Consider the following 72089-nt stretch of genomic DNA (forward strand, 5'->3'; position numbering starts at 1 on the left):
TCGGTGAACTTGAAATTATGAAAAGACCGAGCTTGATAGCTGCAGTCGCTTAAGTCCGGCCAGTATCCAGTATTCGGGAGATAGTAGGTTCGAACCCCACTATCGACAGCCCTGAAGATGGTTTTCCGTGGTTTCCCATTTTCACACCAGGCGAATGCTGGGGCTGTACCTTAGTTAAGACCACGGCCGCTTCCTTCCCACTCCTAGCCCTTTCCTGTCCCATCGTCGCCATAAGACCTATCTGTGTCGGTGCGACGTAAAGCAACAAGCAAAAAAAAATTATGAAAAGCTAAGCTAAGCTTCTTGTTTTACGTGATTGTAGTTATCGTGATCATAGCCAGGAGACCTCCAGTCTTACGTGGAGTCCGAGCCACAGGAACGTGACATTTTCATTTCGAAAATCCTCCCACATGAATTGGCCAGGATTCCAACCGCGACCACCTCGGAGAGAAACCACAACTACGCCTCACGGCAATAACCCTTTTGTAATTATGAGCCTCTGCTACTATCACTTAACGTACACACAATACTACTACTAACAAAACGTAAACAAATAAATAAAAAATCTGTGTAAACAGTATCTATTCCTTTCAAATGACGTATCATACGTGAATTTAGCATACACAACAGGTTTGGATCCCTCTTTCAATGTCTTTGTATGTGTGACGCTCGTGCCATATAGATTTTATTTCTCTTCGAGAAGAGAACATATTATCATTTGTTATTGAAATATTATAGAACGGAGTCACGGTAATGTTAAGGTTCAAATTTGTTTTAGTATGTTCAGGTATGTAGGCATTTTTTAATTTGAGTTGTATAGTTCCAAAAGGGGCCTTCTTCAAAATTTATCATTTCTGAGTTATTGATACTAGCGCCACCCTCCTGGAAGCTGGCATGAAAATCAGCATGAACTATGTTGTGAAATACGCCCATTTGAACGTAACTGCATATTAAAAATCAGAATTTGTTCCAAAAAGTCCTTTATCCGACATCCCGTTTGTTCCAAAAGGTTCCTTATCAAGTTTCTTCCCAAATTGTCCTTTTCCCTGGTTAATGCGGTGCCTGTTATTGAAGTATGTTCCATAACAAATTTTAGGTGATTCACCCTGTATAAATCAATAAGACAAAGAATTTGATCTACAGGAGCTGTTTTTTTTAACTTTGGTCGCAGCACCACTCAGAATACGGCACGGCTGGCGCTATGTTACTCGGTCGCTAGCCGATCTAAAGCGCGCCTTTCTCCCCATTACGTCGCGGCAATTCTCATTTATAGAAGGATATTTATAGTGAAACTAGTATTATAAAACCTACCTGGTATTACATTTAATGTTTAAAATGTTGTCCCTATGCTGTCAAGTACGTCTGACACCTCGTAAAAAGGTTTGCAGGCACTCGGCGAATCTCATCCCGTGTGATGTTCGAAATAACTTGTCCAATGTACACTTCCATGAGAGTTGTTCATATATACGTTTCCCTTCAGCATTACCCACGGGTCATAATCACAGGGATTTAAATCGGGAGATCTAGCGGGATAATTAATCACACGATCTTCGAAAACTTCACGTATTATCTCCATAGCCCGATCAGCAGCGTGTGCCGTGCCATTATCTTATATGAAGTAACCATTACTCCTTTCTTCTTCTCTTGAAAGGTTGGCCTGAGAATGAGGTATATATATCGGTTAATATTTATTGTTTCATGGAAATATATAGGCCCGATAATTATGCGAGCACTTATTGCTCACCAAACTCCGATCTTTACATCGCGAAGTGGACTGACATGCAGTTGGTGGAGATTTTCTGCTCATCCCTAGCAACTGTTTTGACTATTTATGTATCCACTTAAGTGCAACCATGCCTCACCACTAAAAAGTAAATGTTCTGGGTCAACATACCCATCGTGAATGGCCTTATCGCTTAATCGGTACAGCATTAGATCACATCAGCCGGACATGAAGCAGTGTATCTCTCGGCAAATGAGTCACTCGGCCTTGCTATCGCCTTTCCGCGTGGCTCTCCGGGACACTCCCACAGAGCTAAAAAAGGAGACAAAGAAATTGAACAACTTAATCAACATGCATACGTACTTGGTTGCTTTGAACTGTCAGAACTGACAGAATCACTGAATTCAAAAGAAGAACTTGAACTGCTAGATGTTCCCCCCACATTGATGATTATCGGCTACATTACATCGTATCTTACCAGTTCTTTACGAAAATCGTCCTCTTGCAGTTTGTCCGTGTGACGTACTCAGGCTTCCTAGTGTGCTACTGAGACTCGATCTATCGCTTCGTCAGTTAACGTTTCAGTATCGGCACGTACCGCTTCACTTGTGCCCGTAGCAACTCAATGGGGTTATACTGATGGTGGTAATCGTACCACCCTGCGACATTCTTGCTGAGGTACGGTGTCAAGTTCATACGTTTCCCCATTGCCCTTTGCCTTCTTCACGAGCCGTAATTATTCGGCCCTGGTTTGTGTTGCATCATGCGGAATATTGTTTCTACTTAGCCATGTAATGATATGATTATTTCGTGTGTTTGTCCATTACGACACATTGGAAGCTCACTTTGTCTATTACAATGAGAGATTCGGGATGCAGATAAGAAAACAGCTGATTCAAAATCATTCTCGGAACCTTTCCCCTTTCATTTCAGTGTGGTAGTCCGAATTTTTAAATTTTGATTTCGTCCTGAGCACTAACTTACTCTCTTAAACAAATCCAGTTGCAGCAAAACCAGCACGGCATGTGAGGCAGCCACCTTTACCTAGAGGAACTTTTAATCCCCTCGTCCCTCCGTCGACAGTCAAATCATCGATCGCTGGTGCTGTACCTTAATTAAGGCCACCACGGTCGCTTCCTTCCAACTCCTAGGCCTTTCCTATCCCCTCGTCGCCATAAGACCTATCTGTGTAGGCGCGACGTAAAGCCTCTAGCAAAAAAAATAATCATCGATCTTGTGTGGTTCTGTTCTATCCAGATCTCATCTAAGTAATACAAGTTGTAAATTCTCTTCCCTCGAATTTCGTGCATTGTTCGTAGAAATGTCATTCGGTCAGCAGCAATATCGCTGCGTTCCATGCAAAATTTCCTCCAATCATAACATTGTATATACCTAAAACCTGCATGTTTTAACATTCTCTGCATAAAACAAGAGCTCCCCTTAAAACCTGTGGCTTCATGCATTACATGGACTAATTTCTTTGTTGAAGGGAACTCACTTCTGCCACAAAATTCTAATATTTTACGGCGTAAAACATTTTGGTCAAAATCGTCAATGTCAATTGCTAGTTTTAGTACTAACAAGCGAACGGATTTCGGTGTAAAATTCTACTCAGTTTGAAATTTAGTGCACAGTATTCCTACAAAGTTGTACAATGCCGTAGAGAAAACCGCACGGGCCACTTTCAATTTTGAACACCAATATTGAACGCCGAAAACCTGCCGGGCGAAGGCATTAGCTCGGAGGTGGGGAGAGGTAAAGCGCGCCTTGATTCCTAGCAGCAGGCGATGGCTCTTGGCGACCAAGCAGCGATCTGACGTGCTGCGTTGCATTCCCCTCCTTAAACTTTCACCTCACTCTTTTACCCTCTCGATTAGAATATAACATGCAACGAAATTTGACGTTTTGCGCTTGGCTTACTGTAAATTAATAAATCGACCTTTCTTTGTTTACCTCTTTTACTCTTTGTAATCCTTGCAGTAGTGGATGTTTACAAAAAAAATGGTCAATGCAAAGAGACTGCTTGCACCACGCGCACCTTGTAACACATTCTTTTTTTTACAAATATCGCAAGTATTTCGGATAGAACCATCCTTGAAACAAAACTGAACGGGGTTCACAAAGCAAGCGGGTAGTGTTTCAATATAACCGCATTTGTACCAACTATAGCTTCTCGCATAAGTATTCGTCCACATACCGTACGTAATGTACGGACAATAACCATTAACCACCAATATCATAAAGAAGTTAATTACAGTATAAACAAATAATATTATGTTTTATTTTCCATCTGAACATCTGATAGCATATTGTATAGCACTCTAAGCACTAGCATTTGGAAAATATAAAAAAAAAACAATCGCACTGCTTGTAGAAAAGTCACGTTGCAAAAGTGTTCGTCCACAATAAGAACTCGAGCAATGTATAGTCATTTCCTAAGTATCAGCAGCGCGTCGAATGGCCTTTGGAAGCAGTCATGGCTTAAAGGCTTTTCAGCATGGATGTCACCAGTTTTTCTGCCACTTCCGGGCCTCTTTTGTGCCATTCGTCCATGAATTATTGTTTTAGAGCTTCCTTAATTGTAATACGCTGCTTGCTCAGTTTACATTTTAATTTCGCTCATAAATGCTCTGTGTGGTTCAAGTCTGAGGACTCCAGTGGTGTTTGCAACACATGAGGTGTATTCTAGAGTAGCCGTTCCCTAACAACACGAGCGGTGTACTTAGTGTCATTATCACCCACTATCAAGACCTAATTTTGCTACGCTTTAAAATATTCAAATATAGCTAGCATCTTAACGATCCGTTCAGGTATTATACGGCGATAACCTACCCCACCTACCAACATACAGCCCCCCATACCATAAGGGAACCTTATCGATATTTTACGGTTGGTTGCAGACTTTGATTTTGAAGATCGCCGTTCTTATTTCTCCATACACGTCGCTTTCCAGAGCAATCATATAAACAGAATTTGCTCTCCTCAGTAAACAACACGCTTTTCCAAAACACCGATGGCTTCCTAACGTACTCTTTGGCGAACGCCAGCCTACTCTTACGGCTCACCTCACTCATATAGAGGCTTCTTCCGTCTTGTACGGTCCTGCGAACCAGCTCTGTGTACGGTGTTTGTGCTGATGTTCTTCCCAGCGTAGATTTATACACTGACTGACAGAGCATATGCAACACCAAGAAGGAGTGGTTCGAAAGGGATGAAAGTTGGGGAAAAAACAGAGACGGCACGGACGAATAATTGATGTTTATTTCAAACCGATATGCAGGTTACACAATGCGCACGGCATCGACTCAGTAGGATGTAGGACCACCGCGAGCGGCGATGCACGCAGAAACACGTCGAGGTACAGAGTCAATAAGAGTGCGGATGGTGTCCTGAGGGATGGTTCTCCATTCTCTGTCAACCATTTGCCACAGCTGGTCGTCCGTACGAGGCTGGGGCAGAGTTTGCAAACGGCGTCCAATGAGATCCCACACGTGTTCGATTGGTGAGAGATCCGGAGAGTACGCTGGCCACGGAAGCATCTGTACACCTCGTAGAGCCTGTTGGGAGATGCGAGCAGTGTGTGGGCGGGCATTATCCTGCTGAAAGAGAGCATTGGGCAGCCCCTGAAGGTACGGGAGTGCCACCGGCCGCAGCACATGCTGCACGTAGCGGTAGGCATTTAACGTGCCTTGAATACGCACTAGAGGTGACGTGGAATCATACGCAATAGCGCCCCAAACCATGATGCCGCGTTGTCTAGCGGTAGGGCGCTCCACAGTTACTGCCGGATTTGACCTTTCTCCACGCCGACGCCACACTCGTCTGCGGCGACTATCACTGACAGAACAGAAGCGTGACTCATCGGAGAACACGACGTTCCGCCATTCCCTCATCCAAGTCGCTCTAGCCCGGCACCATGCCAGGCGTGCACGTCTATGCTGTGGAGTCAATGGTAGTCTTCTGAGCGGACGCCGGGAGTGCAGGCCTCCTTCAACCAATCGACGGGAAATTGTTCTGGTCGATATTGGAACAGCCAGGGTGTCTTGCACATGCTGAAGAATGGCGGTTGACGTGGCGTGCGGGGCTGCCACCGCTTGGCGGCGGATGCGCCGATCCTCGCGTGCTGACGTCACTCGGGCTGCGCCTGGGCCCCTCGCACGTGCCACATGTCCCTGCGCCAACCCTCTTCGCCACAGGCGCTGCACCGTGGACACATCCCTATGGGTATCGGCTGCGATTTGACGAAGCGACCAACCTGCCCTTCTCAGCCCGATCACCATACCCCTCGTAAAGTCGTCTGTCTGCTGGAAATGCCTCCGTTGACGGCGGCCTGGCATTCTTAGCTATACACGTGTCCTGTGGCACACGACAACACGTTCTACAATGACTGTCGGCTGAGAAATCACGGTATGAAGTGGGCCATTCGCCAACGCCGTGTCCCATTTATCGTTCGCTACGTGCGCAGCACAGCGGCGCATTTCACATCATGAGCATACCTCAGTGATGTCAGTCTACCCTGCAATTGACATAAAGTTCTGACCACTCCTTCTTGGTGTTGCATTTGCTCTGTCAGTCAGTGTACATCTGTTCCAAGCAAAGGTCCAGACTCATGGAGATTTTCCTGGACGGTGCGTATAATGCCTCGCTCTTCTCGTGCTGTCAGCTTCCATGTCCGCCCAGTTCTTGTTCTGTTTAATACAGTTGTACTGGTCTTATATAGCAGAATGATACTTGCGACTGTAGTTCCCGGTATTCCTGTTTTCTCAGCAATTATTCTCTAAGAATCACCAATTTGGTGGAGTTGGATAATTCGTTCGTGTTCAACAACAGCTCGTTTCCTTATCTTAACCATTGTACTCGGGACTTGCACTAGATGTTCACTCACTGACACTGTCCGTATCACTGATTGACTAAGCTTGGTGATTTGACAGATTTCCTCAATGCTGTGATCGTTATAAAAGACAGTGCACAAGGCGGACAAATACTTTTGCGTTGCCATTTCCTAGCCCAACCACACTCATTATTCTTTATTAAAGATCACTGACCTGCAAGAGGGTATATTCTGCCGTTATTATTGAAAGTATATATTGCATAACCACTGTGTATTTGTTTCTGAACGTATCTTAAGCTTTGTAATGTATTATTGGTGTCCGACATATGAAAAGGGCAGATGGACGAATACTTGTGCGAGCGGCTATGTACTTCCACATGTTACGAAACCGCAGAGAAGATAGTTGGTTGTGGGTCAATGATTGGGTTTCTAAAATATTGTTGCGTAAATGAATGTTAATATCAAAATTGCATAATATAATCAGGTCATAAAAAACGAACAAATTGTTTCCATATCCAGAAACCAAGCACATCTAACGGCTGAATCATTCCAGTAGTTCCCTGGGGAATAGTTTTGACAATAATAGTTTTGCTGGCGGGATTTGACGCTAATATATTTGCTTCACTTTTGTGCTGTCCACGAATCCAAGAGTAAAACACTGTAGTCTGGTACATTTTAAAAATAAACTTCTTGTAACCACTTTTGAAGTAACTTTTAGTTAACTCCCCAGACTGTGAAAGCAAAACAAACAAATTATCTGCTGTAAACAAACCTTTTTAACAATAGGGTCAAATTCACCGTGATTTTCTTTTAATACAACTAACAGTTTAGGTTACAGTTCTCCATCGGCAGAAATTACAGGCTGAATTGTATACCTGTGTGTTAATGAGTTCAACGATTGAGCTTATGCGAAAATGCTTTTCTCTCCCTTTAAATGTAGCGCATGTCCAGCATGGAACTCTTCGTTAAACCCGCTTTGGTCTGTGTTAAAAACGCACTTTGGAGAGTGAGTGTTTATTAATTCGGACACCTCTCCTACAAAAATTGTTGCGTTCGACGCAAGGTCAAGCTGATCGGCTGTGTAACATTTGGTTACAAATTTTGTACCTTTCCGGGAACCAATATTGAATCTATTTTTAAACTTTTGTACCCAGAAAGTTGAGGCGCAGAAGGTATCGTCATGAACAGGCCGAGCATTCTTCAGGGCCCATTTTCTACTGTGTACGTCATGGACGCTTTTGTTGTTGTTCAGCCTCGCCTTTTTAAATCCTTCCAATGTTTCTTTGGTGATAAATTTCAGCTTTTCTGCCTTTGTGCCGCCAGATTCTACTTGTAGCTTCCATCTAGAAGTGTCCGATTGGTGCCGTAGCTTCTTAAATTGGTTTTGAACGACTTTAAACGACCTTTCTTCCCTCCTTTGATCAGCCAAAAATCAACCGCCTTCTTTTTGTATGTGATACGTATTGCAGCTGTTGTGGTATCATGTTTTTCACTGTCATTGTCGGATATTGCAAATTCATCGTTTTTAGTAACATTGTTATCGTCAGGCAAAACTAACGTCTCCTCATGTTCAATGGCGACCTGCACCTTTTCTGCAATAAGGCCTGTAAACAAGGATCATGATTCATTCTTGGGGTACGTCTATTTTTACCATAAAAATGTAAACAAAGATTTTCTTTTTTGCAGGCTGCTTTACGTCGCAACGACACAGATAGGTCTTATGGCGGCGAGGGGATAGGAAAGGCCTAGGAGTGTTTGAAGGTAGCGTCCGTGGCCTTAATTAAGGTGTGTCTGGTGTGAAAATGGGAAACAATAGTAAACCATCTTCAAGGCTGCCGACAGTGGGGTTCGAACCCACTATCTCCCGAATACTGGATACTGGCCGCACTCAAGAGACTGCAGCTATCGAGCTCGGTACCAGAGTTATTACTTTCGGTACAGTTCAAAACCCAATTCTCCTTCACGAGGTGTTATTTGGTTTTCACAGCGATCGCTTTCAGCAAAGCAGCTTTGTAGACAAATTACCACATTCCAAGGATTAAAATTTGAAGGTGTTCCAATTGAACATCGTTGTCGTCAATTTTTGATATTTGTAAATAATCTGACTGTAAATTAATGTTTTTAAAATTAATTGTTGTCTGTGGCATTAAAATAAAATACAGACAAAATAAAATTGTCACACGTACATGTCTTGATGACGGCACGGTTAGCGAACTGTTCATCGGAAAAGTCACGTTTGTTTTGCAATAGCCCTACCGAACTGATAAGAGAGTGAAGGGTTGAGGGGAAGGTGAAAGGTGGGGAATGCAACGCAACACGGCACGTCGCTGCGTGGTTGCCACGAGCCGCCTGCTGCTAGGATTCAAGGGCAGCTTTTCCTCTCCCCACCTCCTCGCTAATGCCGTAACCCGGCAGGTTTTCGGCGTTCAATAATGGCGTTCAAATTTGAAAGTGGCCCGTGCGGTTGCCACTACGTCATTGTACAATTTTTGTAGGGATATTTTGTACTCGATTTCAATCTAATTAGAATTTTACACCGAAATCCGTTCCCTTGTAAGTAGTTCTTCCCTGGAGATCTGAACTGTACACTAACACTTGTCCGTTCAGATAACTTGGCCTCTCGAACTATTCGTTTCACACTTCGTACTCCTATTTCACCACATGCAAGTGCCATGCGCTCCTGAGCTTTGGCAACGTCGCACAGTGGACCCCCAGCGTCTGCTTCCCGCTTGAAGAACGTCTATACTTTGTAACTTAACCCTCTGGCTTGTTTATGAAATGCTTCCCGCCGTTACACTGGCTCAGCCATTGTAGGAACACACTCGTATTGCACTGAGGTTCTTACAAATACGAACGGCTGAACGGCAAAGCGCCACTGACGCAGATTGGTTTTGACTTGGACAGGCTATTGCGCATTCATGGCCCAGGAGCCATTAACGCTGTGTCCGAGCAAATGTTATTCGTCCCCTCTGGTGGATTGAGTAGCCAGGACACCGACACCTCCCAGTCACTACCATGTCCTCCGACTTCTCAAACCCTAAATCACCCTACCACCAAACCCTGCAAACCCGCACCAACGCACCTCAAACCCGCTATACCCATTTTATCATTCCCTTCGTACAACCTCATGTTGTAGTTGTATGGGCTGACTGCTTCAATATGTACAGTGCATTGCTTGTCAGCGGAGTGCGTTGCATTACGGTCGAGTGGAGATGATCACGTTTGCTGTGGTTTTCTGTTTGCTAGTTGCTTTACATCACACCGGCAGAGATAGTTTTTATGGCGACGATGGGACAGGAAAGGCCTAGGAATGGGAAGCAAGCAGCCGTGGCCTTAATGAAGATACAGACCCAGCATTTGCCTGGTGTGAAAATGGGAAACTACGGAAAACCATCTTCAGGGCTGCCGACAGTGGGGTTCGAACCCACTATCTCCCGGAAGGAAGCTCACAGCTGCGCGCTCCTAACCACACGGCAAACTCGCCCGGTGTTTTCTGTTTGAATTCCTCGTCTATCCTGTTACCGGAAACGAATGTGGACTGTGGTTCCAAAAATAAAAGAACCCGTGGCAAAAGACATGAAATTAAAAGAAAAAGATCTAGAAACCGCATAATACAAGACTTCTGAACCGGTTCCGAAACTTAAAAATGAATATTTGGTCGGTATTCTAACGTGTAGACTCCGTGCGTATAGCAATGTGCTGCTGCGGGTAGAATTTACGAGAACTAAGTACCTGTAGAGGCACCTTCATCAACAGCTGAGCATAAGAACCTGGAATATGTGTGATGTTAACATTCATACATTCAATCATTTTACAGTGACCCTCTATCGCTGAACCCCTTCTGTGTTTTTGTCTGAAGCCATTATTAGAATATAAGACCACATTCCCTATGTGTTGATCCGGTCATGTTTGTGATATAGATAGCCGCCGTGATGGATCACACTGGCGTTAAGAGTAGAACCTTGTGTCCCTGTACATTCACTATCCCTAGGTTCTTTTGACATTGTATATGATACCTACGTACGTTTTTTTTAAATAATGCCTTCTCTTCCTCCCTTTATATATCATCCTTCATAGTTTTGGCTTTACTCGAAAAAATTACTAATGGTTGGGTATAACGCGAAAGCGGAACCCAATAAATAAATTAATAATAATAAGAAGAATCATTTTTCAGTGTTGTCTTCAGATGATTATTTTTTAATGTCATAACGTTCGGGCAGAACTATATGCTTGTTGTTGGCTGCATTAATAGATACTGCGATACAGAGATTTCCTTCACGACCACATTAAATGCATTTGAAAAGACGGTGGATCTTAGCAGTGAAATGAAATGGCGTATGGCTTTTAGTGTCGGGAGTGTCCGAGGACATGTTCGGCTCGCCAGATGTAGTTAATGATGACTAAGACGACACATACACCCAGCCTCCGTGCCAGCGATATTAACCAATGATAGTTAAAATTCCCGACCCTACCCGGAATCGAACCCGGGACCCCTGTGACCAGAAGCTAACACGATAACCATCTTAGCAGTAAATCGCAAGAAGTCATTCGAGATTTATTACACTTTAATTAATAAAAAATAACTCTCCACAAAATGAATTTTAACCATTTTACAAATACAGTAGGTTAACAATTAAAAACAAATGATTTTAGCAATGTTATATTTTGTAATGTAAGCTGCAGTAGGCCATCGTTTCTAAAGCACACACATCATAATAGGTACACATCGTATTCTATTCCCACAGTCTTACTTATACCTAGTATAATAACAACAATAATAATAATAATAGTTACGGAGTTTCCGTGGAACAGAGAGAGGTGAAAGATGGTGCTGGTTGGAATGGGTCTATCTACGATATCAAAGATTAACTTAAAACTATAAAAAACAAAGTTTATATTTCTTTTCAAATCTCAAACTTAACAAACTTTTCACTTAGTGAAATAACAAGGTTACAGGTACAAATAGCAGTTTGATACAAGAAAGAAAACCTAAGGGTTGGAAATTACAAGTGCTGAGCTTCCAGCTCCAATTTTACAAGTTTACAACATCGCAAATGTTGTGTTTAGTTAGACGAGGAGAGAAATCTCCCAATTCAAGAGCACTTTGCTCCAAAGTTTCCAAATACGGCCTTCAAAAGACCCACTCAAAATTACACAAAAACCAGAAAGAGTTTACAAGCTCTTCGAATCCAACAAAGGAGACTGGCTCTAAATTTTTTACAGCCTACTCAAGGCAACATTACACAAAACCTTACAATCTCTAGCCTCTCTAGGCACAAACTACAATTTACAATTTTTGTATACAGGGGTATATATTACCCAAACTACTGGGCCTTCGTGGAAGAAGAGGAGGTTAAATTACTGGCCCAAACACAAAATGGATGGAGGCGTACACTTGCGCTCCTAGAAAACCAAGTATAAAATCCTAATTGGGATCCCGGCCCGATGATACAGAGGCTAATCCCAAGCTACTGAGGTGACTAAAATGAAGGTTAATTTAATGCATTACAGAAAAGAAACTGTTACAAAATCGTAGTCACCTCAAGGATAAATTGAAGGGGAACTCGAGAGGGTAACGCACTCTCTATCCCCGATTTACAGTTTAAGAGTTTACGAAATTTTACATGAAAAGGATGGAGTTTATATTTTAGAGATCAAACGGTTACATAGTTAAAGTTTAGAACCTTCCCCTCAGATAAGTTGGCGGAGATAGCTACAGAGATAGAAAACTGGTGGCCATTACCTGGACTGGTGTACTGCCTGCCGAAGAATGAGGCGCCCCGCCTCCTGTCTTAACACACACACACACTGAGTAATTCGACGATCAGTAAGACAAGGTAGCTTGAAAAGTCGCTGCTTTATATACCCGAGGAGACGGTTCGAGAAGGCTCTGGACTAAATCTGGACACACCCTCTCATTTTTATTGGATAGTTTTAAAAGTTACAACAAGCCTGTGATAGGCTGAAAAATAAATACAAAATTTTCTAATTGGTCAGATTCAAAAGCTGGCGGGATGAGAGGGAAGTGTTGCAAACCTTGAAATAACAAAATAAATAAACATTAATTTAGTTGAGAAAACATAAGAACACAAAACTTCTTTAAATCACTAGTTCTTCCACCGTGCACCAGAGTGCATGACCACAGTTTTTGAAAGGACATCTATGGAGAAAAGTTCGAACTTCTTGCTGTACACCAAAACAAAATAAATAAATCCAGTCAGTTTAGGCAACTTCAAAATAGCACATTACTCTGTTATTTATGAGTGTCATCTTCTAGTCAATGCCCCAACTTCATTCAGTAGCTGTTTCACGTTTTGTTTGATAGATAGAGTTCCTTAAGGCGCTTCTTTCAAATGCGCGGGGTTGAGGTGTACCTCCCGGTACAATAATAATAATAATAATAATAATAATAATAATAATAATAATAATAATAATAATAATAATAATAATAATAATATACCGTACTGAACTACAGATCAGTGTGTGAAATGTTATAGTATTCCGCCACAACCTAATGAAATGGATTTGGAAAGGCAGTAGACAAATATAATTACAGAAATAGGTCTCCATCACGCAATCGGAATCGCTCACAGAAATACCGTATTTTACATCCGTAAATTCATGTCCTCGTTCCGAAGTGGTGCATTTCTTTTCAAGCACACCCCTAATGGAAATGAGCTGTATGCACCGTATTAACCAGATACAAACCCTCATGACAAGCTTAAGTTTCTAGCAGTGTCAGGATTCATGCCTGGGCCCCCGAGGAAGGTAGCTTGTAGCGCCAACCGTTATATTGCAGAGGCGGACTTTATCATAGTATAAATACAGATGCACAATATAAATTGTTGGTTACTTTAAGCGATTCTAAATTTTTCTCTTTTCATGCAGAATTTTTGATAGTGTACATGCGGTTTCAATATCAGGAATTTCAGTAGGTCCAACATCAAGCCTGAGCCTTTTTACCAGAAAAAGTTCCTCTACTTTTTCCCCTGTTGTATTTATCTTTCGCTGCGTCTGAGATGCGAGGTCGAGATCATTCACAGGGTCGATCCGTGCGGTAAGCGAAGTGACATGTTCTGAACAAACTGCATAAACAGGCCTAACAGCTGAAATATGCTTACATTTCATGGAAACAATTATTCGCCTTCATGAAATAATAAGAGTTGTTACCAAGGCCTTCCTTAGAAAACATGGTTATGTTTAAAATTCATTAAAATTTAAAATTAATCGCCTCCCTAGCAACATTAACCTACGCTAACATGATACGTATTAGAAATAGACCAAGGATATTTTTCTGAAGACAGCATTGTTGACTGTGTATATGAATACTAATCTCGTTATCACCACTACTAATACATAAATGTCTACGTTGCGTCTATCGTAAAATGGTAGGATATATATTGAACCAATGTGTCTTATTTATCACACTTGCAGTTATTGCTGTTGCTATTTCCTGCGAACTGCTTTTCATCTAAATTTTTTACATGACCACTTTCTGCAAGTTTGGAATAATTTGGCCAATTGTTGTTGCATAAAACACTCGTAAATCCCACTGTTGTTATTTAGTCGGCCATGGCAGCACGCGATGAGAGTCATCAGACTCTCCCACTATACCTCAAGCTGCCAAAGTAATGAATTTTGCTTCGTGAGCTGACGTTGATGATGGTCCTATTCCAAAAGATGAACTGGAAAAATATTTAGGACAAAACTATCCAAAACTTCACCAGATCGCTAAGAAAGCATTATGTATGCAAGCATCAAGTTCAGCTTCAGAGAGAAATATCAGTTCAGCGGGCTTCATTCTTAACGCACGATGGTCTCTTCTACACCCGGACAATGTTGATGCTCTTCTTTTCATTCACAGTAATTCCATTCCACCACCATTAATCAATGACCAATAAAATACGCACACTAATTAAAGCTATGTTCAGGTTTGTTTTTGTTGTTGGCATATTGCACGTCATTTCAGTTTGTATTTTATTTTGAGGTAAACGCGAATGAAGTCCTATGATTATGCTTCGTGTTATTTAGATTCATTTTCAGTTAACTTGATTTCAATTTCAGATTAATATTAGTTTATCATCATCATCATCATCATCTGTTTACCCTCCAGGACTCAGCGAGGGATCCCACCTCTACCGCCGCAAGGGCAGTGTCCTGGAGCTTCAGACTCTTGGTCGGGGGATACAACTGGGGAGTATGACCAGTACCTCGCCCAGGCGGCTTCACCTGCTATGCTGAACAGGGGCCTTGTGGAGGGATGGGAAGATTGGAAGGGATAGGCAAGGAAGAGGGAAGGAAGCGGCCGTGGCCTTAGGTACCATCCCGGCATTCGCCTGGAGGAGAAGTGGGAAACCACGGAAAACCACTTCCAGGATGGCTGAGGTGGGAATCGAACCCACCTCTACTCAGTTGACCTCCCGAGGCTGAGTGGACCCCGTTCCAGCCCTCGTACCACTTTTCAAATTTCGTGGCAGAGCCGGGAATCGAACCCGGACCTCCGGGGGTGGCAGCTAATCACGCTAACCACTACACCAAAGAGGCGGACATATTAGTTTATAATAAAGTTTATGTTTGTGCTTTTACAGTGCAGGAGAGATCTGTATCGTTTTAGTCAAAGACTTTAACATTACTTATCTAGACTCACAGAGCGCGCTGACGCTATGCGAAATACTGAACACTTTTCCTCATCGCCATGTTGTGGGCGCTTCAGCTTCGAATGCATGGTTAGCACGTGGTAATGTTTACAGCCCCTTGCATGTTTTCGATCTGAATCATGCCTGTTAGTGGATCTGGTTTAGTATTATACGTGACGGAGTGATAATATATTGTAAAATATTTTCAAGGAATGTGGGAGCTGATACATTACGGTAGTTAAATTGATCGGCAATATTAGGCCTGAAAGTTAGGCTTTAAAGTGTGGAATAGAAAGATATTCAGGAGGGTGAATTCGTGTGCAGCCTTCATTTGTACATATTGCTATCGGAAGGAATCTGGTATTTCATTTCACATGTGAGTAGAAATTGAACTGTTACAAAATAACCTCCAATTACCATAAAATAGCATAAAGTTATAAAACAACTTGCAATTACCATAATGGAGAACTGAACACGTTATAGGGTAGTTGATTCAGAGAACACATGGACATTAAATTTAGAATGTTTAGGCTTTTTCTTTTTCTTCTTTTTCTTGTTTGCCTTTTTCCGATTCATCGGGGATAATTGTTTAGAACTAAACAGCTGTTCTGAAAAAGACTACATATTTTTCATACAGATTGTGTACCAGTATTACAAATTTGATAAACCTGGGCCTAAAATCCGTAAGATATGATTGATAAAGCTTGATAAAACCCTTTTAATATTAGGGTAAGGTATTGCTTCAAATTATTATCAATGATCTGAAAGACGATTTATTAGTATCGTATGTCGTAATTTCTCCCTTGTTTCACACTTGCTTTATAATAAAATAAAAAAATTGTTAATACGCTATTTCAGAAAAATCTGACAATATAAAGTCTAAATAAAGCTCATTGCAATCTTGTCAATCCTAGTCTTCATTAGAAAACGTTAATCAAAATAGCTGTTCAACTATCATATTAATTTTTTTCAAGTGCTTTACTTTCAGCTTCGTTTACTGTATTTTCTTCATCATCATCATCATCATCATCATCTGTTTACCCTCCAGGTTCGGTTTTTCCCTCGGACTTAGCGAGGAATCCCACCTCTACCGCCTCAAGGGCAGTGTCCTGGAGCTTCAGACTCTTGGTCGGGGGATACAACTGGGGAGTATGACCAGTACCTCGCCCAGGCGGCCTCACCTGCTATGCAGAACAGGGGCCTTATGGAGGGATGGGAAGATTGGAAGGGATAGGCAAGGACGAGGGAAGGAAGCGGCCGTGGCCTTAAGTTAGGTACCATCCCGGCATTCGCCTGGAGGAGAAGTGGGAAACCACGGAAAACCACTTCCAGGATGGCTGAGGTGGGAATCGAACCCCCCTCTACTCAGTTGACCTCCCGAGGCTGAGTGGACCCCGTTCCAGCCCTCGTACCACTTTTCAAATTTCGTGGCAGAGCCGGGAATCGAACCCGGGCCTCCGGGGGTGGCAGCTAATCACGCTAACCACTACACCACAGAGGCGGACCTGTATTTTCTTTCTGGTGTAAATCATGGTGCTTATATTAGCGAAAAATTAGAACGCATTTTCAATTTTTATTTGTTATCAAATAATGTTTTTTCAGATTGAGTTTGTAAAAGCAGTAATACAGGTATTTAAGAAGATAATATTTTGAGGAGGGTTTACCCTAATCTAATATTTCCTGCATCGCCTGACTTCGTACTACTGCACCCTATTATTTTTGTTTTGGACTTATTTATCAGAGAAAGCTTCATGTCCTCGGGAGTTAGTTACGGCTGTAGTTTCCCGTTGCTTTCAGCTGTGCAGCAGTATCAACAGAGCTAAGCCATATTGAGTATTATTACAAGACCATATCAGTCAATCATCTGACTGCCGCCCTTATAACTTCCGAAAGGCTGCTACCCACTTTCGATGAACCATTCGTTAGTCTGGTCTCTTGACAGTTACTCATCCACACAAGTAATAGAAACTTGCGAAAACTATTGAAACTCACTACTTCTTAAACTCCTTAAAAACATCTGAAAATGGGGCCGTACCTAAGATGAAGTATAAGGCTGAATACGAAATAATCATCCAGTCCCCGAGCCATAGGAATTAAGTAATGAAAGTTAAAATCCCCGACCCGGCCGAAAATTGAACCCGAGATCAAAGCCCAGCATGGTAACAATTTGTCTGTGGACCCGGACGACATAAAATTAAAGTAGGCATATTGTCTGATTGTCAGTTGATAATACGTATTGGGGCTTTGTTCCATTGTGTGGCCAGAAGACGGCATTTACTTAAAAGAGGAACTTTATTTTACAGATGCTATTAAGACAGTTAATACACTCATTTACTTCCAACATCTGGAGATACGTTCGGAAAAAAGGCGTATTTCTAGTTTTCCTAAGAGTTCATCTATTCGCTTATTTCAATCGATATTCATGACGCATCCGATTATTCTATACGATATAAATTAATGATATCTGAAACTCATTCGATTATTTTATTCGATTATTTTAATAATCGGACGGAGGCTATTCGATTATTCCATTGCCACCTTGGCAAAAATATACCCCTATTAACCCTTCGTCGCAGAACATGCTACACATTGCTCCGCAGGTCTCCACTACTTGCTGTGGCGCTGTACAATTCGGGTCTGGCTCCATGGCTAAATAGTTAGCGTGCTGGCCTTTAGTCACAGGGGTCCCAGGTTCGAATCTCTGCAGGGTCGGAAATTTTAACCATAATTGGTTAATTTCGCTGGCACGGGGGCTGGACCTGTGTCTTCATCATCATTTCATCCTCATTAAGACACGCAGGTCGCCTACGGGAGTCAGTTCAAAAGACCTGCCCCTGGCAAGTCGAACTTGTCCTCGGACACTTCCGGCACTAAAAGACATACGCCATTTCATTTTTGTACAATTCGGTTAGCCGCGACGAACGACATTCTGTGCATATTTTCGCTAAGTATTTTTCTTCATAATTAAATGAACTTAAGGAAAGAATTAGCTGAAAATACAACAGGGTTGATACAAATTGTTTGTTTTTAATAATTCTCAGCTTCAGGCGGCTAAATTGGAACAAACATTTAATGTCTTCTCCACAAAGTAAGGGAGAGGGCGACCTAATAGCCGCTACTGGACTCTTACCAAGGAAAAGAGTGAGACTGTGGGATCGAGAATGAAGGACAAGAAAATGCTGGCACCAGGAGTGGTACAGGAGCCCAAAGGAACAATTGCGCAACGTTTTCAAAATGGAAAAACAGGTAGTTTATTGCTGTGACATATCAGGTTTAATTCTTCAGCTTGATGGTGAAAATTATTATAGTCATGATAGGCGTTTATTTATCGATGCGTCGAAGAGAAACCTGACAGCAAATTTCCTTCGATTTCCGTAGGGTATTCTGTTTTTCTGGAAGACACTTATGACAATTTTCAGTTGATTCTAGAAAAAAATTAACTACCAGCAACAACAGTGGCCATTGTGTGGGGACCTGAACGTGACCTTGCTAGACAAACAAGCAAGTTATACAAAATGTCCCTGCTTTGTGTCACTGGGATAGCAAAAATAGTGACCGGCTCCATGGCTAAATGGTTAGCGTGCTGACCTTTGGTCGCAGGGGTCCCGGGTTCGATCCCGGCAGGGTCAGGAATTTTAACCACCATTGGTTGTATGCGTTGTCTTCATCATCATTTCATCCTCATCACGACGCGCAGGTCGCCTACGGATGCCATGTCAAAAGAACTGCACTTGGCGAGTCGAACTTGTCCTCGGATATTCCCGGCACTAAAATCCGTACGCTATTTCAGTAGAAGTAGAGATAAACACTGGATAATGAAAGAGTGGCCTAACAGGGAAAGTTGAACTGCTGAAGAGAAAAATGTAATTCATGCTAGTCTAGTTGATCCTAAAAAGTACTACTCCCCCCTTTGCATATCAAAGTTGGGATCATTAAGCGATTTGTAAAATCACTGGACAAAAGTGGCACTGCTTTGAGTATTTAAACCAAAGATTTCCACTCTTGTCAGACGCTAAGATAAAAAAAATGTGTGTTAAAAAATGAATTCCATCCCCTGGTCCATGGAGTTTGGACAGCCAAAGTAGGGGACTGCCTGTAGGTGTGAAGTACAGTGGGGACTTCGAGGGCCCTGGGACCGCTACGGTAGCTGTGAAGGCCCTTCAGGAACTCTGAAAAGTGGTGGCAAAAGGGGGCTCTGGTTAAGACGCAGCAGGTCGTTATGCTACTTAGGTTCCAAAATGGGTAAAAGAAAAGTAAATAAATGCAATGTAAATTTTAATCTTATACCATTTGCATAGTATTATTTGAAGTAATTCCACATACTGTATATGAGTTGACTATGTGAGTATAGGAGATATTATAAGTAGAATTTTGTAAACAATATCAATTTATTAAGGATGATCTGTTTGTTTAATAGAAAAAACTTGTTAGCATAAATTGTATATTATTGTATTCTGGAAAAAAATTCTTCTCTTGTTAATTTAAAATTTACTGCTTGACAATAATGTATTTTAGTGTACCATTTGCCACCGAGGTCGACACCTCATTTGCAAATAAAGAGATTTTTGGATTTGATTATGAAGAGGGAGTGTTCGATGGACCGCAGATTAGGCTCCTAATGAAGGACACTGCATTTTTGGCACTATGAATGATCCTGAATGTCAGTCATGGTGTGATTTCAGAGAAGTAATGGACAACAGTTTTAGAAACGTAAAAGACGTGAACAATTGTGAAAAATATGTCCAAACGATTACGAGCTCTCGGCTACAACATGAGTTTAAAACTCCATTTCTTCAACAATCATCTGGACTATTTCCCTGACAATTTGGGATCAGGGTGATAGATTCCACCAACAAATAAAGGAAATGGAAAGAATATACAACTACTGCTGGTGCTTGAAGAGGGGAAACTGCGCAACGCGGCTATAAACGTCACTCAACACAACCCTCATTCCAGGCAATGAAAAAGACTTTTCTTCAAGTGGTGCTTCGTAAAGGTATGTACGTAGTCGGTTTTATGTTGTGCACGTTTTGTTTCTTCTATTTTACAGTGCACTGTCATCATCATCATCATCATCTGTTTACCCTCTAGGTTCGGCTTTTCCCTCGGACTCAGCGAGGGATCCCACCTCTACCGCCTCAAGGGCAGTGTCCTAGAGCTTCAGACTCTTGGTCGGGGATACAGCTGGGGAGAATGACCAGTACCTCGCCCAGGCGGCCTCACCTGCTATGCTGAACAGGGGCCTTGTGGAGGGATGGGAAGATTGGAAGGGATAGGCAAGGAAGAGGGAAGGAAGTGGCCGTGGCCTTAAGTTAGGTACCATCCCGGCATTCGCCTGGAGGAGAAGTGGGAAACCACGGAAAACCACTTCCAGGATGGCTGAGGTGGGAATCGAACCCACCTCTACTCAGTTGACCTCCCGAGGCTGAGTGGACCCCGTTCCAGCCCTCGTACCACTTTTCAAATTTCGTGGCAGAGCCGGGAATCGAACCCGGACCTCCGGGGGTGGCAGCTAATCACACTAACCACTACACCACAGAGGCGGACACAGTGCACTGTATTAGGTAAAATTAAATGTTATGACATTAGTTCTGTATATTGTAAGGAAACGAACTCCAGCTCTGAATTCATTGTGTTAAGATTATTTACAATCACCTATAGCATTTCAGGCCTCAGAAAAGAATTCATCATGCTGGCAAGTAATTTACCGTCACCTATTTAATCACATTTTTGCCAGATCTCGAAGGGGCGTCAAAATTTAGTGAAATGTGATCAAAACCATGATATTAAAGGAAATTATGAGGCAGTTGTGAACAATCCAACAATGATAAAACGGAAAGCAGATTTCAAATCAGCACAAGAGTTTTATAAATGTTCGTTTATAGAAATGGCTTTGAAGACCTTTAAGGGGTGTCAAAATTTAATGAAATATTATCAAAATCGTGATGTTACAGGAAATGATGAGGCTACTGTGAAAAATCCTTACGTGATACGGGAAAACGGAGAGCAGATTCGAACTGAGCACACCTAAGTTAAGATCACCTGTTAAACATTTTACCGGAGGAGAAAAGTACATTATTTAGCAGGCTACTGCTATCTGTCCCAAATTGCACTTCAGGCTATCTTTACATATTAGGCCCTACATCTCAGGAGCACACAGGCTTCACTGTCGACAATATCCCAAATTGCACATCACATACATAGGATCAGACGCTCACAGGCATATCTCAAGACAACATCAAATTACGGGGAAAAAAGAAGCATCCTCTAATTTTATGCCACACTTCCAGACATAACACTGCCCAGTTCAGAAGTTATAAGTATAATTTCATTTTGATACTCAAGCCTACAAATGCTTGACTTAAAAATTGGACCTAAAATTCATCTTGAAATTAACTAAAATAACTCCCATTAATATTATTAACTTTACGATGCAATATCAAACAATCTAAATTACTCTCATTTCACGTAGGACAAAGTTTATTATTATTATTATTATTATTATTATTATTATTATTATTATTATTATTATTATTATTATTATTATTATTATTATTATTATTATTATTATTTGTGTATAACATTCAAATTCCTCGCTATTTCTGGACACATTGGATTCTGGCTGGTAAGCACAACTACAAAAATTAACCTTAAAAATACCCCTAGTCCACACGTGTGTACTATTAGTAAACACTAGTCTCGTTTGCCAGCTGAAAATTTTGATTTCCGACAGTTTCTTCTACACACAAAAGAAATATATATGGTGTATAGTTCTTCACTTATCTTTGCAGGATCCTTCAAGTCATCGTGACCCACCGGCTGGCTACCTCGAATGCCTTTCCTCTGCGATCATCACTGCGAGGAATACCATTGGTTCACATCCTGCTGGCGCCAGCGATTTCCCTCCACAAAACACATTCTTCAAATGTCGCACTTGTTAAAGAAATGACACCAAAATACGTATCACACATTCACTATCTAAAGAGGGGCTAGCGTACTCATTAATATGTAGAACAAACCGATGGCCGTCTTGAATATACAGTAACAATCTAGCCAGGAACTTAACTGAGCCATACGCTGTGAACAAACCACTCTCTCTGCTCTCCTTCCGGTCCTTTACCCTAGTCGTAAACACTGATAAGAATCTCTCAGCTGGAGTAGTTGGCTCCCTTAAAAGACGTGAAGCTTGCCAAATAATGTTATACTCTGACAAAGTTAATGCAATACGTTTCACCCAATATCTTATGGTAGAAATATCTTCGCTGAATACAAATATTTCTTAAGTTCAACAATCACTCGTCGATAATCAGGCTAAGTGTCTACTGGCTTTGCCAACAAAAGTTAAAAATTCCGTCGTACTGAGTGAGCGACTGAATATTTACCAAGTTCAATAATCACTCGTGGATAATTTGGCTAAGTGTCTACTGGCATTGCCAACAAAAGTTGCAATCCCGTCGTACTAAGGGAGTGGCTGAACATCCACTAAGTCCCTTACAAACTCAAACGGATTTGATCCCGACACGGGTTCTGAAATGGCCTCCTAAACTAAGCAAGGAAGAGAGGCTAGTGTCTTATGTTTTGATGCTTCTGTAGTACAACCTATGTGCACTAGAATTATAGCTAATTCACGCCAATTTCTTCCTGCACCGTATAACTAGCGGAACGTCCTCATTCTTGGAGCCTCATAACATTAGCCTAAATGATGATCACATAGTTAAAAAAAACTGTGCACACCAAAGTATTTTCTAATGCTCACTTCTTAGTATGCCTTTCTCTCTTGGCGGCATGGGTACTTAGTATCGCACACACCATTAACCGAAGATTCTCTTGAAACAGGTATGAAACATCTTGTCTGGTCACTGAATCTTGATACGTTTCTCCAACAAATTTTTTTGTAATTAATTTACTGTATTGAAAATTATACATACCGGGTGGCCCGCCAGCCCCTTGTGATCCAGTTTTATGCAACCCTTCACATTTACTACAACTCTGAAAGAAATTAGTCCCTCTCGCAAAACCGGGGTAATATAACAAGATGTGTGTTTACGGGCTAGGAGACAGCAAGAATCGTGAGCGCCACTATTAATTCATTATGGGTGCCTCGAATGGACCCGTAAAACAATTACAGATACGCAGAACACGTACTTTAAAACTGGAGGTGGTCGCACAGACCAGGAGCACGGTACTGTATAGAGTGGTAAGTGGGTGCCGTAGGTCAAGTGTTGCAGTAGGTCACATGGCAAGCGGGCGGGGAGATATGTGATAGTGGCCAGCGTTCGAGGTAGGAGGTTCGAGTCCCACGTAAGAATTTTTTTAACAACCAGTTGCCTGGTATGTGCTTCCAATGACTAATTTGTTTACTTGACCTTGTAAAAGACCGTATGTATCGTTACATTGGGTATGGTGCTGGGTTGGACGAGGATGTGGAGATGATGGTCTGTGGCCAGTATAGGCTGGGAAGTGGGTGCCGTAGGGCAAGTTCCCGATTATACAGATGGCACCTCATGTAACGGAGGATGGCCAAAGCATTTCTTTCGAGCTTATCTCTGATTCGCATCATCTCTGGTCGTCTGACTGTAATAATTTTTGAGAAAAGGTGGAGACGTTCATCTGCAAGGTGGCTTTCATCTCGTACTGATGGTACTATAAACGTTTTAGACATTATCTTAAATGGCTCTCAAAGTATAGAGTCGTGAATATGACTACTTAAATCTCGAGGTATTTATTCTACTTATCCTTACTGTGGGTGAAGTTTGTTCCAGTCATTCTCGGCTTGCCATAGTTATGCTAGTTTGTTTACAGAGAGGTCCCTTGTTTAGTGTATTACTCTTTTATAATTTTTCTGCAGACTTAGTTCACTGTCCTTCCTTTCTTTTCATGTCTGCTTATGTGTACTCGTTCCTGCAAAGAGCGAAAGGTGGCACCGATCCGATTATACGTGTGTGTGATGGTTTGTTTGGAGACCTTTCATTTCTCCGTAACTTCGACGTTTTGGCTCGAGCTTATGTTCTGCATTGTGATTTAATGCTGATACTGTACGATTCATGTTCGCCTAGATGTACGATATGAATACGTGTTATGCGGCGTGTAAGTTATTTTACGATATGTGTTTAGACTGTGTGATCCAGGCCTCTTTGCAGCGACGCAGGTTTCTGATCTGTGCTCTGAGGTCAAGCTCATGAGCCGTTGACTGAATCATGTCATGCTGTTACGATTCTTGTCGTAACGTGTCTTGCTCTTATACTTTTATACCCTTTACTTCATGTGTTTGGTCTCTAAGTGTGTGTGCGTGTGGAGTGATTATCGGACCTGTGTTACTTTTCAGTATCTTGTTGATACTTGATTTGTCGTTATTCTTATTTTATCTCGCATTTGTTTCCGGCTTCCTCAGCCGATTAATATGTTTATTTCGGGATTTTGCTCCCATTTTACCTTCTTTCTGACTCATGTTTATTTATTTCTGTAACTACGGCAACCCATTTATTACCTTATTGAATTCCATACTTGTTTACTTTTCTACCGGTCTTGGTTCACTGGCGTCTTTGAATTTTTTTGCTAGTTGCTTTACGTCGCACCGACATAGATAGGTCTTATGGCAACGATGGGACAGGAAAGGGCTAGGAGTGGGAAGGTAGCTGCCGTGGCCTTAATTAAGGTACAGTCCCAGCATTTGCTTGGTGTGAAAATGGCAAACCACGGGAAACCATTTTCAGGGCTGCCGACAGTGGGGTTCGAACCTACTATCTCCCGAATACTGGATACTGCCCGCACTTAAGCGACTGCAGCTATCGAGTTCGGTCGTCTTTGATTTATGGGGATGTAGTCTCTATGTGGATTGTCGGAAGCCATATTTTATGAAACCTTGATGTTATCTGGGGAGCTGTTACTTTCACCTCGAGATGGTTAATGGTCCTTTTTGGGAAAGGAATACCTTGGATCACGTTTTAATCCTGTTGTCACTGTCTGGTAAAAATGTATCGCAGAACACAATATATCTCTTGTGACGGTGCAGAATACAAAGAAAACAGATTGAAAAGTCAAGCGATTTTTACTGTGGTTGGAGTATCGTTGCATGTTATGTATGTTAGTATTTGACTCGCTGTATCCCCATTAGTTTGTTTTTAATGCTAATCTTCAGACCGTTTCCCTCTGCTTCTATATTAATAAACTTAGTTGATTTAAATTGACCTCTGCTCTACGTTATTGTCTCTCCGCTTTGGGGACGTGGCTTTTACACTTTGTTCATTAGTCTAAGGGGCCCGGATTCAACTCATGGCGATTCTTAGGCAGTTTCGACCGATCCATAAAAGGTAGGTAGTATAAATGGTATGCAGACCGTGGTTCGGTCAAACGGTTTCATCGAATGATTGAATTTCGGTGAAGCAGAGCTGAATCCTTTTATAACCCATATTTCCCTCACGTAGTGTTTGCACTTCATTATCTGTGATTCGTGTACTTCCAACCAACATGGTTTCTCTGTATGTGTTTTTGTTACGTCCTGCACGTAAACTTCGTGCTCTTATTTTGGTTTCCGTTATTGTTTTGCGATATTCCCCTCGTATTGCCCCGCTCACTTTATCTGTGAACTATGGAGAATGAAAGTGAAACGGTACCTAATATTCCTCCCAGTGTTGAACCACGTAGGAATAATGATATGTAAAATGATTGTGCTTCCCCTCAGTCCAGTGCAAATCTCAGCGATGCTGATGTCGAAGTGAACAATTGTGGCAATGAACTTACCTATGAAACAAATATGAATGCTGTAGACCAGATTTCGCATGCTGTTGCAAGTAGGTCATCCCATTTCAGTCCTGCTTTGGACATAGATCGTAAATGGAACCTAAAATTCTCTCGAGAGGAACATGGACTTTTAGTCGTAGAGTTCTTGGAAAAGGTTGAAGACATAGCGGCATGTACCTCAGTGTCCCTATATCTATTTGTTCCCGTCATTCCTGGTATGCTAGAAGGTTTTGCCAGTAAATTGTTTCGGTTGTACATATACAAAATTAGATGCTGGGCTGATTTCGCAAAAGAGCTTAAGGTTAGGTTTGGCCTATGTGATATGGACTTCATCCTTAAGCAAGGAGAAAGCAAGGTCAAGGAGAACCTATCAAGGAATACGTTACTGGTATTCTAACCTCATTCAATCACCTTGCTGTTAGCGTCCTCGAAGTGGACATCTTCGACCCTTTCCACCGTAACTTAGCCCCTCGGTACAAGTTGTTCGTAAAGAAATCTGAGGTAAATTTGTTTGACGACATAATCAGTCTTGGTCGTGAATTCGAGTCAACACTTCACCTGAACAATCTATATCAACCTCCCCCTCCTGCCGATTGCTATTTTCCTGACACCGCTTGCCGTACCGTGTCCTTCGCTAGGTCGCCTACCCGTGTGCAATATATTGATAGGTCTGTTGATCGCTTGGAATCACCTCGTTCCTCAAATCGTACCGCTAACGCCCTTCTGAGTCAGAATGTATCTCGTCGTAAGGTGGCGAATTCGGTCAAGTGTTAGAACTGTGGGAAGGATGGACATGTTTTAGATATTGTAACTCTAAGTCTCCTGTAAAGTGCAGTCAATGCGGCTTGATTGGTGTGTATCGCAGCATCTGTCCGCGGTGCAACGTAAATCAGGGAAACTGACTTCGCGCTAACGTAACGGCCCACCATTGGTGACAAAAACTGTTTAAATCGTAGAATTTGTAGACTTTCTTCAGCCTCACCCTGGGCCAAAGTTCTTTTCTGGTTCACGCTCGGTATACGCCCTACTAGACACTGGATCCTGTAGTTCCTTCATAAATCAGTCTTTTGTAGATGGAATGATCTTAAAGTACCTTTGAGATTGTGATTGCTCCAAAACTTATATGTCTGCCGATGGTCATCACGTAAATCCTATAAAGCGTGTCAGAATTCATATGAAAATTCATAATTTCTCCTGGGACTGGAATTTCAGTGTTGTCCCAGAGTGGACTGTTTCTCTCATTATACGTTCTGATTTCATGCTAGGCACCGGGTAGTCTATCGATTTTATTAGTCGATCCTTTGGCTTTCGTTTTGGATCCAATGAAAGTCTCCGTTTTGAAAATAATTCCGGACACAAATCTTTATGCGTTATATCGAACTGTAAAACCCTTATCGATCGATCTGATCTGTCTGAAAACCAAACCCTCGTACTGAACAATCTTCTTGGAGAATTTCCTGATGTGCTTAGTGCAGAGCTCGGGTGCGCTTAAGATTTCTTTTATTGCATCGAATTAAAAGACCGTACGCTAGTCAGACATTCCCCTTTCAGCTGTTCCCCTCACAAACTCGCTGCCATGAGGAAATGTATCAATGAGTTGTTAGAAAAGGGTGTAATAAGTACCTCAAAGACTTCCTTTAGCAGGCCCGCTTTTTAATCTCCAAGTAAGACGGAGAACTTCGTCTTGTGATAGATTATAGATCTTTGAATGGATATGTTTTGTTCGATAATTTTCTTCTTCCCACCATCGAGTCCGCTTTACAGTCCTTTGGGAAAGCCCAATTGTACACAGTTTTTGACTTAAATTCGGCGTATTTTCAGATACCTCTTGATCCTAGTTGCCACTTCCTTCGGCTTGTATCAGTTTAACAATGTACTCATGGGCATTTCTGTAGGCGGTCAGGCGCTGAGCCGCACACTCGATTCGGTCTTTGGATATCTAAACTTTTCCTTCTGTTTGCTTATTTGGACGACGTTGTGATTTTTCCAGCACATTTGAGGAACACGACACTCATCTTCGTGAGTTCCTCACTAGACTGAAGAAACATGGGTTCACTGTCAACCCTGACAAAGTATCCATGTGTTCTAGGCGGATCAAATTCTTAGGGCATATTGTCTCCAACACTGGCATCTCCATAAATCCAGAGAGAGTGAAGAGTATTCGTGAGTTTCCCAGGCCTAAAAATCTCCGAGGTGTCCGCAGGTTTCTTGGCATGGTGGAATTCCACAGCAGATTCATCCCCAATATTTCCGATATTTCGCCTCCGTTAAACCTGTTAAAGAGGAAAAACACTCGTTTCATTTGGGGTGACGCACAACAAAAACACTCTTGTAAACTTAAATATGCTCTTTGTCAAGCTCCCGTGTTGCACAGTCCTGATTTTAACAGTGACTTTGTTCTTCATTGCGATGCCAGTAACGTTACAGTCTCTGCCATGCTAAATCAGAGGTTAGAGGGTAACAGTTTGGCCCCTATCGCGTACTTGGGTAAGAGGTTGCACGACTATGAAGTCAGGTATTGTACGTACGGAAAGGAATGCTTTAGCTGTCGACCTAGGCGCTGAAAAGTTCCACTTGTACCTTGAACATCGCCATTTTTTGGTTCCCACGGATAAACAAGCGCTATCCTAGTTGAGCGCTAATGTCAAAAAATGGAAGGAAAACACGTTGGATTCTTCGCTTATCGTGTAATAAGTTCACTGTGGTACAAGTGAGAAGCAATGGCAATATTGTTGCTGATTGTTTATCACGTTTGTTTAAAGGCGTAGATACACCTGATTGTGACGTCGGATGTATGATGAATGTGTTCGTATAATGGATAGAATCTCCAGGAGTGAATTGGATTGGGAATCTTTGGAGATGAAGAAAGGTCTGTTATGTCATAAGAGTCCCCGAAACAAAACTTCAAAGATATTCGTTTCCCATGCCTTAAGACCTATGATTTTAAATTATCATCATGATTCTCACTTGAGTGCTCATCTTGGGTAACTTAAAACCTTCCATAAAATCGCTAGAATCTATTACTGGCCGAACTTAAAGAAGGATGTTTTCGAATATGTTAAGACTTGTGACGATTGTCAAAAAAGAAAGCCTGTTCAAAATGGTCCTCAAAAAATAAGCGGCTCCAGTTAACGCACGGTCCACCTCCGGATCTCTCGTGCACCAGCTGAGCCTGTCGGGAAATAGGGGTCATGTTAATTAGCTTTCCCAAACGTGGGCTACTGAATCCACTTGGGCAAAAAGGTTTATCGAAGGTAATGAGACCATAAAGAAAGTTGAAAAGGGAATCCTTGAAGAAATGAAGGTAGCCCAAACGAATAATACAGAATGACTCGCATACTTCTATGAGGCACTGGCAGCGAAGCAAGATGATCTCAGAACAGTAAGAACTACTCTTGTCAAGGAAATACAGAAGGTGAAAGCAGACTCAAAAACCGAGGCTGAGGACTGCGGAAGAGAATTCACCGCGGGAATAGAAAAACCTCGTGCAAGAGATGAAAGTGTTAAAATTACGGAGCGAGAGCACAAGTTTAATCACGGCTTCGTTGCTCGAAAAACAAAATTTGTTAGAGAAACGTATGTCCGGGTAAATTAAAGCATAAACACCTCTGATAAATCAAGGGCCAAACACAGTAAACTCTTCCAACATATCTAACCCATTTATTGGAAATAATGCTAGCTCGAATCAACTAAATTCGACAGGACAGACGCAGATTGTTAACATCATTAGGCTGGAGAAGGACCAGTCCAACAAGTTCAATAACGTCAGGAGAATAACGCCCAAAAGTTTCATCAACGAACTTCAGGATTATTTCCGTGATGCGAAGATCCTTCCAGAGCAACAGCTTCGCGTGACTGAACGATATCTCGGAAACTCTGGGCATACATGGTTTGTTGCGTTCAGGTTATCATTCGACGAATTTGAGGGGTCAAAAGGGAATTTCTTGAGAAGTATTGGAATTCCGATGTCCAGCATAATCTCAAAACTGAGTTGTCTGCCAGGAAATATGCTTCGTCGACGCCCAACAGATACTCAGATTTTTCTCTAGCCAGCTTAGGAAGCTCAGGGAGCGAGACTCACCTCCAGCAGAGCAGGAACTTGTTAAAGTAATTATTATACAACTGACGACTGACGATCAACGCATAATGATCGCATCAAACGTGCAGACTGCTATCCAGGCTGAGGCGATGTTTAGGCAATTGGACATGACATCGAAAGAGACAATAAAAGCCACTAGGAATCCCGAGCAACAGGTACACCAGATAACTACGACTAGGCAAGAAGAAAGGGTCTCGAATAACCAAGGGAGAGCGTGGAGAAGAAATCCGGAGGAAAGGAATTCACCACCAGAGAAGGAACGAGGAAGTAGTTCATGCAGAAACAGAAACGCGAGGAGATTGCGGCACAGTAACGCGGCTGGTGGTGTAATGTTATGGTTGTGAGTAAATGAGATGAATGGTATAAGTTCTGGAATGTGCTAGGTTCGCGAGTCCAGCCAGAAGAGAGATGGAGGTATTTAACTTTCATGTGCCGACTTGCCGTTGTTTTATTTTACTTTATTATCCATTTTATCCATTTCACGTATTACCTTGGCTATCGTGTCTCGGGAAAGGAGTCGCCTGTGGGCCAATTGATTCGAATTATTACTTTGTTTGTTGTATTATTATTATCATCTGTTCATTATTGTTCATACTTAGGAGAGTTTAAAGAGCTTGCCTAGGTTAGACACTGTTATTTTTCTCCATTAACAGATCACTAAGGTAGTAAATACTGTAGATCTGGAGGAAAATTCAGAAAAAATGAAAACATATTTATTCAACGTGTTTGCATTTGAACAATTTCTAAAACTGTTTGTGTTAATTTCAGCCATCATCGAAATTCAAGAAGGAAGAGGACATCCACAATTCAGGACAATCACTTACACCAGGATGCTTCGCCTACCATCAAGAGAAGCTGATAATCCATCGCTGGAAATTGACTTAGCTGTCATCATGCAATGCTAGATGTAGATGAGGGAGAAAGCTCATCTTCCCGTCTGTATTCTTCAAAATTACCTCTTTAGTTTTACAGATCTGACTGAATTCCAAAGGACTACATGAGTACGTCCTACTTAAGAAACCTACTATCAAAGTTTATGCTGAATTCGCACCACTATTTGTTGGGCCGTACAAAATTATCAAAGTTTTCGGAAATAACTCCTACAAAATTCAGAGTATAGATAAAATCTAAGAAGCGGTCCACAATGCGGAAAAATTGAAAGGTCTATCATCTACCTAGACAGTCAACAGATGGTCAGGTCAATGTCATCTGTGACGAAAATTATTCACCGAGGGAGAAGAATGAAGATCCTACTTATCATCATACGGCGACACAAGTAAACATGCCCGATGATACGTGTAAGGAGTGCCAGGATTTACAGGCTAACTTATTGGGAAAACTTCGCTTGCTACGTGCAAAAGTCGAAGTTGATAACACCAGGCTACGTGCAGAACTAGCTTGTCTGCTGCAGGAAGGAAATATGCCCAGAATCCAAGGCAGTGAACATTGTTACAGTAAAAGCATTGAGGCTATGATTTAATCTACTGAATAAAATCATCTCCAAACAAGGGAGATTGTGTCCCCTTCAAATTTGGTTCAAAATAAGCATTTTATTATGTGTCTTCAGTGGCTAGTAACATTAATTTCATTGGGTGTGCAGTGTTAAATATTATTCAAGTGTAGCTGTGTATTCAGTCAGAAAGTGGTCTGACCGGTTTCGGGAAAGTGCAGACAATTGATTGTTTTAGCCTGTCGATCGATACCATATGCTAGTCACGTGACAAGCAAGAAATTTTCAAAGTTGCTTCTGACTGTACGCTGCGCGCGTCGAAGCTCGCTCTGAGCCGAGTTACTTCCAGAAGGACAACAACTAATTACAGGACATCAGGACGCCTAATTTTGGGTTGGAAAAGTGCCACACCTCCACTTCAGAAGACATATAAGCTCGGGGCCGATATCAAAAAATCTCTTCCTCTCACCTTGCCTTTTCGCTGCAGATTTTCAAGAGCTTCAAGTTAAGTGTATTCGTCAAGATATTTATTCAACGTGTTCGTATTTGAACAATTTCTAAAACTGTTTGTGTTAGTTTCAGCCATCATCGAAACTCGAGAAGGAAGAGGACCTCTACAATTCAGGACAATCACTTACACCAGGATGCTTCGCTTGCCTTCAAGAGGAACTGATCATTCATCGCTGGAAATTGACTAAGCTGTCATCATGCCCTGCTAGATGTAAGCAACTTCTAACATGAGGGAGAAAGCAAACCGGACGACCTACATTATGTGAGCAGAATCAACGAGGAGATCGAGTTCCATCACAATAATTTTAAGTACATTAATGTGATATTATTACTGTCCATCTATGTAGAAATAGTACGTATCTCTTCTTCGAAATAGATGCTTCTATTAGTTTAGTGCAATTTTGCAATATTTTCACATTTTCCTCTACTGGTGTCATGGTAGTGTTGGTACATTGAGTGTGAATGTAATTTGGATTCTATTAGTGTAGTTTGCTCTAGAATGTTTTCCTAGATCATCTCTAATTTCCATGAAGGTCATTAAAATTAATATTTAAAAGTAATGGACCTCTCGGATGAAATATAATTAAAATAATTCTAGATTCATGAAGTCTTGTGGGATAGAATTTTCGTTTTGTCTTACACGATAAATTTCAGTATGTATTTCATGTCATGCGTTTCTATGGAGTTATGCAGGACAGTGTCATCGAATTCAGAGTTAAATTCAGATTCATGGTAGAACTAAAAATCGCCACTAATAATAATAATAAATTTCGAGATCGGGTTAAACAAAAGATTAAAATGGTCATGAGTGATAAATAATACTTGCTAGTCTAGTGAGATATTTAATGTGTGCTCTGTTAATGTATTATGAGCCTGGTATACGTTGATCCTGCGAATTAATTTGTGGGCTATTTCTGAGAAGCATGTGCCTTGTGTTACCATGCATTATTTGAATTTTGAGCACGTTTTAAGTTTTATTTATGAGATTTAGGGATAATAATAATTTATCGGAACTCATTGACCACGTGTCCGGTGACAAATATGTCTAACCGTACTGATGTGCGTGATGATTATCGACCAGTTCTTCTGATTATAAAACTGTTGAATTTCTACCGATCGACGTTATAATACTCCTGCTATTTTCTTTAAAGTGATTGCCATTATTCAATCACATGTCACTGATTATCGAACGTAATAACTTACCAGATAAAGCCACCTGACTGTTCCATTGATAGGATTTTGTGATAAAAATCACGATGTAAAATTAATCCTAGAATTCGTCTGAAAATAGTGTAAATAAAATAAGTGTGTCTATGTGTGAATGTGGAATGGATGATGTAGTTCGAATATTTTTCTCTTGTGATTTATTGAAATGTGGTTTTGACCTGACCGCGTGTTCACCACTTTGGGACCAGGTTATTTCTTCGTTGTTTGTGCTAATTTATCTTGTGGAAATGATAGTGTTTAGTGAATTTTATAGCACATTTAAGTAAAATTCTACATTGTCGTGATCTTAAAAATGAATAGGCCCGTACTATTTCAACCTCGCACGAACAAGGTTAAATAAGGTTCAACATGGTTACGTTAAATAAAGTTAATCAATGTAAGGTTATTAAGGTGTTTTGTAACGTTAACTTTTAAACGTCGTAAATTATTTTCAGTCACACTTTCAATGATTTTCATGGAAAAATTGCTTCTTTAAGATCGTAATAATTCTTGTAAAATCTCAAATCGACATAATTATTTGAGATTACATTAATTAAAATATTCTCAAAAATGTGAATTATTAAAGTTTTCTCAGAAATTATTTCAACAATATCAGTAAAATTATCAACGACTAAGACAAGGTGATAATGTAAATGTTGTAAATATTATTTGTGAGAATTTTTAAGCATTTTTCTGATTCACAAAATTTAATTTGGATGGAATCACTTGTCAATGTGATACAGTAATAACCATTTTCTGTTAATTTTATGGCTCAAATAAGTTAAGACGAGGTTCACCCTCTACATTTTGATTTCCCTCAAGTCAGATGAAAGCTAATTTTGGATTTTACTTATATTTCAATGTAATTCAGGCTTCGATGTGGAAGAACCAGAATGTCACAATTTTGTAAAATAATCTTATGAGGAGAAATAAGAAACGACATCAAGAATCCTTGTCAAATATTGTATTTAAAATATGCTATTAGCAATAAATGTCAAGCCATTGTTTCAGAATTGTTCTTTTTCTCATTCTCGTCAGTCCTTGTCCCATTAGCTTCCTCTAAACATTAGTGACGCCAGTTAACCTCTGGATCTCTCGTACAGTAGCTGAGCCTGCCCGGGAATGAGGGGGCAGGATGGAGCTGGGTTCACAGAAGCTAGGAAACGTGTGAGAAGATATCAGTTATCCACGTCGTTTAGCGCAGCACCTGCTCGAACTGACGACCTGCGTGGTCGATACAGAGCTGCGCCCGATGTTGCATGGACCGTCTGGCCCGTTGCAACATCTCTGGCGAAACGGATCGGCATGACTCGGTAATGGGCTGTCTAACGTGACAAATAGTGGTCGGCTCCTGTGCATACACCAGTTGTTTTACATGGCCCCATACAAAAAATCCAGGGGGCAGGATTGGGCGATCTGGCGAGCCAGGGGACAGGTCCTCCCATTTCTATCCATTTATCAGGATACGTCGCATGGAGAAGGTTCCGGACGACCACCGCCGGGTGCGGTTGAAATCCGTCATGTTGAAACCACATCCTGCAGCGGTCAAGGAGTGGCAGATGTTCCGAGAACGGTGGTACTTCATCTTGGAGAAACCGCAGATAGCGTTGGCAAGTCAGATGGCACTCAAAGAAATGGGGACCCACTGTACCTGAAAAGCTGTCTGTCGCACCCAGTGGGGATTATCCACACTCCAGTAATGCATATTATGGCGATTAACGGTTACATTGTTGTGGAATCGTGCTTCGTTCGTAAATAAGAGAATCGCTAGAAAAGCAGGATCAGTGTCTACATGCTGTAGGATCCATTGACAGAACGCCACGCGGGCATCAAAATCATGACCATGGAACAGCTGGTGTAAGTGCAGATGGTACGGGTAAAATCGGAGTGTATGCAATATTCGCATAACAGACGCCCGGCTGATGTTCGTCTCATGTGCAATGGCCCGCCGGATAGCGTCAAACACGATCTCTTCATTGTCAGCAGACGTCACGGGATGATCTCGTAGAGGCCGTGTCCTTCCCAGCGATGCAGTATCCCGCAGACGCCTTTCCAAACTCCGAGATGTCATGCCCGTTGGTTGTCGTCTATCCGAATAGCTTTCTTGGTATAGGCGTTGTGCGTGGTATGCATTCTGTCTAGTTTTTCCATAGATAAGTAACATATCCACATGCTCGTCGCTGGAATCCATCTCGAGACAGTGAATAAATAAATGAATAAACTTTGTGTTATGAACAGCTTCGAAGGAGGAGAGTTCGCGCAGCTACATACTTACCTGCCATCGTTCCAATGGGGCATACTTTGCCCTACCTGTGGTCTACGAAGCTTGGAACATGTACGACGCCGCTAACTGGCTGCAGACCATCATCTCTTCACCCTCGTCCAACACCCAGCACCATACGCAATGCAACGATACATACGGTCCTTTGCAGGGTCAAATAAACAAATCAGTCATTGGAAGCTGTCAAGTATGCAACCTTACCACATCCCAGGCAACAGGTTGTTAAAAAACCTCGAGCACTGTCTACTATCACATATCTCCCAGCCCGCTTGCCATGTGAGCTACTACGACACTTGACCTACGGCGCCCACTTCCCAAGCTATACAGTACCGTGCTCCCGGTCTGTGCGTCCACCTCCAGTTTTAAAGTACGTGTTCTGCGTATCTGTAATCGTTTTACGGGTTCATTCGAGGTACCCATAGTGAATTAATAGTGGCCCTCACTATTCCTGCTGTCTTCCAGCCCGTAAACACAATCTCGTTGTATTACCCCGGTTTAGGGAAAAGGACCGATGTCTTTCAGAATTGTAGTAAATGTGAAGGGATGCGTAAAACTGGATCGCAAAGGGCTGGTGGAACACCCGGTAAAATTTTGGAATGTTGAGTTCCTAATTGCGTCTTTAAATAAGCCGAAATAAGATGTATTCCTTCAGAAAAAGGTTCTTGTTAGCCACAAAGAAGTGAGCGGTTCTTACTGACTAGCACTCATGCAAGGAGAATGGTATCTTAGAGTAATTTATCGTCCCTTAGTGATCGGAATAAGACTTCCACTCTCTAGCAGCTTACGTAATGTTGAACAAAATAAGTTACACTGTATCAAACAACGGGTCTGCCTGGCCGAGGTGGTAAAGGCGTACTCAGTTCATCCGGAAGGACGTGGGTTCGATTTTCCATGAGGAAATCGAAAAATTTAAGAAACAAGATTTGCGCTTTAGGGTGTGCATATGGTAAGCCTGCACCAAAAATGAGTAGCAGGTTAATTCCTGGGCGGCCAGGCGTAGAACTAACCACTATACCCCATTAAGTGGAAGTCTTTACATTTCACCCCTCCCCCCGGAGATGACTTTTGATAGGATACTGATGATAGTTTGAGTGTCCACAAATTTTAATAACTATTACGGTATTACCTCTACAGTTCAAGATGTACAATTGTCTTTAAACCCTCCACAACGAACGACACTGGTTGCTTGTTGAACCACTCGTACGCAGGGTTAGGAACCGCTTGATCGGTGGAGAAATGCTTACTCGTCAGGGCTTCCTTCATCAAACCAAAGACGTGACCCTAGCGTTGTGACTAAAGGTGTACAAATTGTACTTCAGGCTTGCCTGCCCCAAGCAGCTCTGCAACAAGCGAAGCAGCTTAGCTTGAACGTCAGCGAAGCAAGAGTGCACGCGTACTGAGCGCGCTAGTCATAGCAAACCAAAACCTGGGTTTCCCTATGCCTGACAGGTTGCCTGGGACCCGTTCGGACTGCCGGACTTGACAAGAGTGAACGTGAAGTTCGCTATCGATGCGACGTGGATGTGCCGTTATATGTATTGCGTCGAGTGCAGATCTCTTGTAGTTAGAGGTGCAACCAGCAGGAAAATGAACAAATCAACCGTAAAGGAAGTCGAAGAAAAATTAAAAAGTGGTGAATTTATTCTAGCAATAAAACAGGGCTCAAATCTAGCATGGGAAAAATTATCATGAGTTTATGAACAGGTATCAAATAAGCCAGTAGGTTACTCGCAATGCAATTTTTGCAAAAAGCTACTCAATACCCATTCAAGGACCTCAAGTATGTTGCGACATGTCTGCATATTTGACCCAAATTTTCCACAGTTTAAAAATATTTTGAAAGAGGACAAGGACTTGGTGACTGACAAGTGCGTGGAAATGTGCGCCAAGGACTTGATGCCGTTTACAACTATTGAGGGTGAAGGATTTTTAAATTTAGGGCGAACGCTGATAGAAATGGTCAAAAAGTATGGCTCGCTCGATATTAAAAATGTTATACCCTCTCGAGTCACATTTGCTAGGGAGGTATAAACCTCCGCGGACAAAGTGCGCAGTAAAACGCTTCCCGATATAGTACATGCTATTAAATCTGGCATCTGTGCGAGTACCGCTGACCTGTGGACAGATAATTACAAGGGGGTGCACTATTTGTCTGTCACAATGCACTATATAAATGCAAATTGGTCTCTCAGTAAGAATGTATTAATCTGTTCGGCCGTCCCTGACTGTCCAAAAAACTGGTGAAAATATTCGCAGTGAATTTGAAGATCGTTTGAAAGGACATGGCCTTTCTCATGAAGATATTTGCAAAATTACGTTTGTAACAGACCAGGGAAGCAATATTGTTAAGGCCCTCAGCATATACAATCATCTTACATGCATGGCTCATATTATTAATACGGTCTTGAAGCATGTTCTGAGCGAACCCTTTTTGAAAGAAAGTGTTCCTAATGTGTTAGCTGTTATCCATTCAGTGAAATATCTGGTTTTGTACTTTAAGAGAAGAGGCCTATGTGTAAGGTTACAATCATCTTCGAAACCGTATGTTTCTACTCAGTGGAAAGTTATTTTGACATGATGCAATCAGTTCACTCCCAGATAGATGCTGTGAGAACTGTTTTAGAGGAGGGTGCCTCTGATAAACTGCTCGGTTATGATCAGGATATTACTGGCCTGCTTATAACATTTCTTAAGCCATTTAAGGAAGCCACAATTGATCTTGAGGGTGATGAGGAGCCGACTTTGCAACTGGTACTTCCGTGTTTTATGCCTTAAAAGCCCATTGTACTCTACAGGATGACGATGAACAGGTAATATTTCATTTTCAAATTTTAATGCGAGTCTCCTGATATTTAAATGTGTTTTTTTTCTATTTGCTTTACGTCGCACCGACACAGATATGGGCCGGGATAGGAAAGGCCTGGGAATTGGAAGGAAGCAGCCGTGGCCTTAATTAAGGCATAGTCCCAGCATTTGCCTGGTGTGAAATTGGGAAACCACGGAAAACCATCTTCAGGGCTGCCGACAGTGGGGCTCGAATCCACTATCTCCCAATTACTGGATACTGGCCGCACTTAATCGGCTGCAGCTATCGAGCTCGGTATTTAAATGTAAACATGCTTTCATACTAAATGGATTTCCAGTACTTGAAGCGTTTGAAACAAACCGGTGGTGTCTTCCTGGAGCAGAAATTGGAAGTCACTATGTTACACAAAATTGCAACATTTTTGGTGCCTAAATATCGCACATTAAAGAAACTAAATGCAGGAGAACAAATCGTTTGTTTTTGAGGCAGTTCAGCAAATGTGTGCTGAAGGTAAGATTCTGTGGTTATTTAATAATTATAATTAATAATTATTATTAATAATAATTTATTATTATTATTATTATTATTATTATTATTATTATTATTTTATTTTTTTTGCTAGGGGCTTTACGTCGCTCCGACACAGATAGGTCTTATGGCGACGATGGGATAGGAAAGGCCTAGGAGTTGGAAGGAAGCGGCCGTGGCCTTAATTAAGGTACAGCCCCAGCATTTGCCTGGTGTGAAAATGGGAAACCACGGAAAACCATCTTCAGGGCTGCCGATTATTATTATTATTATTATTATTATTATTATTATTATTATTATTATTATTATTATTATTATACCTATGAAAATTAGATATTTTTATATTCTAACATAAGCATAAAATATCAAGAACTTGGGCATATTTTCAGAGCAGCTACCCAATCAAAATAGACAAGACAAGAAGTCCCATCTTCTTCAAATGAAGAAAATTCAGTGTAACGTAAGGAAGCGAAATTTGACGATTGGTCAGAAAATTCGCCAATGATACATGATGAGGTCAGTAGGTACTTGCAAGAAGGGTTTATTAGTGACGAAAATATACTGCGGTGGTGGAAAAATAATTCGCACAGCGAAAACAGTTTTTAACATACCCGCTACGAGTGCCTCCATCGAGTGGGTCTTGAGCTTCTCGGGAAATTTAATCAGCGAACATCGTTCAATTCTTGATGCGCAAAGACTTAATGACCTCATAGTAATGTACACAAACGATAATGTGTCCATGCATTAAATATTGGTATCCAGTATGCACAGTATGAGGCGACCACAAACTAAGAGAGTAAGCGGTAAAATTACACTTCTGAACTGATTAGGTTTATAATTATTTCTTTTGGTTTTGTAGGGAAGGGGTTCCTTAAATGTATTTCAAAAAGTTACCTCTAAAATTAATACTTACATTTATGACTTGTAGGCCCTACCTACATTATGCATATCTTTGCTTCTAATTTTCTCGAATAATAAATAATAGACTATATTATATTTATTGTCATATTTCCATCAACTGTCATTATGTTTATTTAAATATTCAAACATTTTGTTCAGAGAACCTACTTTTTATTAAGTAACTATTTTTGACAGGGAGAAATATTATTTGTTAATTAGTTACTTAAGACGTCTGAATTACGAAATAAATTTAAACATATCTTTGTAATGATTAACATAATGCTAAATAACCATATATAATAATATTATTGTGTTGACAAATCCTATATCAATTCTGGCATGTAACAAACCCTTCCTGTCTGCATTCACGCGAGTCTCATGTCACCACAATGAACGAACAAACATCGATTAACGCAGCAGGAAGAAGAAAGCAAGCAAGCAAGCTAACCTGTGGCCTGCCCAAGTTGGGCTGAGCTTGACTTGGCCAGGAGTGCAGCAGCCTGCTTGTACTGTTGTTTACGTGCAGCTAGCTTGCTTGCCTACTCTCCAGGCAAGCATGGGCAAGTTAAATGCGGAGTTTGTACACCTCTAGTTGTGACGTGCGTTTTCATGCAACACGATAGGGCGATCGTCTCACAATAAACTTGGATGCTAACCAGTGCATACCGGTGCCATTTCTGTACTTCGATGAGTTTATGTGGAACCCAGCGGGACGCAATTTTCCTCATGTCAAGGCATTTCGTCAGTAGCGTTTGACGACTGAGACCAACCTCTTCGGATAATTCCCGGACAGTCTATCGATGGTCTGCGGAAAGGAGACCTCTCACGATGTCAATCTGATCTCGTGCGGTGCAAATCCATAGTCTCACTCCGACTCTCACGAAATGCCTTGACCCATCGTCTAACCGTCCTACACGGTAATGCATACTCGCCACATGATTCACGTAATCCTCGATAATATTCTGATGCATTTTCGCTCGGGCAACATCGATTTTAATCCACGAACGGTGATCACCTTTTGGAAAGACTGCCTCTGTGGATCAGCGGTAGAGTGTCGGCCTCCATATCCCAAGATAGCGGGTTCAAACCCGGCAGAGGTAGTCGGATTTTTGAAGGGCGGAAAAAAGTCCATTCGACACTCCATGTCGTGCGATGTCGGCATGTAAAAGATCTCTGGTGACACATTTGGTGTTTACCCGACAAAATTCATTAAATCTCAGCCATAAACGCCCAAGAGAGTTTCGGTTTACTCGGTCTGCCATCTAGTGGGGGCCTAGAGTAAAACGGAACGTCGAAATTGACGAGCAGACAGCCAGATGGCGTCAAATTGAAATGTCTGCACACGGTAGCCGAGGCCATACGATTATTAATATTACCTTTTGGAAACATACTTTAGAGCGGTGAAATCGATACTCTTCACTTCAACGCCACACAGCAACAGCGCTCCCAAATGGATGCTCGTCAAATGCACACTACACATCGACAACAGCGCCAACTGACCGCTCCCATATCCTATCTGCTTGTCCCCGATCTCCTGCGAGTGTCTGGACTACCTTGCCACTACTGTATTTACAGCCCTCGTAAATTATTACCTCTACCATTCGCGCAGCAAAAATTTTTCTAGACTTTACACAATGAATGGGGCAGGCTGCTGGTTGAACCACTCTTCCACAGATCAGGAATTCAGATTCAGTTCAACTTTTGTCTGTCCTTTTATTTGTATGTGCGAATGTGTTTTTATTTGTTTGTGTGCATTTTCGTCACATCAAGGGTGAGCGGCTCTACAGCATTTCTCGAAACTCGGTATTTAAGTTCAGTGATAGCCGAGTTGTGTACTAGACTCTGTACTACTTGTTTAGTATACAGTGGCGTAGCAATATTTAAGGCTCCAAAACAGAAAATGGTTAATTCCTCCGTTGTAATTATTGAATTATGTGATTTAATTCTGCAGTTACCTTTTTTTAAACACGGGCAAGAATTTTTATCTCGTCGAGACTGGTTATTCTTGGACTTCCGTTTCCAGGACGTATTAAATTAATATTAAGAACTGAGTTGCGAAGAGTAGACGTTGCTCCTGAAACTAACCTTCTTGACTTTGGTGTAGATTGAGAACGATGCCAACCCCAAGCAACATTTAATGGTTCTATGCTAGTGCGGTTAATGTCGCGCAGCTGTGAGCTTGCATTCGGGAGATGGTGGATTGGAATCTACTGCCGGCAGCCCTGAAGATAGTTGGAATCAGCTGTATGGAAAACCGTGTATCATAAGAGTTGTGTAAAATACATTTTTTGTTCTACCATAGGCTAATTGCATGTGACGTAACTGTATCATAATGACATGCGTTATGATACTGTCACCCATTAAAATGTACTGTTGTTATTCCAAGTATCCATTTCTATACTAACCATATCCGATATCGATTGATATTGTACGGAGAACAACCCTGAACTGATAAACGAAACAATCAAATAAACATTAATCAGCCCAGCTGTGAGCTTGCATTCGGAAGAGAAGATGGTTTTCTGTGGTTTCCCATTTTCACACCAGTCTAACACTTAAGGCCACGGCCGATTCCATCCCACTCCTAACCCTTTCCTATCCCATCGTCGCCATAAGACATATCTGTGTCGGGCGACGTAAACAAAAATATGAAAATCCACAGCCTGTTTCCAGTCATTCGATCAGGTCAGGAATGGAATGAATAAACCTCCATCTGGCGGCGAGGAGAGGAATTGTGCCGGCTGCCGAATCGTGTCGCACTCCTCTGGGGCATTGATTAATGACTAACAAATGAAATGAAATGATATTGGAAAGTGTTGCTGGAATGAAACATGACAGGGAAAACCTGTCCCGCCTCCGCTTTGTCCAGCACAAATCTCACATGGAGTGACCGGGAGTCGAGCCACGGAAGTCACTGGTGAGAAGCCGATGCGCTGCCGCCTGAACCACGGAGGCTTGCGGTGTGACGTAAAGCCAACGATAAAAAAGAAAAAAATAATTAACCCAGCTTCAAACACTCCATTTCCAATATCAGTTTCACGAATTGCACAATCAACAGCCTGTACTTAAAATAAAGCCACTCCTGTTCACGTTAACTGTAATATTATATTAAATTTAGTTCATTTCCTATATTTTAGCATGTCTTAATTTTGAGGTTAAAGCTCAGTGCAGGTCATGTGTTGAACTAGTCGGGAACAATCATGGTCAATGCCTGCCACCTATCGCAATAGTCAAGAACTGACGAGTGTGGTCTGTATGTTTCCAGGAACTATATTCCACTGTGCTGATCATTTAGCAATTACCGATAAAACCATTTCAAGTGTTTCATGAATATCAATATTTTCATATTTGCAGCCTAGACCTCGTATACCCTAATATAACCCAGCAGGAAGAAAATACACAAGTTATAACCTACAATATACTGAGTCTCTAAAACTTATCAACAATAACATTACACTGTACAACCACTGTTGTTATTTGAGGCGTGTTTATCTCGTCTGCTGCCACCCTTCTCCGTTAGATGGCACTACTGCTGGAATTACAGATACTAACTCTCAACGACGATGCACATGAAGTACTTAAAAATAAGAATCTTCCGGGATGTACAGGTCTAGTCCACTGTGATTGAGGTAAACAATTTTGAACGTGCTCGGCTATAGTCGTCGGTGGTTGGATGATCTAGCTTCACCATAACGAAATAAGACCTTAAGCTGGTAACCGAATTACCAACTGCGCTCCCCTTATGTCAAGGAATACTGAATTATGTTTAAGAATCTGGCCAGATGTGTAATTTTCTAATTCCAAAAGAATAGTGCTTAATTATCATTAGCGTGGAGTCATTAAGAAAACTAAAGAAATATTTCTCAGACATTTAAGGACAAGGTACCGATATTCCATCATATTGACAACAATGTCATTAATTAGTGAAATATCCCTAAAATGTTACACTGTTTTCACTTAATGCATTGTTGTATGAGTATGAAACCTGCGTGCCTATGGTATACTCTTTTTTCTACTTATCACCCTATACCACATAAGATTTTATTGATCTTTCTTTAAAATACATCTTTCAGGGGCTGCCTGGCCGAGGCAGTAAAATCGTGCTCGGAAGGACGTGGGTTCGATTCCCCGTCAGGAAGTACGAAAAATTTAAGAAATGAAATTTGCACTTCCGATGGTGCATACGGCACTGAGGTTCACTCATCCTACACCAATGTGAGTGCCATCATAATTCCTGGGGACAAATGCGGGACGTAGACCGAACCACTCTACCCCAAGAAGTGCCGAGGTTACGGATAGTGGATGCCTTTACCTTTCACCACTCCTAGGGCCTTCGTCCCATGTACGAAGATAAAAATTGATTTTTAAAAATATATTTTTGGGTTGGGTACAAGAACTGGAAGAGATAAAAACGCTAAAGAATTATTTCTACCGTACGTGTTCTGGAAAGGTACCGGCGCAGTGGTGTTCGTTAGCTGTTTAATGAGCAAATTTCCTCGCTGCTTGATAGAAAGGAATAATAAAAGTACAATATTTTAAAAAGCTCGAAATTCATTCTTTGGGGAGAATATACCAAACTAAGACAACAAATTATACTGCTGATAAGTTTTAACATCATTATAGAAACACCGTTCGTACACAATGTACTCCATAATCATGATCTTCTCTCAGGATCTCAGCATCGTAGGCAAATACTCACAGACTCTCGGTTATCCCAGGGTGTGTCTTCTGTCCTTTAGTCACCTCGTCAAATAATCGACTGGGTACGAAGGGATATATTAACTACTTGAAATAAAATATAAGAAGTTTACTGACTCAGATTTATTACAATTCAAGAAAGGATTGAAAGAAAATGTAATAAAAATTTAATGAAGATATGTTACGCGAAGACGCAGAGAAACGAATAAACCAGAGCATTTATCCTGTGTTTCCTTATGAATTAACCCTATGGCCTTCTGAGGTTACCTTCCATTAACGCAACCTTAAATTTAAAGAAAAATACCTTAAAACTAAAATGTGATTTCAAGTTAGACCGTAGGTTAAGTTGTGTACTCGTGAAAGTTTAGTTCCTCGGAATCGATCTCCAAACTTCCCTTTAATGTAAGGTTATCCACTGACTGAATACCAACACAGGATACAAGCCAATCACTTAATGGGCCCTTAATTGAGATAAAATAACCTCCAGTTCAATTTGGACCAGTCAACTACCAGCCAAATATTTGTTAAGGTCATCACTGAACCAATACGCTCTGAAATTCAGTTTAAAATAATTGAAAGAAAAAAAACAATATTTGCATCACTTTAGTAAAGCTGACATCATGACAATGTCAAAATAAAAATGCTTAAAAGAAGCACAATAACTATGTTCCACTTATAAATTGTGAACTAACCTTGATTCATATTTAAAAGCATAAACCTACTAATTAACTTTAAGGTTGATGACGCAAAAATATGCTTAAATGAGCACTCGATTTTATGTGAGTGAATGAACATCGACACACGTAAGTGGTCCACATTTAGTTAACAGAAATAATATTATTCGCTCCTTGGTCACTAAAAGAAATGGTGGTTAGTCATTGTTTCTTCATCTTAACATTCCCCAAGGAAGGAGAATAGAACTTGAAATAAATAATCACATGTCGTCTTCTACTAAAGCAATGAGCTTCATTGCTGCTGACGAGTCCAACCCGCATTCACATAATACATGACGTTCAAAACAGCAAACCTTTCAATATTAACTAACAATAAATTAAGCACCAGAGAGTCAAGACAATCTATGACCTGTAAATACGGAACAAATGAAATACGACGATCACTCAAATAACCGTAGACTAGTGGTCAAAGCCATTCACGGTTTTCTGGGAATTCATGTGGTGGAGATATCCGCATCTAGCCTGGTTACGCATCACTAGATCGGAATGAATATCCCAGCTAAATCGGTTAATCATATCTACCATGACCTATCGCTGACCCACCTAACGTCCTTCTTTGACATAAACCATAGGCCTACCACTAAAGACGTACAGTAAAACACACTTAATACACCAAGAATCCATTCCGTAAGTAAATCTCAATAATAACTCGCAATATTTATAAATCAAGTCCTATCACATGCATGTCAAACAGTTTAAATTAAATCTAAATAATATTATTTACCTTGGGTACAGTCTCTAAACGTGCATTCATGACCACTGGCATTACAATGCAGTGACTATTCAAGAAGCATTATAACTTATCGCTCTTGAAGATCCAAAGGGTCTACGACAGATGGTTCTTAGCGAGGATGTAAACAATGCGTAACACAGTTGGTCACTTCGTGAAGGTCAAAATGACCACAACACTGATGGTTACTAGTGAGAATGCAAACAATCTGTCATACAGTTAATCACTTCGTAAAGATCCAAACGACCAACAACACTGATGATTACTAGCAAGAATGCAATTTTTGATACAGTTAATCACTTCATTAGGATTCAAAACATGAAACGAAAACTCTATTAGATACAGTACCGAATATATCACAACCTTCCATGATATGTCTTCTCATATCACACATGCACGCTGACTAACCTCCAATGTTCTCAAACGAAGCAATGAATCAACATGATGTTGTTAACATGAAACGAATCTTGACTTAATAACTTAAACAACAAAAGAAAGACGGAACGTTAAGAAAACAAAAATATACACTTACATAATGAAATTTATTAATTCACTTTGATATGTAGTGCTTCCTCGCCATATTTCCAGCTTACCTGCTGCCTCGGATAATTTACTCCTGCATCATCGCAGCTACAATAACCTTTCATGGTGGGTACGTTTTAGTAAGACTCAGATTCCCCTTGATGATTTACATTTTATACATAACAAAAATATAACACGCAACACTTCCTAAACTCGATTTTCGTCTTGTTGTGTAATCAGCTTGCAACAACTCCGCGGTAATAAAACACGTATTTATTTTAAACGACCGTGTCTCAATACTGCCTGTAACCAGGCGACTTCTAACAGATCTCCCCTCACTAAAACAATCACTTGCTCTGAGCATGTCTGACAAACTGCTTCATACTGCTCGAATCTCTAAAACCCTACACTGAATATAAATCTGGTGAATTTGCTCTCGATCAAAGACTACTGTTTGGTAATATAAAACCTACAAGTCCGTTTAGAACTTCAACGGAAAATCTGGCCAACTTCTTGTCCACACTTGAAGATAATGAATGTTCAGAAAACTCACCTTGATGAAAATAATACAAGTTTTCCTGAATCTTAATGAATAATAGGACTAAGTCCTACTCCACATATTGCAACCATATTAATAATAATAAGGAGAAGGAGAATAAAAGTACTGACCGAACACTGCCGAAATATTTATAATTGTTGACTTCAAGGCAGATAAAATTCTGATACAAATACAGCGTCCGCTTTCTACGGTTAATGACAATGCGCCTCACACGCTCCGTTGCATATATAGCAACTCTTGATGCCGCCAGTGCATCCTCATAGCAAACAAAGCATTTTTCTTATCCGCATAGTTTCACAATTGGAATTATGTTCACTTGTTCCAAAACTTCGTGCCATCACCCTTGATGCTAATGGCACAGTTTTCACTACATTAATGTCAAGTTAAATTCTTAAAGCGTAATGGGCACTAATTTTAATATTAATTCTTAGACTCTTAATGGAAGCGCTTTTTCTTTCGGCAACAACTGCATCCGTCTGATTGGCGACCGACCCTAAATTGTACTTTCCTGAAGGTTTCTTCTTAGACAATATTCCCCCCCCACCTCCCCGCCGGGCTGAGTGGCTCAGACGGTTAAGGTGCTGGCCTTCTAACCCCAACTTGGCAGGTTCGATCCTGGCTCAGTCCGGTGGTATTTGAAGGTGCTCACATACGACAGCCTCGTGTCGGTAGATTTACCGGCACGTAAAAGAACTCCTGCGGGACTAAATTCCGGCACCTCGGCGTCTCCGAAGACCTTAAAAGTAGTTGGTGGGACGTAAAGCAAATAACATTATTATTATTATTAATATTTTCCCCTGGAAAAAATCTTACATAATCGCAGCATTCTTTCTTTCTAAATAGGGCTTGAATTTTTCTAAAAGATTTCCCGAACGTTGCGGAATATCACGAAGCAATATGAGCTTTCATTTGTAGTGTCGAACTTGGAGTACGATAGCTGAAAGCAATTCATCCATCTAAGCAGATGTTTGCTCTCTCATGCAGAACAGTAAATTAATGACGATCGGAAAGAATTAACCGCTTACTGGTATGGATAGGGAAAAAGTATGAGAAAGTTGTAACGACCACAGAGGCTATTGTGGTGTTGCGTCGTATCCACCAACTTTGGATAATGGGTTCAATACATACATACATACATACATACATTTTCATTACGGACTGGTATACCACCCACCAATCGATCTCTAAGCCTCTGTGAATTACTTAAGCTTTTCCACCATCCTTTACTTACAACTAGTTCTATGGTCTCGTTAAGATACCCATCTCTTATCATTACAAACCATCTTCGCCTTGGTCTCCCTCTACTTTCATTACCCTCCATGGTTGAATCCATTATTCTCCAAAGTAGCCTATCGTCCTCCATTCGCCTCACATGACACCACCACCGAAGCCGGTTTATACGTACAGCTTCAACCGTCGAGTTTATTCCTAACTTAACCTTTACCTCCTCATTCCGAATACCGTCCTGCCGTTCCCAGCAATTAAAGCAATTTATATGAAATATTAAGCCAGGCTTTGCATTGAATCTGTTTCTAATATGTCATTTCTCAACATTACGTGCGTGTGCGGAACATTTTAAAACAGTTGTTTTCTTTGAACAGGCACAGCTAGACATCACACGTTGCACAGTAAGTATTCGTTTTACCTTTGCATCGACAGATTCTAGGCCTGACACCTCCTAGTCAACCACAGCAACAAAGAGTATGGAAACACACTCTGTGAGACACAATCATTGCAGTCCAGGGTGACGTGGCTAAAGCGTCTCGTTAACGCAACAGATATTTTTTTAAATCCTGCGATCGTTTGGGTCAGGTGGGAAAGGCAAACGCAGAAATATTGCTGACAAAGTTCTCGGTCTCAGAGATAGCAGTCGACAAGTGGCCCCTCACACCATCGCGTCCCGGACTGGTTCATTCTATCTCTTCCCGCACGATGTGGCGCCTGCCATTTGAACGACTCGAGGGATGAGTAGAACTCTGATGAGGAATAAGCAGTGGGCACACCAAGTGAGCAGAGAGATGAATAAGGCCCGGATAACGATAACCTAAAAAATCTGGATATACACATATATTTATGCTCTAAAAATACAAGAGATATCAAGAAACTTGGAAATATGACGTACAACAAATTAAATAATGTCCAAAATTTGCTTAAAAACCAGCAGCAAACTCGTCATATTCCTGACAGATTTTTACCCTTTCTATTTTGAAAACTGCTCTCAAAACTCGTTATCCTGAAACTACATTTAACCACAAAAGAAGTTGCTTTACGTCGCACCGACACAGATAAGTCTTTTAGCGACGATGGGATAGGGAAGGGCTAGGACTGGAAAGGAAGTGGCCGTGGCCTTAATGAAGGAACAGCCCCAGCATTTGCTTGGTGTGAAAATGGGAAACCACGGAAAACCATTTTCAGGACTGCTGACAGTGGAGTTCGAACCCATTATCTTCCGAACGCAAGCTGACTGCTAAGCGACCTAACCGCACACCTAACTCGCTCGATTTAACCACAACATATTTCTAAGGAAAAGAAAACAAAATAACCCAGTACTAACAAAATCACTTGGCATTATGGACACAAAACCAGACCAAGCCCTATGGCGCTACACCCTGACGGGCCCTGGCCTACCAAACGGCCACTGTCCAGCCCGAACGCCTGCAGGTTATGAGCTGAGGCGTGATCAGCTTGAACTATCCTCTTAGTCGTTATTATTGGCTTCCTTGGACCGGTCCTTCAGATAGCTCCTCAATTTGTTCTCACGTTGGTTGGTGGAACCCCGAACCAGTCCTTATATCCAGGTAAAAATGCGTGACGTAGCAGAGAATTGAAACAGGGGGCTCCGGGTAAGAGGCAAATTCACTACCCCTACGTCATGAGTCTGGAGTTTATAGCAACCAAGCATGAGAATGATATTGCACATGAAAAACGCCTAAAACTATTTTAATATGCCCAAAAATGTTTCTACGCAATTTTCTTGCGTCATATATGACTTAATATTGAAATATAGAATCCGCCTCTATGGTGTAGTGGTTAGTGTGATTATCTGCCACCTCTGGAGACCCGCATTCGATTCTTGGCTCTGCCACGAAATTTGAAAAGTGGTACGAGGGCTGGAAAGGTGTCCACTCAGCCTCGGGAGGTCAAATGAGTAGCGGTGGGTTCGATTTCCACCTCAGCCATCCTGGAAGTGGTTTTCCGTGGTTCCAGGCAAATGGTACCTAACTTAAGGCCACGGCCGCTTCCTTCCCTGTTCCTTGTCTCTCCCTTCCAGTCTTCACATCCCCCCACAAGGCCCCTGTTCAGCATAGCAGGTGAGGCCGCATGGGCGAGTTACTGGTCATTCTCCCCAGTTGTATCCCCGACCCAATGTCTCACGCTCCAGGTAGAGGTGGGGATCCCTCGCTGGGTCCGAGGGAAAAATCAACCCTGGAGGGTAAATATATTAAGAAGAAGAAGAATGGAATATAGAAACATGTGCATTTACGAATGGTAAAATTGTGTTGCATTTAACTTAAGTAGCACCTTTCATAATACTGTATCATAGCGCCGATTATGGTGTAATAGTATTTTCTGCCCGGCGAGGAGCACAAATGCAAACTAATTCACTCCTCATTATAGCGCCGCCATTTCATTATTGCGGCTTTCCTATAACTTTGGTGGTTCTATTAGGGGATCCAACCAGTGTCCGGATGGAAGGCTTAATAATCCTTCCAGCTTATGAATAAAATATTCTGAATCTACACAGTTTTCACTCTCGTGCAAAAAAACTCGGTCTGAAAACAGACCAATGTAAGCAAACTATCGTCTGAAAGCACACGTCTTTCTTGATAACGACTGTGAGCTTGCTGCATTAGCTATGATAAGTCTTGATTCGGTTTCACTATATATGTTACCACCCTGAGAGAATGCACCTTCAGTATTTAAAATGATCCATCTGTTGCACCTTCACATTCAGTCTTCTTGGTCCACGGTCACAGTGCCATTAGCAAGCCTCGGATGCACTTTACGGTTGTTTGTTAACCCCCTTTTTTTCTTAAATGCTATTTGTTCGGGGCATCGACCTGGAAAGAAATTTTGCCCCTACTTGCACCATATGTTATCTATATAAATAAAATTGTAGGGGGTCCGCTGTCTGTAATTTCTTTTGTTTTGCCAATTTTTCAGATATTTATCCGTTTTAGGTCAACTCAAGACCGAATCGGTGGTTTTTACGTTTCGTGTCTGTTTGTTTGTCTGTTTGTCTGTTTGTCTGTTTGTCTGTCTGTTTGTTTGTCTGTTCCACCATCACGTCGAAACGGCTGGATAGATCTCAACCAAACTTCATATTTAGAGTATACTCATCCCGGGGAAGGTTTCGATATGCATATTGTTTTAAAATCTTTGAATACACGCGGGGTTTATAGGAAAACCAGAATGGTTTTTCCACCATCACGTCGAAACGGCTGGATAGATCTCAACCAAACTACATATTTAGAGTATACTCAACCCGGGCAAGGTTTCGATATGCATATCATTTTTAAATCTTTGAATACACGGGGGGTTTATAGGAAAATCAGAATGGTTTCTCCACCATCACGTCGAAACGGCTGGATAGATCACAACCAAACTTCATATTTAGAGTACACTCATCCCGCGGAAGGATTCGATATGCATATCATTTTAAAATGTTTGAATAGACGGGGGGTTTATAGGAAAACCTGAGTGGTTTTTCCACCATCACTTCGAAACGGCTGGATAGATCTCAACTAAACTTCATATTTAGAGTATACTCCTCCCGGGGAAGGTTTCTGTATGCATATTATTTTAAAATATTTGAATAGACGGGGTTTTACAGGAAAAACAGAATGGTTTTCCTCCATTTTCTCTTATACTATTGATTTTCTGTAAACTTAGTTTACCGTACGTGAAACGTCTCTTCATTATAAACAACTTTCGTTATGTTCATAATTTACCTTACTCTTCACATGACGGAGAAATTTACAATTTTCCGCTGGTATCATGCTCTGCATTGAGTGACCGACAGAACGACAACGAACCTACAGGTTACCATGGCAACGTCTCTGACTGCATGCCAGCAGGGAAGTAACGTATTGCCATTTTCCTCATCATGCTTTTAAATTCGTGGTTGTTCCTCGGGTAGAAGGCAAGAGAGGCGTCAATCGGCCTATCTGCGGGATATTGGCGGAATATCGTTGGATGTTATAACCGCCCTCGAATAGATTAGGTAATAACACCATTAGTCATCTTCTTATTATTTGTTTACCTAGGAATCACTGGATCTAAATTTCTCCTCTGTTACCGCTTTATTATATCCATAACACACACTAGCATAATTTATTGAGGGGATTTGATTTTCCAATACGTTAACTTGGCATTTACATATTTGTCGTTATCCGGCTGTCCTCAGTTATAATCCATTTTCTATTACTTTCAACTTTCTTAACTGTATTATTTTCTTCCTTAATTACGCCGTATGTACGCGAATGCTACAAACTACTGGATGTATTTCCACCAAGACTCATATTTAGAATACACCTGTCCTTGATAGGTTTTAGGGAAAATATTGTTTCAAAATCCCTGAACTGACTGGGGGTTTATACGAAACCGAAACAGTAATTTTGCACTTCCACAAAATATACACAACCAACGTTAATTTAAATCTACCTGTCTTGGTAGAAATTAATTTATAAACTTTTTTCTCATGTGCATCATTTCGATACCAGGATTAATAAGGGAGATATCATTAACGGACCGTTTTTCTATACAAGTCCCATCGGACTTAACTCACGAGCGGGTGCGTGTAAAGCGTATTCCTTACAACTTGAAAACTACTGAAGACATTCGAACCAAAATTTATATTTAGCATCCACCTGTCCAAAGGTAGGTTTTAAACGTAAATAACATTTCATGTTCCGGAATGGACTGGCGGTTTATAGGGAACCGAAATGGTGATTTTACTCTTCCACAATATATACAGAACAAGACCAACCTAACTGGAAATCGACCAAACGTGATGGAATTCCACCTCTAAACCTTTTTCTTCATGTGCATTTTTCATAAATGGTCACTTTTGCAGGTTAAGTCCAGCGGACATAGCCCAAAAGGTGTTTTACATGGAGCAGATTCCTTATCTATATAAATCAAATCGTAACGACTGTGTGCCTCTACACTGACTATTTTGGCGAAATTTTCGTACAGCATTCCGTTATAAGGGGTAATAATGATCATCTCCATAATTTTTGGTTTAGTTTCCTGAAAGTCCTAATTTTTATCCGCCTCGCCCAAAATCCAGATTGCGGCATAATCTGCCAGAAGAAAAAGAAGATAATTGAAATTTGACAAAATTATACCTTTTTGCCTGTAACGAACGGAATACATCCCAGATCATTACATTTTTCACTTTTTATCCCCGAAGAATATCGAAATATGCAGGCAATTTTAATGATGGTGCAGACCTTCGGAAATTCCTATCACATAACGGATTGCACAATCTCCGTTCAATTTGGAATGATCTACAACCTTGGTCTTTTGACTTTTGCCGTATCTGTATCCCATTTACGTTTGATTTTTCTCTATTAATCGATGTTAAGTCAATTTGGAATTTTCACATGCATAATTCATACTTTCAGTTACATATATGAAATACAGAATCATCATACTCTTCACGAAAATCGGCCCACCCAGTAGGCATATGTGAGCCAAATGCTATGTATGTAGCTGTCACATAATTATCCGAAAGGTAATGTAATGTGAGATAATCTTACCAAACCTTTACCCTGTTCCACGTTTCTAACTCAATCTGACCCAAGAATAGATGACATATCATATGACCAGCCATTTAGGCCACTAAATCCGGCGTGTCTTATGGTATAATCCTTTGTCGATATGACGTACGTTTAGTAGCAGTTAATCTGTAAATGAAGGTCTTCAATATTGTAAACACGCATATACTTTCGTATGTCGATCTATATATATTCACTGATGTCGATTTTTAGCTATCGAGAAAGGGTGGGTCTGATATTGTAATCAGTACTCCCCACACCGACTTTGACTGGCAGTAGGAAAGGGTTCCTTCTCCAACTCCTGTGTAAGGAAGGCCTACAATTGTAATGAATAGTTCCCTTCTCGATTTGACTTGCAGAAGGCAAGTGAGCATGCAGTTTTGTTTATAACTCCCATACCCGATTGTGTTTGGCAGTAGGCAAGGGTGCCCGCCATTATAAAGAAATGTCCTCATCTAAAATGTGACTTTCATTAGGCATAGTGGCCCGCTATTTTGATGGAAACTCACCAACTTGGTGTGACTGGCAGTAAGGTATCTGGAAGTAGGAAAATGGACCTGGCATTATAATGATAACTGCACAACTCAACTTCGAGTGATAGTAGGGTAATTGCCTGCCATTATAATAAAAACTCCTCAACTGTAATCTGTCTGGAAGTAGGAAAGGGGGCTGCCATTTTAACGATACTCCCCAAATCGATTCTGTCCGCGTAGTAGGCAATGGGGCCTGCAATTATAATGTAAACTTCCCAACTCGATTGTGAATGGCAGTAGACAAGTGAGCCTGCCGTTATATCACAAATACATAACAAACTTTTTACATTGGAAACAACGTACGGGGACCTCCCCATGCTCTTTCTCGGATAACGCTAAGAGACATGCAATTTTAAAACAATCTTATTTACTGCATGTACACTATTTACGTCGATATTCAAATACAATGTAGAATACCGTAGCGAAGCACGGGTACATTCGCTAGTAAATAATAATGTTATTTGTTTTACGTCCCACTAACTACTCTTTTACGGTTTTCGGAGACGCCGAGGTGCCGGAATTTAGTTCCACAGGAGTTCTTTTACGTGCCAGTAAATCTACCGACACGAGGCTGACGTATTTGAGCACCTTCAAATACCACCGGACTCAGCCAGGATCGAACCTGCCAAGTTGGGGTCAGAAGGCCAGCGCCTTAACCGTCTGAGACATTCAGCCCAGCACCATATGTTATGAACCTGCGTGTATTTGGAAATTGGGGAAGTGTAAAGTGTTGAATGTGAGGAAAGGAACGTTAAGGACGACACAAACACCCAGTCCTCAGGCCATGGATATGAATCATTTACGATTAAAAATCCCTGACCCGGCCGGGAATCGAACCCGGGGCCGCCGGGTGACAGGCGAACGCGTTGCCCCCTCACCGCGGGGCCGGACTTGTTTACCCCATAGTCCCGTCCTTGAGATGGGGTCGGGGATGAGGGGAGATGAATTTATATGGCATGCTTTTAGGGCCGGAAGCCCTTCCTGACGCCATCCTCAGTTGAGCAGGTAATGAAGATTAAGTAAATGATGGTGAATGAAATTGCGTAAGAAGGTGGAAGGAGTCCACCTCTGTGGTGTAGTGGTTAGTGTGTTAGGTGCCACCCCTGGAGGCCCGTGTTCGATTCCCGGCTCTGCCACGAAATTTGAAAAGTGGTACGAGGGCTGGAACGGGGTCCACTCAGCCTCGGGTGGTCAACTGAGTAGAGGTGGGTTCGATTCTCACCTCAGCCATCCTGGAAGTGGTTTTCCGTAGTTTCCCACTTCTCCTCCAGGCAAATGCCGGGATGGTACCTAACTTAAGGCCACGGCCGCTTCCTTCCCTCTTCCTTGCCTATCTCTTCCAATGTTCCCATCCCCCACCTAGGCCCCTGTTCAGCATAGCAGGTGAGGCCGCCTGGACGAGGTACTGGTCACCCTCCCCAGTTATATCCCGCGACCCAATGTTCCACACTCCAGGACACTGCCTTTCAGGCGGCAGAGTTGGGATCCCTCGCTGAGTCCGAGGGAAAAGCCAACCCTGGGGGGTAAGCAGGTTAAGAAAGAAGAAAGAGGTGGAAGGAATCGACTATGACATACCAATAGAAACTGTTCCTGTATTTGACAGGAAATTAAAATGGGAAACCACAAAAAAATAAACATTCTCAGGAGAGCCGACTGTGGGGTTCGAACCCACGCGCCTCGCTCCACAGCCGCAGCGCGTTAACACGCACGGTCCCTCTGCTCGGCTTGGCCACACTGTATTAGCAATATAGATCTGACTGAAATGTAGTCCTATCAATACGAACTATAGCAAGGAGGTAAACAAAGTGTGCGTAGAAACGTGTTCTCGTCTCTTTGTTGAAGAGGTACACATGGTCGAGTGAATAGGCGAAAACAATTGTCCGTCATGAATAGACACATGACTTTACTGGAACTGAAAGCAGCAGGAAACATGTGGAGGCGTATGACAACAATGTGATAACAGTGCATATGCTCCTAGCTTGTTTATGTGATGAGAGATTTCCATCGGTTTCACAAGTGAAGGACTCAACAGTGTTATGAAACCAATGACTTTGGAAGAATGGCACAAACTTAAGAGTGAGACAAGAACTGTTTGTGGGAAGGACAGTGCGAAACACCTTCAAGAGTCATACTCCGAGGATTTACTGTAAAACTAACGTAACTAGAAATGTTAAATTTCCAGAAGAGAAACAAATAAACTTTTTTAAATGATTATTCCACAGATGAATGAGAGTAAATTCTTTATTTCTGTAAAAGCCATAACATTACGTATAAAGGAAATATTATTTTTATAAAATAAAAGGTCGAGTCAATTGAAACGAACTTTTGTCACCAAGCCGGGCTAACTATCTCGGACGATAGAGTGCTAGTCTTCTAACAGTAAGCCCAACTTGGCTCAGTCCGGTGGTATTGGAAGGTGCTCAAATACGCCAGCTTCGTGTCGATAGATTTAGTGGCACGTAAAAGAACTCCTACGAGACAAAATTCTGACTCTTCGGTGTCTCCGAAAACCGTAAAATTAGTTAGTGTCGGCAGCCCTGAAGATGGTTTTCCGTGGTTTCCCATTTTCACACCAGGCAAATGCTGGTGCTGTACCTTAATTAAGGCCACGGCCGCTTCCTTCCCACTCCTAGCCCTTTCCTGCCCCATCGTCGCCATAAGACCTATAGGTGGGCCGGTACAAGGTTGCACTTGACAGTTATAGTTCATGTTGGCATTACTACAAAAATAATTGAAGAACGTCACCCGTCAATCAGAACGACCAATCCATTACTTTTTATGTCAGATACAGTTAATCTATTTTATACGTATTAGTTCGTATTTAATTCTGTAGAGTACGTATAACCTTTTATATACTTACAAAAACATGAGCATTTTTAAAAATTGTAATGTTTAAGCGAGCTGCAAAATAAAGATGAACTATTTTCATTTGGTTGTTGTTGGCAATATGCCTAGTATAGTGGTGCCATCTATAACTACCTTGACTTCCGTATTGAAGTGTTGCCGCTTGTCTGTCGTTGCTAGCACGTGGTCAGGTGTGGTTCGCGCGTTGATGAATGTGGTGGTTTTTTTTTTTTTAGATAACTGTGATTTTTTTGTAACTAGTGCAGTGTGATGTCACGGAAACGACAATATGATGAATCGCGAAGTGATAATCCTTTGCGCCGAGGAGTGCCCCTTAATAGTCAGGCATGTGAAATAGTGCGGAGAACTCGCGAGTTTTACGAGAGGGAGAGGGAATTCGTACGTTTGCATGGTCGTCCCTCTGTTCCTGCAGATCAAGTCGTGGAACGTACAAGTCAAACATTATGGCTTTCAAAGCGCACTGTGGTTCAGAAAGGTGTTCTCCTCTAGGAACTGAAGGAAAAATGGACTGGGGAACCTAGCAGTGGCGGAAACAGGGCTGAGAGTGGGGACTTGTTTCTTAGCACGCCAGGAAAGAAACGATTTAAGCCACCTCCTGTTACAGGAATTGATTCTTTCCAGGCTGATGCAATACGCAGACACGTGTGCGATTATTACAGCAGGAAGGAATACCCTGTGGTGGCAAAATTACTAGTCTCCCTTAAACAGAAAAATCTTTTCTCCGGGAGTAAAACTTCCTTAAAATCGGTACTGCGAGCCCTAGGTTTCAGATACAAAAAACTGAACGGAAGAAAACTGTTGCTTGAAAAGACGCACATCGTGATGGCTAGGAGTATTTTTTTAAATAAACTTGTCGGTAAGGATCTCCACGAGGTAATATGGTTGGATGAGACGTGGGTGAATGCTGGGGAGTGCATTGATAAATCTTGGACTGATGACAGTCCTAAAAGCTCCGGTAATCAACCGACTGGGAAGGGCGCCAGATTAATAATAGCGCACGCGGGTTCTAGGAAAGATCACAATATGAAGATAAAGTTGGAATTCAAGAGGACAAACTGGGGCAAATATTCATTTATAGGAAGGGGAGTTAGGGACTAGAATAACTCACCAAGGGAGATGTACAATAAATTTCCAATTTCTTTGAAATCATTTAGGAAAAGGCTAGGAAAGCAACAGATATGGAATCTGCCACCTGGGCGACTGCCCTAAATGCAGATCAGTATTGATTGTATTGTATCCAGTGGTTTTGTGGAAGGTGGTCTTCTAATGTTCCGATCGAAGAAAACCGGTGATTATCACGAAGGTATGGACCATGTTCGCTTTTTAGATTGGTTTAAGAAGCTCCTGCAACAGCTCAAAGGCCCTTCCGTCATTGTTATGGACAATGCACCTTACCACTCGGTAATGGACAAGACCCGTACTTCGAGCGCCCGTAAAGAATTGTTAGTGGAATGGCTGCAGGCAAGAAATATCCCAGCGCATATGGGTATAACTAAATTAGCCTTATATGCACTGGTGAAACAAAACAAACCGGTTTCACCGACGTACGTAGTTGATGAGATAGCGAAGGAACAAGTACACGAGGTTGTTAGGTTGCCGCCGTACCACTGTCACTTCAACCCTACTGAATTGGTATGGAGTGATGTGAAACGTTACGTTCGCATAAATAACAAATCCTTCACAATTACTGAAGTGGAAAGACTGTTCCGAGAGGGTATTGCTCTAGTGGATGCGGCTTCTTGGAGGAAGAAAATTAGCCATGACGCAACATTAATTAACTCGGCGATGGCCATAGATGGCATCATCAGCGACTGTCAGGAGTTGATGATCTGCCTGGACGACGACGACAACAACAACAACAACGAAGGCGACGGTAGTGATCTGGAGGGTATAGAACCTCTACCAATGTAAACAAGGTAAGAAGAATAACTTTTCTGAATCTTCGTAAATTTAATAGATTTTACTCGAAATCTTTTGTGTTAGCACCGGTGTATATTATCGTAACATTTATTGGTGTATTTAAAGTGAGTTTCTTGTCTGCCGATTTCTTCCGCATTCTCTAACATTGCGATAATAAGAACTTCGTAGTAGATTTATCTCGTATCATTTTGTGTGATATATTTCATTGTAAACTTAATCGGTGTCTTGAAAGTGCGATTATTGTCGGCCGATTTCATTTGTATCGTGTATCGTCGCGATGGCATTAAAAACATTTCTCTCATGTTTCTAAAATCTTACGTGTCGTGCAATCTGCTGTTGCTATGGCGGCAACATCGCTTCGTGCGCCACTGCAGTGTGACCAACATTTTGCGTAGCTGTCATGTGCAACCTTACGACGGCCCACCTATATCTGTGTCGGTGCGACGTAAAGCATCTAGCAAAAAAAAAAATAGTTAGTGGGACGTAAAACCAATAACATTATTAATAACGTGACCAAAATATGGCTTCCGATTGAGATAGCTAAAATTAAAATTCAGGAAATTCAATCGTCATAAAATTACCAGTATTTCGCCCAGAGTGCGGCATGGGCTCATCAGTTGGATACCGCACCTTTTCCAAGACACTGGCTGGCTAGCACGCCGGTAGCGACACCACTGCAAGCCATACATGTGATAAGCACAACATTATTTATATTATTAATATTTGTTCGTCAAGTAGAAGTACGAATTTGCTATCTTCTTCTTAATCTGTTTATCCTCCATGGTCGGTTTTTCTCTCGGGCTCAGCGAGGGATCCCACCTCTACCACCTCAAGGGCAGTGTCCTGTAGCGTGAGACATTGGGTCGGGGGATACAACTGGGGTAGATTGCCAGTACCTCGCCCAGGCGGCCTCACCTGCTATACTGAACAGGGGCCTTGGTGGGGGATGGGAAGATTGGAAGGGATAGACAAGGAAGAGGGAAGGAAGCGGCTGTGGCCTTAAATTAGGTACCATCCCGGTATTTGCCTGGAGGAGAAGTGGGAAACCACGGAAAACCACTTCCAGGATGGCTGGAGTGGGAATCGAACCCACCTCTACTCATTTGACCTCTCGAGGCTGAGTGGACCCCGTTCCAGCCCTCGTACCACTTTACAAATTTCGTGGCAGAGCCGGGAATCGAACCCGAGCCTCCGGGGGTGGCAACTAATCACACTAACCATTACACCACAGAGGCGGACGTAAAAAGTTTAACATGTCAAATTTGGTAGATACGTTACTTTCACACTACGCCCTCGAAATCTGGTATGTATGGCGAGGTATTTTAGTACCTCGTGCATAAATCAATCATTTTATATATTTGCCACAACACAATTAATGAAATGTATGATTGGATAGGTGACATTGGGAACTTAACAAGAAAGAGCTGATCCACTTTATGGTAATATGAGATGTAGTATAACACTTGCGGAAGTCTTCATGATAAATAGAATACACTCATCTCTTTAGGTCATTTCTTATGATAACACTAACAAGTTGGACCGCATGGTATCCCAACTTAAAAGCCCTTCGCTAACAGCGATTATTCTGATTAACTTCTTCCTTAATTATTTTACACACACTAGAGTAAAACATCCAGATAGGATCTTACTTACACAGCAGGATAACTATTATTCACAATTGTTTAATTGATGCTAAAGCTCGTGTTTTATTGATATACACTTTATTTTCACACCGGAAAAATGCGGGGGCTGTACCTTAATTAAGGTTACGGTCGCTTCCTTCCCACTCCTAGCCCTTTCCTATCCCAACGTTGCCATAAGACGTATCGGTGCGATGTAAGGCAAATAGAAAAAAGTGTAATGTACGTAATGTTCCGAACAGTAATCTTGGAGACTAGTTTATATTTAAGATGTCTCACTGTTATCACTGATGATTTGAACCTTTTAATAATCTACTGTTACAACACTTAATAATTAATTTGAAAATAACACTTTCCGACCTGCTTCTGTTACTGTTGCACGTTATAAATTTCATATTAGAGCCCGTATTGTCAAAGTATCAACTTGTGAAAGTTTAGATTTTATAATTCCACCTTTACAATACTGTAATTGTCTTTATTACAAAGACTACATTAAATTACACTCGTGAAACATGTTTCGTCCTCTTATAGGACATCTTCAGTCACAAATACAAATATATAACATTAAAAATAAGGCAAGGACACATTAAAATAAGTAAATGTAAAGTCTTTGTATACTGTGACGCGGCGTGATAGCGTCTTGTCAATCTTCAATGTTAAAATGGTGCGGTGTAAACATGATATGAAGCATGAAGTCCAATTAAAATCATATGTAAAAACTGTTGTTCAAAACAACGAATTGTCAATTATAAAACTCCGTAAGTGGGGTTGGACTTCATGCTTCATATCACGTTCACACCGCACCATTTTAACATTGAAGATTGACAAGACGCTATCATGCCGCGTCACAGTATACAAAGACTTTGCATTTACTTATTTTAATGTGTCCTTGCCTTATTTTTAATGTTATGTATTTGTATTTGTGATTGAAGATGTCCTATAAGAGGACGAAACATGTTTCACGAGTGTAATTTAATGTAGTCTTTGTAATAAAGACAATTACAGTATTGTAAAGGTGGAATTATAAAATCTAAACTTTCACAAGTTTCTGTTACTGTCTTCTCCAATAACTCCTCCATGAACTCTTTCTTTTGCAGACCGGTGACTTACAAATCTTGGTTGCACGCCAGGTCAGATTTCGATCGAAACTGGTGGGGCACTGACCGTTAACAATCCAGGCGTGAAAATATATGCTAATGCGTCCAAGAAAGGCTCAATAACCCTAAAGGATATTCACATTTCTAAAAATAATAGCTAATACAGCGTTTCGATCAATGGAACATTAACCTGGCTTCTGTGAAGTCAGGTAAAAATTCTTTAATATCTCCGTTCACTTAAACGTTCAGTAATAATTAGCTCTTTCTCTCTAATTATTTGAAAGCGGGACATTCTACAACAATCTGTCAATGGAAACAATAGATAATGTGATATTTCGCGAACTTAACAACCTTGTCCATCCTTTCCACTTGCTTCCCCCCTAAATTCGTCTTCTTTTTCTACCGCTTTTTCTCACACCTGTGGGGTCGCGGATGTGAACTGCGTAGCACATGTGGGTTTGGCCCGGTTTTACGGCCGGATGCCCTTCCTGACTTCAACCCTATATGGAAATGAAATGAAATGTCGTATGGCTTTTAGTGCCGGGATATCCCATGACGGGTTCGGCTCGCCAGATGCAGATCTTTCCATTTGACACCCGTAGGTGACCTGCGCGTCGTGATGAGGATGAAATGATGATGAAGACAACACATACACCCAGCCCCCGTGTCATGGGAATTAACCAATTAAGGTTAAAATCCCCGACCCGGCCGGGAATCGAACCCGGGACCCTCTGAATCGAAGGCCAGTACGCTGACCGTTCAGCCAACGAGTCGGACACCCTATATGGAGAGATGTAATCACTATTGCGTGTTCCTGTGGTGGTGGGTAGTGTGGTATGTTGTCTGAACATGGTGAGGAGACTGTTGGTACGGACACATACACCCAGTCCCCGAGCCAGAAGAATTAATCAGAAGAAATTCAAATCCCCGACCCTGCGGGTATAGAACCCGGGACTTTCTGAACCGAAGGCCAGTACCCTGACCATTCGGCCAACGAGTCGGACTGCTTCCCCCACAATATCCCCTCTAAATGTCCTCCTTTAATTCTGACAACAGGCTACGTCTTTATTTTATTTTTTAACATGGAATTCTTTCACGCTAATAAGTAGGCAATACATTCGGAGAGTAAAAATCCGATTCTATGAGATAACTACAAATGAAACCGAAAAACACAGTTCAAAAAAATTAGAGAAACATGTTTTGAAACGTCTGGTATGTGAACTTTTATTTGGTAGATGGGGTTCTAATGGTCGTACAGGACACCTTGAGACCTTAGCTACTCAGGGCATGTCAAATCGAAGTTATACTCCATCTGTAGGCGTAGCAATGCATCAAACTGTCAAGTGACCCCTCGAAAGAAAGTGAATAGCGGTGCGTCCATGTGTCGTTGTGAGGTACACAGACTACTGCGGTCATTTGAACACGGTGTACGTCAACCAGCACATCCCATGAGACATTAACGAGGTTCAAGTCGCAAGGGCCGTCACTTTGAGTCATAAAGGATGGACTTTTCGTCGTGTTGCTGTGGATCCCAATGTCTCTCCGTCAGTTACTCAACGCTTGTGGAATCGCTACAAAGAGACAGGCCAGTTCACAAGGAGGGTTGGACAAGGTAGTGGACGCATGACACCCCACAAGATGACCGATATCTGACCATCTGTGCGCTGCGACGTCGTTCAGCAACTGCCAGGGAACTGCAACAAGACCTCAAGAAGGCCACTGGAGTCACTGTCTGACCAGACAGTAAAGAACGGGTTAAGAGAAGTGTCCTTACGACCCAAACGTCCTGTTCGAGTGCCCCGTTTAACGCAGCAACATCGCGCAGCTCGCCTTCTGTTTGCCCGTACCCACGTCAACTTCGCCAATGGAGACCTGTGTTGTTCACAAAAGAGTCTAGATTTCCCCTGACACAACGTGATGGACGTCAACGTGTATGGAGACCCCGTGGTGAGCAGTACATGCCAAATGTTGTCCACGAAGGCGACCGATTCGAACAAGGTTCTGTGATGTGGCATCAGTACTGATGGCAGTACGGATCTTGTCGTCGTCTGTGGTAATCTCACCGCTGCGGGGTACATCGAGCAGATACTGCTACAACATGTGTTGGTTGCTGCATACGGTGTTTGCCCTGAATTCTTACTCATGCACGACAATGCCAGGGCTCATGTAGCGCGCATCACCAGAGCTGTCTTGCGAGAACTGGACATTCAAGAGATGGAATAGCCAGCAGTGAGTCTCGACCTTAATCCCATCAAGCATGTGTGGGATAGGCTTGACACAAGTGTTCGTGGGCGTCCTGTTCCACTACAGACTCTCCAATACCTCGAACAGTCTCACATTGAAGAATGGGACCTGATACCGCAACGTGACCTCCGCCGACTTATACGGAGCTTGCCACGTAGGTGCCTAGCTGTGATAAATGCTCGTGGAGGACATACACCATACCGGAGCTCTCCAACTGTGATAATCCACCCTGGAGGACTTATCACTTTGTTTTCGCCCCTATTAAGACATTTCCGTTTGTATTCCGAAAATGAACGCGAATCCATCGATGTTCTTTTGTATACTTCAACGGTAAAGAATAAAGGTTTAGTTGGTAATATACCTGGGTGTGAGGTATTGTTTTGTGGAGAGTAGCATGCGTTCAAAAACATGTTCCCCTAATTATTTTGAACAGTGTAGTATTACTGATTATATACAGAAGAGTAGTTTAAAATTCGTCCGTTATTATTTCTTGACGGATGCAACATTTTTGCACTTGTCTCTTGGCACAGGGTGGCTGTGACAGCATGGAAGTTGCTGAGTTGTGAGTAATGGCAATGATATTTGGGGCATGAGCAGTAAGTATGGAGGCTGCTTCTCATAGGGCCAGTCGTGCTACAACAGCACTTTCTGTGAACAAACCGTTGTCGAACCGCACCACTCTCGTCATACCTTGTAAGCCTTATTATGGAATCGCCGCCGATTTTTTCCTAATTTAATGAGCATTAAAATATATTAAATGTACTCGTAATTTATCCAGTTTTCAGAAACGAAGTTCATTACAGTTATATTCAACACACGTAATGTACGCTCTAATACCGAACGAGTGGTTCTGTGGTTTGGGTCACGTACCCGTCAGTTTGCATTCGGAAGACAGTGTCTTGGAATCCCCTGTCGGCAGTCCTAAAGATGGTTTTCCGTGGTTTGCTCTTTTCACACCAGGTAGATGATGGGGCTGTACCTCCATGAAAGCCACGATCGCTTCCTTCCTACTCCTAGCTCTTTCATGCTCCATTGTCGCTGTAAGACCTGTCTGTGTAGGTGAGACGTGAAGCAAATCGTAAAGTATGTGCTCTCTAATACGTTTTATATCAATAATTTTAATACCGGGCGAGTTGGGCGTGCGCGTAGAGGCGCGCGACTGTGAGCTTGCATCCGGGAGATAGGGGGTTCGAATTCCACTGTCGGCAGGCCGGAAGATGGTTTCCGTGGTTTTCCCATTTTCACACCAGGCGGCTGGGGCTGTACCTTAATTGAGGCTACGGCCGCTTCCTTCCAACTGCTAGGTCTTTCGTATCCCATCGTCGCCATGAGACCTATATGTGTCAGTGCGACGTAGTCAATTGTGAAAAGGAAGTAGTCGACAAATAGAACGAAACGGTCATTAATTGTTCCTCAAGCAAACAGGACGTTTGCTACTATATTTCTCGTACCTTCTGTCGTATTTCGAGGTACTAAACGAAGTTATTCAGTTCCCCATTCGTCTTCCATAAACGGAGAAAAACGGTTAAACGGACATGTGTATATTGATAGGCCTTTAATGACCATTAACTAGAGTACCTGCCCTACTATATTTCCCTCGGGAAGAAAGAAAATCCCTTTAACGTTATATAAATGCAACGACCAGACATTTTCAGTTCTTTAATCATGGAAAATCAAGTCATTATAATGAGATTAGCTTTTGAAACAACTGAATGGCTGAAGTTTACACAAGAATTTGGGAGCTCTTGTATAACGGGACATTGAACTTAGCAGCACTTTATAAAATAATAATCGTTCTACGATGAAGACACGCTAGGAACCGACCACTTACGTCACATGGATTTCGCCTTCCATTAGCGGAGAACATAAGTAGTATTCTTGACCTGCTAAGTCTTGTCCTATATTAAGAGGGTAGGAAATCGTTGTTCATATACACAGTGTACTTTTGCGAGTGGCTGAATGACCTTTGTAACACAGAACATTTGTCCCGGTACTGGAAGTGAAGTAAATTAGCATCTCAGTATATCTTGGCGTGAGTTAAGGGACTGGAAATAAACGTGTTCAGGTTAGCAGCTTTCATCGCCAGGCCTCCGAAAGATGTTGCTTCTTACAAAGGAACCGTCTGGATAGGATCAGACAGATTTTAATGAAATTTATGTGAATGATCAGCTAACATATTGTGGCGGGTTTGCCATTTTGTGCGACCACACCTACGGAGAGCGATCCAATCTGGCTTTCTGTCGTGAGTAACGTCGCCTAGTTGGGCCCACCACGCTCGCTTTGGCTACAAACAGCCATATGAGAACCTGAAGCCCAATGCCAGCCCCTTGGTCCCTACTCCGTAACCACCTTTAGGGCCTTCCTGGTGGCACCAGAAACGAATAGAAGGTGTAATCGGAGCCTTCGATTTCCTGAGAGATCCAGGGATTTCTCCTAGTCAGATGAATGTGGAAAGGCTGGCACCTTATAAAAGGTATGTCGAACTAGTCCCGGTGGTACATTGTGAGCTAAGTCAGTGAACCATTGAGAGCCGAGGTGTGCTACAGTCACGGTTTCATTAGAGTGCAGCTGAGGAGAGTGCCATGAAGTGTGCGAGTTAAGTTTTTGTAGTCGTTTTTGGATTTACTACAATGGTCACAAGTTCGACCGTCGGTTCGCAGTACTGACTGGTGGCAGAGTAAGTCACAAATTTTATCAATGATTTATTTTCAAGTCGAATATGACCTGGTGGTCTACACACTAAGACTTAATCTAATGTTGTGAGCCCTGATACATATGTGGAGCTTGCTTTTATATTAAGATAACTTTTACTTATCATTAACAAGTATGACAGAAATATCATTAGAGCGGATGTTGGTTTAGGTCAACAGTGCCGCTGGCTTCAGCATGACATACATAAGATAAGGGACAAACAGTCAATAAGAGGAAGTAGTTGTTGCCTTAAGCGATAAATACATTAGTTGGCGGCAGCTTTCCTCGGGAACATGATAGCAATAAGTAACTATTTACACTTTTAGAAACACATTAGTCACATTAGCAGGTGGTAGCATTCCTTGTGTCTTGGGACATGATAACATTAATCATCTATTTACAGTCTTAAGGTCGGAACAACACATTCCTAATGTCCTGCGACACGAAAATATTAATTATCTATTTACAGTTTAAAATTGATATCTGGTTTCCTCGAGCGGTCTTGAGTGAATATGACTTCCCGTCTCGGAAACTGTAGGCAGGGAACATAACTCCTCCCCCCTTAGATTATCGTTACTGACCTCAGTAACCTTTAACTTTCTTGTTTTACATTTTTCATACAATTTTTCACATATTTGATACAATCTTTTTCTACTTACTAATATTACAATACATAGTACAATACAAATAATTATTCCATTAATTGGAGTAAATTCTTTTACAACATCATACTTTGGAGTAATTGGTTTTAAATCTAGTTTCAGTTCATTTGCATCGAGATGCGAATATATGAAGTTTACTTCATGTTTTATATAGAGTTCTTTTTGCACATACAAAAGAGGAAATTGCTTAAAGTAATTCGTTGGTTTTGGTTCAAACGTGATTCCCATAGTGGAAATTGAACATGAGTCATTTGAATACACAATATTTGGTCCTGTAACTCGTACAGTCTTTTGGTTATTATCACACGTTTGTAACAGTGTCTCTTGATTAGCACTAAAGAAAAGGAGACGCTCATTATTTATCGCTTGAAATATTTGCACATTATTTTTAACACTAGCAAATTCACATCCAGTAGTTTTAGTTAAATTACAAGGTGTTAATCTTATCGTATAATGGATACACACATAAGTTTGTGTTCCTTTAATACATGGAATAGTAGACCATTTTGATGTGGGTCCTTGTAAATAATATTTTTCAGAGGGAATAAATACAATATTATCAACAGTAGGTACAGGATAAATCTGATACAATTGATAATTATTTTCATCAGTAATAGGTACAGAAAGGATTACAATTAATTCTGTATCCAACATTATTGTTTGGGTTTTTGTGAATTTTAAATTTTCATACAGGTGATAAGGATCAGCATGCATTAGGGATTTTGTAGGATAAATAGAATACAAATGTTTTACAATATTTCGTACATCTTCTTGAGAAAACAGTTCCACATTGGTTATGTCATTGAAGGAAAGGCTGATGGTGTCTTCCAATGTCTTGATGATTCTTCTTAATTTGTTCACACACATTAACACGTATTTTTGATGTTCCAATGTGCTTATTTTGAAATCTGCCTTCTCTAAATTATCTTTAATTATACCCAGATTGAGGTTGACATGGTTCATTTCTTTATAAAATTTATTAGCAATAGAGTTACTAAATGATACAAGACTATTAATGTGTTGCATTTCTTTAATATTGCCTTGCCTTAATGATTTAATTTGTTTTTGTAAATTATCTAAATCATCTTGATCTAAATTACCTGAGATAAATTTAATTACTTTACCTAGGCCGTTAATGAGTCCACGTTTATTTCTGTATTTTATAGGTAGAAGTTTATTTAGCTCATCCTGCGTATCTTTCAGTGTATTAATTAATTCTTGAGATAGATATGGGAAAGTATTATTAGAATACGTTATAAGAGATGAAGCTGCATTTTGAGTATTAATGTAAGATTGGAATAAATTAGTTAGGTTGAAATGAAACATGAATTTGTGATAATTATTTATTATTACCGCAGGTCCAAGTGAATCTGCGTAGAAACCCTGGGTTTTTATTTTTCTGACGTTAATTGAGCTATATCCTGAGAGGAATCTGGAAGAGAAGAGATTTTTCTCTTAGGTTTTATGTCTCTAAAATTTCTGACATGCACTTTGCCATTTTTCATTGTACAGTGTACTTTATTACCTTCTATTTTAGTTATGATACCTTCATTGTATAAATTCTTTGACTTTTTATTTCTAGTCAATGGATTTGCTACGTAAACAGTTTCTCCGATTTTGTAGGAGTGTTCAAAGGTAGGATTGTTTGGTTTAGGATTCTTTTCGTTTAGGATTCGAAATTGGTCACTTTGTCTTTGAACGTATTCATTGATTTTTGGCGTGGGAGAGAATATGTGATCTAATACATCGTAGTAGGGTCCATAGAGTATATTAAAAGGTGGTTTTTTGGTTGTCGAGTGTACTGAAGAGTTGTAGTTTATGATGATGTTCACTAAGAGTTCGGATATAGGAGAGAACTTATCATTGTCTCTTGAAATGCGTAGTTTTTCGAGCAGTGTAGAATTGAACCTCTCTACGGGAGAGTTAGACGAGGAGTTCAGTGGAGTGGTTGCATGATACTCGATGTTTGAGGCTTTACAATATTCTTTCATAATATTGTTTTCAAATTCTCCACCTTGATCGTGTGTGATCTTTTTAGGCAGACCATGGTGTGAGAAGTAAAGTTGTAACTTATTTAATACAGCAAGAGCTGTGCCATCTGACAATATATAGGCTTGTCCGTATTTGGAGAATACGTCTAGTATTGTCAAAATCCGTATTTGCTCAAAATGAAATGTATCTATGTGGACTTGAGCGAAAGGGTGGTCTGCTGTTATCGGGCCTTGGTTCTCAACCCGGTTGGGATGTCTTTCATACTTATTTCGCTGACATAGATTACACTGATTGATCAAGTTTCGAACTTGTTCTCTTAAGTGAGGCCAATAGTACTTGGTTTGCAAGTGTTCTATGGTCTCTGAGGTTCCATTGTGATTAATTGAGTGGTATTGCAAAATGAAATGTTTTTGTTTTTCGGAGTTTTCTACATCTTCCAACAATTTTGATGCTCTGATAATTATGAGTTCAGAGGTGAACAGTTTCTGGCAAGTTCTAATGAAGGGAATTTCTAAAGTTATATCATCAAAGAAAACAGCACACTTGTTTGAAGTTATTATTACCTTTAGTAGGAGATCTTTCAAATCTTGGTAAAGGTTTGTTTTTGTGACTATCATGTAATGTCGTGTGTTCTTTCTGAATAGTGTCTGTTTAATTAATTTGGGAGAGTTTCCATATTTTACAATGATTTGAATGCGGTTTTGATTTAAGTTCCTTTCGGAAGCTTTTAGCGTGAAAATGGGATCCTCCTGGTTAGAGTGTATGGTTTGGTTATCAATGTCATCTTGATATCCGTCATTTTCAGCTATAGCTAAATTAGAGTCTGTTTCTTCGTTTGCGTGTATCTCAGTTCGAGACAAGGCATCCGCGACATAGTTGGTTTTTCCTTTTACATAATTTATATCGAAATCAAATTCTTCTAGTTTGATTTTCCAGCGATACAGTCTCGAACTCAGGTCTTTCAAAGTGAAGAGCCACTGTAGTGGTCTGTGGTCACTTTCTACTTGGAAATGCCTTCCATATAAGTAGGGCTTGAAATGTTTGCAACTATCTACTATGGCGAGTAATTCTCTTTCGATAGTTGAATATTTTCGTTCGGTTGGGTTTAGTGTCCGTGAATAGTAAGCAATAGGATGTCCCTTTAGTGACAGAACGCTTCCGATTGCGAAGTCTGAACTATCAGTTGTCAGAGTGAAAGACTCGTTAAAATCTGGATAGCTTAGGACAGGGGCGTTTATTAGAAGGGTCTTGAGTGTTTTAAACGCATTCTGATACTCAGAATTCTCTGTATCAATTTTGGCTCCCTTCTTTAAATATCGTGTTATAGGTTGTGCAATTTTCGCAAAGTTCTGGATAAATCTCCTATAAAAACCAGACAATCCGAGAAATTGCTTAATCTCTTTGGTGGTCTTGGGGACGGGATATTCTTTGACTGCTTTAATTTTGTCTGGATTCGGCTTGATTCCAGTTTGTGTCACAACGTGACCCAAAAAGGCTACTTCCTTATGAAGGAATTCAGTCTTGTCCAGTTGTACCTTCAGATTGACTTCTCTATCTGTTATAGGATTGGTTTCTAGTGGTTGAATGACCACGTTTTCAATGGGTTCGACCGATATGGGGTCTTTGAAATTTAATTTTTGATGTGTCTTACTTGGGTAAAGTACTTGGTAACCCTTCGCACTCAGGGTTGCGTCAGGAGAGTGAGCTCCATTATGCTCAAACTGTGGAATATATACATCTCCCTGTTTAATGTTATTTGAGATGAAATGTGGTTCTTCGGCAGGCTGTGTGAGTTTCTGCTCGGCAGGCGAGTGAAAATGAAGTGGTATTTCGTGTCCTGATAGAGTAAGTTTATTAGTACTGTAGTCTATCTTTGCGCCTAATCTGGCGAAATCTGCGGTACCAATTAAAGCATCGAAATATTTATGCCATTTCATTACTCTAAATTTTACTGGAGAGTCAATATTGTATTCAGAAAAAATTGGAAACCTTACGTTATCATTGCCTATTGTTTGGGCATTAACTGACTGAATACAAAACGGTTCCTTAAATAAATGATCCGCAAAGCATGCGAATGCTACGCTTGGATTCATGATAGAATTACAAGCTCCACTATCAACTAGGATTTTAAGTCCGTGCAAACTAATAAATGGTAGTTGAGGTGCATTATAGATATTGTTTAGGTCTTCGACCGTGACGGCTGGGTAAAAATTGTGGTCTTCAGCTTCTGACTCTAATTGCTCTACTGACTCTAAATATGAGTTGTAGCTGTATTGACAATCTTGTTCCAATTCTTCGGCATGTGGGGTTTCAAGCTGACAGTTTTCAAATTCTGTGTGCTGAGAATTATCTGTCAATTCCGCGTGAGAATTTAAGTTACCTCTGATTGTTGAGACACCTGACATGGGTCTTGGAAGATTTCGATCTGACGGAGCGAAACGTCTTCCAATATTATTCGGAGTAGGGTAAGGACGATTTGTCGGCTGTGATGGCCTCATGGGTATTGTGTTCCTTTGTTGCGTGATTTGTGGTGGTGTATTGGACGAGACAAAGTTGGTCCGATTGTTGGGTTGACTTTGTACGTTCTGAGGTACTGGGTTATGCGTATTATGCATAATTTGAGGAACTGACCTCGGTAAGAAACTCTGAGGTGTGAATGGATTGTGATTTGTATTAATGTGGTTGCTAGGCAAGTGTTTGGGAACAGGTT

General features: G+C 41.3%; 1 pseudogene; it reads left to right on the forward strand.

The window, feature by feature from the left end:
- Positions 1-34667: 34667 nt before the first annotated feature.
- LOC137498477 (uncharacterized) lies at positions 34668-59044 on the forward strand (annotated as a pseudogene).
- Positions 59045-72089: the final 13045 nt, after the last annotated feature.

This window comes from Anabrus simplex, chromosome 2 (genome assembly GCF_040414725.1).
Source record: "Anabrus simplex isolate iqAnaSimp1 chromosome 2, ASM4041472v1, whole genome shotgun sequence".
In the NCBI taxonomy this organism is placed as follows: domain Eukaryota; kingdom Metazoa; phylum Arthropoda; class Insecta; order Orthoptera; family Tettigoniidae; genus Anabrus; species Anabrus simplex.